The 72089-nt window shown below is 42.6% G+C and overlaps 3 protein-coding genes and 2 long non-coding RNA genes across 6 annotated transcripts in view; all 5 read right to left on the reverse strand.

The window, feature by feature from the left end:
• Positions 1 to 12251: 12251 nt before the first annotated feature.
• Positions 12252 to 15698, reverse strand: LOC121551951. The gene is made up of 4 exons (XR_005997120.1): positions 15660 to 15698; positions 13786 to 13959; positions 13272 to 13445; positions 12252 to 12828 (listed from the first exon to the last, which is right to left on the reverse strand). It is a non-coding gene; the product is annotated as an uncharacterized LOC121551951 (long non-coding RNA).
• A 1068-nt stretch (positions 15699 to 16766) lies between these two features.
• Positions 16767 to 18103, reverse strand: LOC121551898 (NACHT, LRR and PYD domains-containing protein 6-like). Its single transcript, XM_045210717.1, has 3 exons — positions 17827 to 18103; positions 17085 to 17517; positions 16767 to 16878 (listed from the first exon to the last, which is right to left on the reverse strand). The coding sequence occupies exons 1-3, from the start codon at positions 18101 to 18103 to the stop codon at positions 16767 to 16769; spliced, it is 822 nt and encodes a 273-aa protein (XP_045066652.1).
• A 31078-nt stretch (positions 18104 to 49181) lies between these two features.
• LOC121551899 lies at positions 49182 to 53691 on the reverse strand. The gene is made up of 2 exons (XM_045210691.1): positions 53607 to 53691; positions 49182 to 50000 (listed from the first exon to the last, which is right to left on the reverse strand). Exon 2 carries the CDS (start codon positions 49991 to 49993, stop codon positions 49316 to 49318), a length of 678 nt encoding a protein of 225 aa, XP_045066626.1. The 5' UTR covers positions 49994 to 50000; positions 53607 to 53691; the 3' UTR covers positions 49182 to 49315.
• A 5828-nt stretch (positions 53692 to 59519) lies between these two features.
• Positions 59520 to 62918, reverse strand: LOC121551919. 2 transcript variants are annotated; one of them, XR_006657818.1, is made up of 4 exons: positions 62895 to 62918; positions 61024 to 61194; positions 60510 to 60683; positions 59520 to 60069 (listed from the first exon to the last, which is right to left on the reverse strand). It is a non-coding gene; the product is annotated as an uncharacterized LOC121551919 (long non-coding RNA). The 2 variants fall into 2 exon arrangements; XR_005997116.2 differs by lacking the exon at positions 62895 to 62918 and having other exon boundaries at positions 61024 to 61233.
• Positions 62919 to 63994: 1076 nt separating this feature from the next.
• Positions 63995 to 72089, reverse strand: part of LOC121550207 (NACHT, LRR and PYD domains-containing protein 3-like) — a 14357-nt gene continuing 6262 nt past the window's right edge. The window contains exons 2-3 of the mRNA XM_045210718.1: positions 65009 to 65301; positions 63995 to 64704 (exon numbers count right to left, since the gene is read on the reverse strand). Of these exons, the coding sequence (XP_045066653.1) occupies positions 63995 to 64704; positions 65009 to 65285 (987 nt within the window). The 5' untranslated portion in view covers positions 65286 to 65301. The remainder of the gene's footprint in view (positions 64705 to 65008; positions 65302 to 72089) is intronic.

The raw sequence follows: 72089 nt of genomic DNA on the forward strand, positions 1-72089 counted from the left end.
ATGGTCCCACTTATCGATCGATTTTCTAACTGAACTAACCCCTCTCTCAGGGTAACGCCACCATCCTGGTCGTTGTGGACCGCTTTTCTAAAGCCTGCTGCCTCCTTCCTCTGCCCGGTCTCCCAACGGCCCTGCAAACTGCGGAAGCCCTTTTTACTCACGTCTTCTACGGGGTGCCAGAGAGGACATAGTGTCTGACCGGGGTCCCCAGTTTACGTCTAGGGTCTGGAAGGCGTTCATGGAACGTCTGGGGGTCTCGGTTCAGCCTGACCTCTGGGTTTCACCCCGAATCTAATGGGCAGTTGGAACGGGTGAATCAGGATGTGGTTAGGTTTCTGTGGTCCTACTGCCAAGACCGTCCGGGGGAGTGGTCGGTGTTCTTGCCATGGGCCGAATATGCCCAGAACTCTCTCCGCCACTCCTCCACTAACATGTCACCATTTCAATGTGTTTTAGGGTATCAGCCGGTCCTGGCACCGTGGCATCAGAGCCAGACCGAAGCTCCTGCGGTGGACGACTGGTTTTGGGTGATCGTGTCTGGCACACTAGATCTAACTTGTTTAGTAAAGACAGACTAGATCTAACTTGTTTAGTAATGACAGACTAGATCTAACTTGTTTAGTAAAGACAGACTAGATCTAACTTGTTTAGTAAAGACAGACTAGATCTAACTTGTTTAGTAAGGACAGACTAGATCTAACTTGTTTAGTAAAGACAGACTAGATCTAACTTGTTTAGTAAAGACAGACTAGATAGATCTAACTTGTTTAGTAAGGACAGACTAGATCTAACCTGTTTAGTAAGGACAGACTAGATCTAACTTGTTTAGTAAGGACAGACTAGATCTAACTTGTTTAGTAAGGACAGACTAGATCTAACTTGTTTAGTAAGGACAGACTAGATCTAACTTGTTTAGTAAGGACAGACTAGATAGATCTAACTTGTTTAGTAAGGACAGACTAGATCTAACTTGTTTAGTAAAGACAGACTAGATCTAACTTGTTTAGTAAAGACACTAGATAGATCTAACTTGTTTAGTAAGGACAGACTAGATCTAACCTGTTTAGTAAGGACAGACTAGATCTAACTTGTTTAGTAAAGACAGACTAGATCTAACTTGTTTAGTAAGGACAGACTAGATCTAACTTGTTTAGTAAGGACAGACTAGATCTAACTTGTTTAGTAAAGACAGACTAGATCTAACTTGTTTAGTAAGGACAGACTAGATCTAACTTGTTTAGTAAGGACAGACTAGATCTAACAGACAAGATGACAAAAAAGCACATCATAAAATGTGTTTACAGTACCTGGTGTCTTAAAATAAATGTAATCTCTTTTTTCTGGTGCTCGATGTCCGTCTAGATCTGTACGAGGCAGTGTGAAAGGTTGATTGGATGTGTGTGTGTGTGTGTGTGTGTGTGTGTGTGTGTGTGTGTGTGTGTGTGTGTGTGTGTGTGTGTGCATCATATACTCTGGGGGCAGGACTAGCCATGAAGATCCCAGAGTATTCAGGAAATGAAACTGAAAGTAATCCAGTCCTGTGCTGAGCTGGGCTGGGCTGTGTTCCATACTTTCTGCTTCCTCGATTCATAAAGAGCAGAACATGATCTAGGATCAGTTTTAATCCTTATAATCATAATGAATATGATTACATGGACAGGGGGACCTGATCCTAGACCAGCCAAGGGCTCCGGTGAGCTATGGTTTCTCCTCCTTGGGGGACTGCTTACATTAAAACTAGCACTGTAGAACTGACTACATTAGTGCCAGTGAACCATCTCAGGGAGTGGCCAGCAACATCCCACTGACTGGCGCAGGTCCACGGAACAGAGGTTGAGAAACACCGTACTAAATCTCTTGCGACGCTTTAATGGTAGAAAAGTTGTGCGTGAAAAAGATGTTGAGTGACTCCATCCACACTGTGTTGCCATGGACACAGAACCCTTACAACATGTCAGCTGTTCTTAACTAATAATACTGACAATCTCAGATGGGCAGTAGGCCTATGTCTGTTACATGTATTTCAAATATATTACTGCTGAGTATTTAGTAATTTGTATTACACTGGGCTGAACTAGTAACAAGATACTTTAGAGAGCTGTAATTTGTATTACACTGGGCTGAGCTACACTCCAATGGATTTAGTAGCAAGATACTTTAGAGAGCTGTAATTTGTATTTTCTAAATACAAAATACTTTTCTATAAAAAAAATTATAGAGGTTCACCATTTTGTGGCCCCCTTTCACCCTGCATTGGTATCAGAAGTCTGATGGCACTATGGTGTGATACGAGTGTCTGCTAAATGAACTAAGTGTAATTGTATATGTAAAAATTATCGCAAAGCATGCTGAGTATTATTCTAATGAGCTCTGCACCGAAATAGGGCCAATAAAAATACCCAGTGTGCTTTGCAGTTCATTTTGGTATGTTCATTTTCACACAAACATTTACATTTTAGTCATTTTAGCAGACGCTCTTATCCAGAGCGACTTACAGTTAGTGAGTGCATACATTATTATTTTTTTATTTTTCATATTGGCCCCCCGTGGGAATCGAACCCACAACCCTGGCGTTGCAAACGCCATGCTCTACCAACTGAGCTACATCCCTTCCTCTTGGAAGGAATATGTCCGAATCTAACTCACAATTAACAACTTGATACTTTATTTGATCTAATCTGAGTTCATCTAGGTCTGATCTAATCTGAGTTCATCTAGGTCTGATCTAATCTGAGTTCATCTAGATCTGATCTAATCTGAGTTCATCTAGGTCTGATCTAATCTGAGTTCATCTAGGTCTGATCTAATCTGAGTTCATCTAGGTCTGATCTAATCTGAGTTCATCTAGGTCTGATCTAATCTGAGTTCATCTAGGTCTGATCCAATCTGAGTTCATCTAGGTCTGATCTAATCTGAGTTCATCTAGGTCTGATCTAATCTGAGTTCATCTAGGTCTGATCTAATCTGAGTTCATCTAGGTCTGATCTAATCTGAGTTCATCTAGGTCTGATCTAATCTGAGTTCATCTAGGTCTGATCTAATCTGAGTTCATCTAGGTCTGATCTAATCTGAGTTCATCTAGGTCTGATCTAATCTGAGTTCATCTAGGTCTGATCTAATCTGAGTTCATCTAGGTCTGATCCAATCTGAGTTCATCTAGGTCTGATCTAATCTGAGTTCATCTAGGTCTGATCTAATCTGAGTTCATCTAGGTCTGATCTAATCTGAGTTCATCTAGGTCTGATCTAATCTGAGTTCATCTAGGTCTGATCCAATCTGAGTTCATCTAGGTCTGATCTAATCTGAGTTCATCTAGGTCTGATCTAATCTGAGTTCATCTAGGTCTGATCTAATCTGAGTTCATCTAGGTCTGATCTAATCTGAGTTCATCTAGGTCTGATCTAATCTGAGTTCATCTAGGTCTGATCTAATCTGAGTTCATCTAGGTCTGATCTAATCTGAGTTCATCTAGGTCTGATCTAATCTGAGTTCATCTAGGTCTGATCTAATCTGAGTTCATCTAGGTCTGCTCTCCAGTCTTATTGTTTATCAGATACAACAACAGTTATAATCTAACTAGCTAAGGGACGTGATTCAAAATCAATTATATATATATATATATATATATATATATATATATATATATATATATATATATAATATACACTGAGTGTACAAACCATTAGGAACACCTTCCTAATGTTGAGTTGCCCCCCCTTTTGCCCTCAGAACAGCCTCAATTCGTCTGAGCATGGACTCTACAAGGTGTTGAAAGCGTTCCACAGGGATGCTGGCCCATGTTGACTCCAATGCTTCCCACAGTAGTGTCAAGTTGGCTGGATGTCCTTTGGGTGGTGGACCATTCTTGGTGTGTGAAAACCCCAGAAGCATTGCAGTTCTTGACACACTCAAACCGGTGCGCCTGGCACCTACTACCATACCCCGTTCAAAGGCACTTCAATATTTTGTCTTGCCAATTCACCCTCTGAATGACACACATACACAATCCATGTCTCAATTGTCTCAAGGGTTAAAAATCATTCTTTAACCTGTCCCCTCCCCTTCATCTACACTGATTGAAGTGGATTTAACAAGTGACATTATAGTTTTTTACAATCACTTTGACACTAATTTCAGAACCTTGACGTCATTTTTCAAAACTCTAGACACAAAACTCAAAACGGTCATCACCTGTAACACAGGCTGTCCAATGTTCAAAACATTGCATTGTGCATTCATATCTTTAAAGAAATCTTGCACTTGCACAATCATTGGTTCAAAAAACTAATGTATTGTGAAATACCAATGAAACGTTAATTTAGATCACCCACACACAAGCAACCGATAGTTTCACTGTGTCATTGTTCGTACAATCATTAAATATTGTAGTACAAAATAGGTGATACATGTTTCATTATGGTACTACATGTAAATACATCCCTGTAAAAGTACTGCTGTAGTAGAGAGAATACTACACACACAGTGGAATCATTGAACAAAATCTGAAATATGTTGATGAAAAACGATACAGTACTGTAAACATCAAATGCAGTGTTCCTCAACTTGCTTGCTTGTACTGTAAAAAGCAAAACATAGGAGTGATTACTGTACTTCTACATTTTCATCAACTCTGTCTTGTGGATTTGGCCACAGGTTCTCATCTACATCACAATGGATGTTTTAATTAGCCAAACATCTTGGAAAAAACCTTCGACACGGCGAATCCAGGCCTGACACTGGTCTGCCGTGATGTCATTGCATGTGTCATCCATGGCCTGGAGAAAAGTGACTTGTTCATGAGGGTGCCTGTCATAAACCTTCCATCTCCATGTGGAGAAAAATTCCTCAATCGGGTTAAGGAAAGGAGAGTATGGGGGTAAATACAGGGTGGTAAATTGTGCATGGGCCTGAAACCATGCTTGCTCGGATTTCATTGGACACTCTTTGCTGTTGCTGCCGCTGTCTTGGTCCGTGGCCTTTTCCTCTACCACGTTCCCCCACACCTCTCAAACGAGGCCCACGACCACCTCTCAGAAGGGGTGCTTGTCCCCTGCCATTCCTTTGACCAACACGTCTTCCTCGTCTTCCTCGTCTTCCTCCCACCACTGCTTGACCTCTATTGTGACCTGGATCACCTGCCGGCTCCATGTTACAGTACGTATCGCTATGTTGTTGCAAGTGGATCCCAATCAATTCTTTATATACTCGTTCCATAATGTGAACTCAATCATCAGTAACGAGTTGGCAGAATTGGACAAGCAATTACAAGGGCCTGCATCCATACAGTGCAGTACTGTCAATACTGTAAATAGTCTGAAAATGTGGTACATGGGACCATAGAAACGGTGTCTGATAAAGAATGATGATGAAATATTATAATAATATAATAATAATAATATAATATGCCATTTAGCAGACGCTTTTATCCAAAGCAACTTACAGTCATGCGTGCATACATTTTTTTGTGTATGGGTGGTCCCGGGGATCGAACCCACTACCTTGGCGTTACAAGCGCCGTGCTCTACCAGCTGAGCTACAGAGGACCACATTATTACATCCATAGATAATGTAGTCTAATTGGTTCATGCTCCACGCTAATTGGTGACAATGAATCTTGTTATCTTGAAACTTTCATGATCTAAACATGGAATATTGTTTGTCTGTTTCCATACAACTATGCATTAAGAGTAATGCAAAAGTTACTTATCATTTTGAGCAGTTGTATCAATTGATAGTTGGATAATTGTAATGAAATAAATAGACACTCATCTGAAATGTAATGTGTGAATTGCCTTTTGAAATAGTAGTAGTTTGATGTTAAGTTGTGTCATGTTGAACAGGTGATTTTTGTTAAATGAACAAATGATCTTAGTTTTATGTGTATTGTATCCAAGCAATTGAAAAAAGTGTTAGAGTTTTGAAAAATGTGCATTTTGATCATTGGTTGTGAGTTTTGTGTCTAGAGTTTTGAAAAGTGACGTCAAGGTTCTGAAATTAGTGCCAAAGTGATTGTAAAAAACTGTAATAAGGGATCATAGCTTTTACCTGGATTCACCTGGTCAGTCTATATCATGGAATGAGCAGGTGTTCCTAATGCTTTGTTCACTCAGTGAACATTTATATAATTTTTTTATATTACGTTTTTCAGAATAATAAAGCATTATTATCAAAATGTATTATACTTTAATAACTTGACATAATTGGAAGCCTAACAGATTTAGGTTGAAAATATATATCAACCATTTTTCTACATTAAAACATGGTACAGTAAGAGTGACAGATTTCCCCTCTGTTTATAACATACTTTTTTGTTCACATTCATTGTTAGGTTGTAAATTATTTTATTTCCCTGAAGTTTCATGTTCCTGAATCCTTTAGGAGATTGTATTTTCAAACCAACACTTGTATCATCCAGGCTTTGTCCCAAATTACACCCTATTCCCTATGGGGCCCTGTTCAAAAGAAGTGCACTATATAGGGAATGGGGTGCCATTTGGGACTCATTTACAGTGTATTGTCTCTAGATGCTGTGCTGCCAAATTCTTGTGAGTGAAAATGTGTTCAAACCTGCTGGGCTGTTCATGTTGATGACGTTTAATGATAATCGTCAGGAGTGCTAACGTTACTAGGTTACCACAGCTATTTTAGGCCAATGATAACAACTGTCCTATTGTCACATTCCACAGCAAGAAAACCCCTAAAAGTGTTGCTCAAACAGAAAGGGGAACTAACAAAGGGTCACTGACAACAACCAAAATGAAACAGGTGGTTTTAGGAGGGGCTCTGAAAGACACTCATGGGGGTGTCCACAGGAAGATGACTAGCAACAACAACTGGGACCTAAAAGACCCACTATGAGACCCACTATGAGACCCACTATGAGACACACTATGAGACCCACTATGAGACCCACTATGAGACCCACTATGAGACCAACTATGAGACCCACTATGAGACCCACTATGAGACCCACTATGAGACCCACTATAAGACCCACTATGAGGCCCACTATGAGACCCACTATAAGACCCACTATGAGACCCACTATGAGACCCACTAAATCTGCCCAAGAGGAGGCAAACAAAAGAAAAACCCCAAACTGAAAGACAGGAAGCAAACCACAAAGTGGAGCAAAATGTAACCAGGAACTATCAGATAAAGGATTTAGTCTACAAATGAAAATAGGGAGAGACAACTAAAGATGTTAACCCTCCACATCTCTCAAGACAACTAAAGATGTTAACCCTCCACATCTCTCAAGACAACTAAAGATGTTAACCCTCCACATCTCTCAAGACAACTAAAGATGTTAACCCTCCACATCTCTCAAGACAACTAAAGACGTTAACCCTCCATATCTCTCAAACAACTAAAGATGTTAACCCTCCACATCTCTCAAGACAACTAAAGATGTTAACCCTCCACATCTCTCAAAAACAACTAAAGATGTTAACCCTCCACATCTCTCAAAACAACTAAAGATGTTAACCCTTCACACCTCTCAAGACAACTAAAGATGTTAACCCTCCATATCTCTCAAGACAACTAAAGATGTTAACCCTCCACATCTCTCAAGACAACTAAAGATGTTAACCCTCCACATCTCTCAAGACAACTAAAGATGTTAACCCTCCACATCTCTCAAACAACTAAAGATGTTAACCCTCCACATCTCTCAAAAACAACTAAAGATGTTAACCCTCCACATCTTTCAAAACAACTAAAGATGTTAACCCTCCACATCTGTTTGGAGTGTGACTGTTTGAGGTTGTGGACAGGTGTCTTTTATACTGATAACAAGTTCAAACAGGTGCCATTAATACAGGTAACGAGTGGAGTACAGAGGAGCCTCTTAACGAAGAAGTTATAGGTCTGTGAGAGCCAAAAATCTTGCATGTTTGTAGGTGACCAAATACTTATTTTCCACCATAATTTGCAAATAAATTCATTAAAAATCCTACAATGTGATTTTCTGGGAAAAAAAATCTCAATTTGTCTGTCATAGTTGACATGTACCTATGATGACAATTACAGGCCTCTCTCATCTTTTTAAGTGGGAGAACTTGCACAATTGGTGGCTGACTAAATACTTCCCCCCCCCCACTGTATTCTCTCTTTTCTATTTAACTGAAACACTAAAAAACATTATTTACAAGTATTCTCTCTTTTCTTTTTAACTGAAACACTAAAAAACATTATTTACAAGTATTCTCTCTTTTCTTTTTAACCCTCCCGTTGTCCTAGGGTCAAAATGACACGCCACTGTGTTGAACCAACTTTATTACATTTTTATATTTTTGGGATCATTTGTGAGAAGGAGGCAGTGAGACTTTAAAGAAAGTATCACTGCCTCCTTCTCACAAATGATCCAAAAAATATAAAAATGCCTTGCCTACGCGAACAGTTTTTTTAATTATATGAGAAAAAAATATTCCATTTTATTTGGAACGGCAAGCCAGACAAAATTAAACGGGCCTATTTATATAATGAATATACATTTGGAGGACAGAAATTATTAAATATTAAATCATTAGACCTATCACTAAAAGCTTCAGTCATACAAAAGTTATACTTAAATCCAAACTGGTTCTCAACCAAATTAGTAAGATTGTCTCACCCAATGTTCAAGAATGGCTTTTTTCCCTTTATTCATATTACAACCTCTCACTTTCAGTTATTTGAAAAGGAAATCATCTCCCAAATATCACTATTTCTAAAACAAGCCATAGAAAGTTGGTTGCAATTTCAATTTAATCCTCCAGAAACGACAGAACAAATAATGCAACAAATATTGTGGTTAAACTCAAATATACGAATTGATAAAAAACCTGTTTTTTTTTTGACAAAATGTTTAGAAAAGGTATGGTCTTCATAAATGAGCTCATCGGTAGGACTGGTGGAGTCATGTCGCACATGCAGCTAACAAAAACATATGGAAATGCCTGCTCTACCCAAAATTACAACCAAATAATTGCAGCATTGCCGCAAAAATGTGGAAGGGGGGAAAAGTAAGGAACTTGTCTGTCGGCCTTGCATTAAAGAACATAATTGGTTAAAGAAAACCGTGATAAATAAAAAAGTATACCAGTTTAATTTAAGGACCAAAAGATTGACAGCCGTCCCATTAGATTGCAAAGTAGTTGGGAAGATATTTTTGACGTACCGATCCCATGGCATAGTGTTTATGAACTGATACGCAAAACGACGCCGGATTCAAAACTTCAATTTCAATTATTATATAAAATTCTTGCAACCAATAGAATGTTATTTATATGGGGGATACAATCTTCCCAGCTCTGCAGATTTTGCTGCGAAGAGACAGAATCATTAGATAATTTGTTTTGGTACTGTCCATTTGTAGCTTGTTTTTGGACACAGGTCCAGGAATGGCTCAAGGATTGCAATATTTACCTGGAGCTAACCCTGCAGATAGCATTACTCGGTGATCTGAAAAGTCATAGTCAATCGATCACTAATATAATAATGCTGTTAGCAAAAATGTTTATTTTCAATTTACAATCTGTAGAAACAATGAGAATAGAAACGTTCAGAACTTTTGTAAAACATCACAGTACAGTTGAAAACTAAATGGCAAATAGAAATCCAATATGGATGGTGTTAAGAGATAGATGGGTGGTGTTGAATGGAGTTGAAGGATGGGACTAATAACAACTAATAAAAAATAATAACAAGATGTAGTGTCGAGTCAAATGTTGCTAATTATGCTGTAACAAAGGAGTCCGCTTATACTGAACTTTGATCATAAGTTTTATTCATATCACAAGATTTCAGCATAAGTTTACAGATGTCATGATCACCCGGAGAGCAGTGTCCCAAAAGAATATGTCTGCTCTAATGTTCTTTGTACAAACCCAGTACTTATAATATTCCCCAAAATATGGGTGGCTCCCTCTACTGTCCAATCCCCTGTCTACAACACACACTCCCTCTGTCTTATGGGGCGTCACCCTAAAACAACTCCCTCTGAAACTAAATAAACATCCTCTCAGGTTCCACTTGAAAACATTAGCAAAGTCATAATTCTTAATACACTACAAAGATAACTAATAATGTAAGCATACTGTGTCCATAATAAGTGTATAGGTTATAGGTTGAGAGCTTTTGTGAAAGAGCACAGTTAGAAAGATATGGCATATACAGTGAGGGAAAAAGGTATTGGATCCCCTGGTGATTTTGTACGTTTGCCCACTGACAAAGACATGATCAGTCTAAAATTGTAATGGTAGGTTTATTTGAACAATGAGAGACAGAATAACAACAAAAAAATCCAGAAAAACGCATGTCAAAAATGTTATAAATTGATTTGCATTTTAATGAGGGAAATAAGTATTTGACCCCTCTGCAAAACATGACTTAGTACTTGGTGGCAAAACCCTTGTTGGCAATCACAGAGGTCAGACGTTTCTTGTAGTTGGCCACCAGGTTTGCCCACATCTCAGGAGGGATTTTGTCCCACTCCTCTTTGCAAATCTTCTCCAAGTCATTAAGGTTTCGAGCCTGACGTTTGGCAACTCGAACCTTCAGCTCCCTCCATAGATTTTCTATGGGATTAAGGTCTGGAGACTGGCTAGGCCACTCCAGGACCTTAATGTGCTTCTTCTTGAGCAACTCCTTTGTTGCCTTGGCCGTGTGTTTTGGGTCATTGTCATGCTGGAATACTTATCCACGACCCATTTTCAATGCCCTGGTTGAGGGGAGGAGGTTCTCACCCAAGATTTGACGGTACATGGCCCCGTCAATCCTCCCTTTGATGCGGTGAAGTTGTCCTGTCCCCTTAGCAGAAAAACACCTCCAAAGAATAATGTTTCCACCTCCATGTTTGACGGTGGGGATGGTGTTCTTGGGGTCATAGGCAGAATTCCTCCTCCTCCAAACACGGCGAGTTGAGTTGATGCCAAAGAGCTCGATTTTGGTCTCATCTGACCACAACACTTTTACCCAGTTCTCCTCTGAATCATTCAGATGTTCATTGGCAAACTTCAGACGGGCCAGCATAAGTGTTTCTTGAGCAGGGGGACCTTGCGGGCGCTGCAGGATTTCAGTCCTTCACGGTGTAGTGTGTTACCAATTGTTTTCTTGGTGACTATGGTCCCAGCTGCCTTGAGATCATTGACAAGATCCTCCCGTGTAGTTCTGGGCTGATTTCTCACCGTTCTCATGATCATTGCAACTCCACGAGGTGAGATCTTGCATGGAGCCCCTGGCCGAGGGAGATTGACAGTTCTTTTGTGTTTCTTCCATTTGCAAATAATCGCACCAACTGTTGTCACCTTCTCACCAAGCTGCTTGGCGATGGTCTTGTAGCCCATTCCAGCCTTGTGTAGGTCTACAATCTTGTCCCTGACATCCTTGGAGAGCTCTTTGGTCTTGGCCATGGAGGAGAGTTTGGAATCTGATTGATTGATTGCTTCTGTGGACAGGTGTCTTTTATACAGATAACAAGCTGAGATTAGGAGCACTCCCTTTAAGAGTGTGCTCCTAATCTCAGCTCGTTACCTGTATAAAAGACACCTAGGAGCCAGAAATCTTTCTGATTGAGAGGAGGTCAAATACTTATCTCCCTCATTAAAATACAAATCAATTTATAACATTTTTGACATGCGTTTTTCTGGATTTTTGTTGTTGTTATTCTGTCTCTCACTGTTCAAATAAACCTACCATTAAAATTATAGACTGATCATTTCTTTTTCAGTGGGCAAACGTACAAAATCAGCAGGGGATCAAATACTTTTTTCCCTAACTGTAGAAGCACACCGGATGGACATCATGAAAATGATCGGAGAGGTTGAGGGTAGAGGAAGTTCAGTAGTAAAAACAAACAAAATAGAATTATTGTAGAATTTGACTGTGTCCATAAAATGTATATAGTATGTATAAACTGGAAGTAGAGGTCTAAGCATTGTTGTTCACTAGTTTACTCCAATTAGGGAAGGGGTGGCGGGGTTGGAAGATAATAAAGGGAAATTTATATTTTTAAAGGATGTGTTTGTGTATGTATGTATGTATGTATGTATGTATGTATGTATGTATGTATGTATGTATATATATATATATTTGTATATATGTATGTATATGTGTATGTATATATATATATATATATGCATATATATATATATATATATATATATGCGAGAAGAAAAAACATATGGGGGATTGGAAGTGATGCAGACAATTACATTGATGGAAGTTACAATCTATCTGCAATATTAAAGCTGATCTACCCCAAAAAAATAAAAATAAAAGAGAATACTTGCAAATAATATGTTTTTTTGTGTTTCATTTATCGTCTTTTAATCTAAATTCTAAACTTTATATGACCTTTGTATTCAAGCTTATACAGTACATTCCACTGGGCAAAAACTGGTTGAATCAACATTGTTTCCATGTCATAAAAAAAACAAATGTCTGTGATGACATTGAATCAATGTGGAAAACAGTTTGGATTTGCAAAAAGTCATCGACGTAAGGGAAGTTTGTATTTTTTCACCTAACTTTTAACCTAAATCCAATGACAGGGTGACATTTTTTGTTGAATTCAGTTTGAATTCAGGTTAGTAGCTCAACCAAATGTAAATCAAACAAGACGTTGAACTGATGTCTGTGCCCAGTGCCCAGTGGGAATAGTGTCTGATTCTACTTCCTTAAAATGGTAGCTTATATTTAATTTGACCAGTTGAGTAACTTGACAATGACTCTTAGTGAGGTTATGCTATTTCCTGTTTCATCCCTAATAACACATTTCACATTTCTTCACAGCAGTCAACATTACATTTTTTCAGCTGCCAGTACTCTCCACAGTGGTCCACACTGTAAGAGAAGCAGAACAGTGATTCAGTAAAACACACACATGCACACACTGATATCAGTTCAAATATTGTTTGTTGGATATTAAATGCAAGGGAGCAACTTTGGTTTTAGAAGTGGGGGGGGCAATTAAAAAAAAAAAATCCCAGTTGGATAAACACTCCAAAGAGCCTACCCGACCGCTCGGAGGCGTCCACATGGTCCTAAAGCACACCGTTTTGTATACCGTTTTGTATACACCGTTGCCTCATTTTGTATCACATTCCAATTATAAATCGGGGGGGGCACAAAATGCCATTTCAGAATGTGGCTGGGACATGTCCCCCCAGTCCCCAGTGAAAGTTGCGCCCCTGATTAAATGGTTAGAACTAACCCAGGAAACCTGAACCAAAATTGTCCATGTCACACATGCAATGACACAAACTCCACAAACCCTCACCACATACTTGAGTTTCTCCAATCTCTAGTGTGGATCCTCCAGTCCAACAGAGAGCTGCTTCGCTCCGGACTCTCCTGGGATATTGTAGCTCAGGTCCAGCTCTCTCGGGTTGGAGGGGTTTGACCTCAGAGCTGAGGCCAGAGAAGCACAGCCTTTCTTTGTGACCAGACAGCGTGACAACCTGCAGAGTAAATCACATATTTACACCCTCTAGTGGTGAAAAGGGAAATGGCAGGTGACGTTTGCATGTAAAAAATTACCTGATAACAATAATATTACAATCACATAATTCTATAACTAAAAACATTTGACTTCAATAAGTAAAGCATCTTGAAAATAAAAATAAACGATATCAAAAGATTGTGTATTTCTTCCTCTTCCAAACATTAATTTGCAGTTAGGTAACTATGACATTTAAATTCAGCTGAGACCAAACTCATTAGTCTGATATTGTCCTCTATAAATACCTGTAGAACACATAATGAACTATCCCCTTTAGTGAACTAATACAGACTACTGACCTCAGTGTCTGCAGTTTGCAGTGTGGATTCTCCAGTCCAGCACAGAGCAGCTCCACTCCTGAATCCTGCAGGTTGTTGTCACTCAGGTCCAGCTCTCTTAGGTTTGAGGAGGTTGAGTTGAAAGCTGAGGCCAAGGCTTCACAGCATTTCACCGTGAGGTTACACCCATTAAGCCTTTGAAAAGTAAAACACAATGAACATGAATTTAGACAACTGTGTGTACTGTGTACATGTACAGAACATTTGAGAATCAACAATGAATATGTAATATGCTCATGTGGATTCTAACTGATGATATATACAGTACCAGTCAAAAGTTTGGACACACCTACTCATTCAAGGGTTTTTCTTTATTTTTACTATTTAATAGAATAATAGTGAAGACATCAAAACTATGAAATAACACATACGGAATCATGTAGTAACCAAAAAAGTGTTAAACAAATCGAAATATATTTTATATTTGAGATTCTTCAAAGTAGCCACCCTTTGCCTTGATGACAGCTATGCACGCTCTTGGCATTCTCTCAACCAGCTTCATGAGGTAGTCACTTGGAATGCATTTCAATTAACAGGTGTGCCTTCTTAAAAGTTAATTTGTGGGATTTATTTCCTTCTTAATGCGTTTGAGCCAATCAGGTGTGTTGTGACAAAGTAGGGGTGGTATACAGAAGATAGACGTATTTGGTAAAAGACCAAGTCCATATTATGGCAAGAACAGCTCAAATAAGCAAAGAGAAACGACAGTTCATTACTACTTTAAGACATGAAGGTCAGTCAATAAGGAACATTTCAAGAACTTTCAACGTTTCTTCAAGTGCAGTCGCAAAAACCATTAAGCGCAATGATGAAACTGGATCTAATGAAGACCCAGAGTTATCTCTGCTGCAGAGGATAAGTGCATTAGAGTTACCAGCCTCAGAAATTGCAACCCAAATAAATGCTTCACAGAGTTCAAGTAACGGACACATCTCAACATCAACTGTTCAGAGGAGACTGCGTGAATAAGGCCTTCATGGTCGAAATGCTGTAAAGAAACCACTACTAAGGGACACCAATAATAAGAAGAGACTTGCTTGGGCCAAGAAACACGAGCAATGGACATTAGACTGGTGGAAATCTGTCCTTTGGTCTGATGAGTCCAAATTTTTGATTTTTGGTTCCAACCACCATGTCTTTGTAAGACGCAGAGTAGGTGAACGGATTATCTCTGCATGTGTAGTTCCCACGGTGAAGCATGGAGGAGGAGGTGTGATGGTGCTTTGCTGGTGACACTGTCAGTGATTTATTTAGAATTCAAGGCACACTTAATCAGCATGGCTACCACAGCATTCTGCAGCGATACGCCATCACATCTGGTTTGGGCTTAGTGGGACTATCATTTGTTTTTCAACAGGACAATGACCCAACACACCTCCAGGCTGTGTAAAGGCTATTTGACCAAGAAGGAGAGTGATGGAGTGCTGCATCAGATGACCTGGCCTCCACAATCACCCGACCTCAACCCAATTAAGATGGATTGGGATGAGTCGGACCGCAGAGTGAAGGAAAAGCAGCCAACAAGTGCTCAGCATATGTGGGAACTCCTTCGAGACTGTTGGAAAAGCATTCCAAGTGAAGCTGGTTGAGAGAATGCCAAGAGTGGGCAAAGCAAAAACATTTAGATGAAAACATCTGAAATATATTTTCATTTGTTTAACACTTTTTTGGTTACTACATGATTCCATATGTGTTATTTCATAGTTTTGATGTCTTCATTATTATTCTACAATGTAAAAAATAGTAAAAATAAAGAAAAACCCTTGAATGAGTAGGTGTGTCCAAACTTTTGACTGGTACTGTATATATATATATTTTTTTAAACATGTATTTACAGAGCAGTTGTGGAGGCTTTGACCACTGGCAGCAGCCTCAGAAGACCTTCCTCTGATCTGGAGTATTTCTTCAGGTCAAACACATCCAGCTCCTCTTCTGAAGTCATCAACACAAAGACCAGAGCTGACCACTGTGCAGGTGACAGTTTGGTTTTGGACAGATTTCCTGAATGCAGGTATCTTTGGATCTCCTCCACTAGAGAATGGTCATTCAGTTCATTCAGGCAGTGGAACAGATTGATGCACCTCTCTGGAGAGGGATTCTCCCTGATCTTCTTCTTGATGTACTTGACTGTTTCCTCATGGCACAGTGAGCTGCTTCTGGTGCTTCTTGTCTTTGTCAGTAGACCTTGTAAGTGCTTCTGATTGGACTCCAGTGAGAGGCCCAGAAGGAAACGGAGGAACAGGTCCAGGTGTCCATTCTTGCTCTGTAAGGCTTTATCCACTGCATTCTGGTGGAAGGTGACAGCAGGGTTCAACGTGAACTTCATTTTAATATTTCTGATGAAGAATTGGTCTTTGGTCATTGGGTTTTCATTGCTGTTGTTGAAGGAGAGGAAAACGTATAACGCAGCCAGAAACTCCTGAACGCTCAGATGCACGAAGCAGTACACCTTGTTCTGGTACGGCCCATAGTCCTCCCCAAAGATCTGTGTGCACAGTCCTGAGTTCACTGAAGATTCAATGACATCAATACCACACTTTTTCAGGTCTGCCTCATCGAAATTGAGTTCGCCATTTTCTAGATGGTTAAAAGCAAGTTTCCCCAGTGCCATGAAGCTCTCTTTATACAAGTGTGGATCTCGCTCACCTTTCTTGTGATATTTCTCATTCTTCTGTTTGATCTGAAATACCAGAAACCCAATAAATAATTGAGTCAGAGTCTTGGGCATCTCCTCATTCTTATCTGTACTCAACACATGCTCCAGAACTGAAGCTAAGATCCAACAGAAGACTGGTATGTAACACATGATGTGGAGGCTCCTTGATGTCTTTATGTGTGAGATGATTCTGCTGGCCAGGTCCTCATCACTGAATCTCTTCCTGAAGTACTCCTCCTTCTGTGGCTCATTGAACCCTCGTACCTCTGTCACCTGGTCAACACACTCAGGAGGGATGTGGTTGGTTGCTGCAGGTCTGGAGGTTATCCAGAGGAGAGCAGGTGGAAGCAGATTCCCATTGATGAGGTTTGTCAGCAGCACGTCCACGGAGGTTGGCTCTGTGACATCACACCAGCTCTGACAGTTGTCGTAGTCGAGTGTCAGTCGGCACTCATCCAGACCATCAAGGACAAACAAAACTTTGTACTCGCTCTCATTGTAGTTTCTTGGTTTTTGCAATTTTGTTAAAATGTGATTCAAAAAGTCCCTCTCAATCACTCTAGACTCTCTGACACATTCATGTAGAAGTTCCACTAAACTGTACTTTTTCCCCCTCAGAAAATTCAGCTCCCGAAAAGGGAGTGAAATTATGAATTGGATATCCTGATTGGCTTTCCCTTCAGCCCAATCCAGAATGAACTTCTGCACAGCAACTGTTTTTCCAATGCCAGCGACTCCCTTTGTCAGCACAGTTCTGATAGGTTTGTCTTTTCCAGATGATTGTTTGAAGATGTCATTGCAGATGATTTTAGCCTCTGGTCTTGCTGGATTCTTGGATGTCATCTCAATCTGTCTCACCTCATGTTCATTATTGACCCCTCCACTTCCTCCCTCTGTGATGTAGAGCTCTGTGTAGATCTCATTGAGAAGTTGCTTATCGCCCTGCTTTGCCACCCCGTTGAATACATGCTGAAACTTCTCTTTTAGTTTCAGTTTGAGTTCTTGTTGGTACTTCTCAACAACTTCATCCGAAGGACCTGACAATGGTTATAGAATAGTTAGCAAGTAGGCAAGCATATGCTGTTCTCTAGATGCTCAACAATACACAATAAACAAATGTATTTTTAGTTTCTTTTACATTATATCTGGTTATTGGAAAAATCTAAGCACATGAAATTAATGCACATTTAAAAGAAAAGGGGTAGTTTTACAGGGTTAGCCAATAACAAACTGTATATAACTTATTTTAGAATGCATATAGAATTTCTTATTTCAACAATACAGTATAATATATATTTATTTGCTCAAAACCTTAGAGACACAAGCACCTATGAATTCTGAGTTACCTGTTGGACAGTCTCTTTTTAGCTTCTCAGCGAGATCGTTACGGCTCATCCTCTTCAGGACCTCCAGTGTGATCATCACAGCCCCATTTTCCCTGTATTTCTGCACCATCTGATCCACTGTGTCCTGTCTTTCAGATTTCTCCAGCTGGCACTTTGGAATGTGAAGGAAGCCATCCAGCAGTTTATCTATAGTTAGATGCCACTTAAACTTATTCAGCTCCTCAGAGCCAAGATCCTCCAGAATGGCCAGGAGCCGCTCTTTAATAGATGGGGTCATTGTAGGTCCGTGGAAACTGTTAAACAACAGAGCATGTAGCATCATAATCTACACCCCCAGACCAAGGCCCCAACATCTGCACTATTGTGAGAAACAAATGTACTATTATTATTTGCTATGACTTACATTACTACTATTTTCCACTTAATATTTAGTAAAACATTTAGATATACCCCAGTAGAAAACAGGACAAACCATTTAAAACTCTGATGTCCTCTGGTGGCATTTACACATATTGTAAACTACCATTAGATACATTTTGATTTCAAACCCATACTTAGTCCTGTTAAAAAAGGTAAGAACCGTGGGATTCTGGTACAACAACGTGACTATGACAGAGCAACAGCCGGTAAAGAAAAGCTATTAAAAAAATACGAGTTTACTGTATTTTTGGATTTGGTTCCCAAATTGTCCCCATGTTGGGGAATAAGATGTTTGAAAGTCTAGGTTTGAAATAAAATACGTGTTACCAATTACCATTCCAAAAGGATATAAAAAATATATAAATAAATAATTGTCATATCTTTTATCTAATGGTGGTGCTCTAAACATGCATAAAAGCCTTTTTAACCCCTGTAGGTCTAAGCCTTTAGATCGCAATATCTACTAAGCTAACATATGGATTTGTATTAAGATGGTCATAAAATTGATCATTTAGCAATTTGATTTTGAATTTTAGGATCCCTGTGGGTACATTTTTTAAAATAAAACAATTATTTGATGAAACATTGAATTTGGCCTTTACTGCTATAGCCCATAGAAGCGCATTGAATAACACATTCATAAATGGCAAAACAGACAGTCAAAAAATAAATCATAAGTGTCTGTCCGGAAGATGGCGGCCGTTTTATGGACTCTTAACCAACCGTGCTATTTTGTGTGTTTTTTCGCATTGTTTGTAACTTATTTTGTACATAATGTTGCTGCTACCGTCTCTTATGACCGAAAAGAGCTTCTGGACATCAGAACAGCGATTACTCACCTTGAACTGGACAAATAATTTTTCTTTAATGAGTCGGACGAGAGGGATTTGCTCCAGACACCCGACAGGGCCCTCATCCCCGTCATTCACAGTAGAAAGAAAAGGAGATATTGCGGAAGGAGATCGGGGTGCCTGGTAAGGAGCCGGCGACGAGTGGCTAATCTGCCTTTGCCATCAATACTATTGTCCAATTTACAATCACCTGATAATAAAGTGGACGAATTACAGGCACGAATATCCTACCAACGGTAGGATATTCGAGTTGTGGCTGAACGACGACATGGATAACATACAGCTGGCGGGTTATACACTGTATCGGCAGGATAGAACAGCAGCCTCTGGTAAGACAAGGGTTGGCGGTCTATGCAAAGGAAATCTCAAGGTTTTGCTCGCCTGAGGAAGAGTATCTCATGATAAGCTGTAGACCACACTATCTACCAAGAGAGTTTTCATCCATTGTCTTCGTAGCTGTCTATATACCACCACAAACCGATGCTGGCACTAAGACCGCACTCAATTAACTGTATACGGCCATAAGCAAACAGGAAAACGCTCATCAAGAGGCGGCACTCCTAGTGGCCGGGGACTTTAATACAGGGAAACTTAAATCAGTATAACCTCATTTCTACCAGCATGTTAAATGTGCAACCAGAGGGAAAAAAACTCCAGACCACCTTTACTCCACACACAGAGACCCGTACAAATCTCTCCCTCGCCCTCCATTTGGCAAATCTGACCATAATTCTATCCTCCTGATTCCTGCTTACAAGCAAAAACGAAAGCAGGAAGCACCAATGACTCGTCAATAAAAAAGTGGTTAGATGAAGCAGATGCTAAGCTACAGGACTGTTTTGCTAGCACAGACTGGAATATGTTCCGGGATTCTTCAGATGGCATTGAGGAGTTTACCACATCAGTCACTGGGTTCATCAATAAGTGCATCGATGACGTTGTCCCCACAGTGACTGTACGTACATACCCCAACCAGAAGCCATGGATTACAGGCAACATCCACACTGAGCTAAAGGGTAGAGCCTCCGCTTTCAAGGAGCGGGACTCTAACCCGGAAGCTTATAAGAAATCCCGCTATGGCCTCCGACGAACCATCAAACAGGCGAAGCGTCAATACAGGACTACGATCGAATCGTACTACACCGGCTCCGATGCTCGTCGGCTGTGGCAGGGCTTGCGAACTATTACAGACTACAAAGGGAAGCACAGCCGCGAGCTTCGAAGCAAGTAACACTGAAACATTACATTTATATTTAAGTCATTTAGCAGACGCTCTTATCCAGAGCGACTTACAAATTGGTGCATTCAACTTAGGATAGCCAGAGGGACAACCACATCTCGATCACATGCATGAGAGCATCAGCTGTTCCGGACGACTGTGTAATCACGCTCTCCGTAGCCGATGTGAGTAAGACCTTTAAACAGGTCAACATTCACAAGACCGCAGGGCCAGACGGATTACCAGGACGTGTCTTCACTGACATTTTCAACCTCTCCCTGTCTGAGTCTGTAATACCAACATGTTTCAAGCAGACCACCATAGTCCCAATGCCCAAGAACACTAAGGTAACCTGCCTAAATGACTATCGACCCGTAGCACTCACGTCTGTAGCCATGAAGTGCTTTGAAAGGCTGGTCAAGGCTCTCATAATCACCATTATCCCAGAAACCCTAGACCCACTCCAATTTGCATACCGCCCAAACAGATCCACAGATGATGCAATCGCTATTGCACTCCACACTGCCCTTTCCCACCTGGACAAGAGGAACACCTATGTGAGAATGCTATTCATTGACTACAGCTCATTGTTCAACACAGGGGATGTAGCTCAGTTGGTAGAGCATGGCGTTTGCAACGCCAGGGTTGTGGGTTCGATAAAATAATGTATGCGCTAACTGTAAGTCGCTCTGGATAAGAGCGTCTGCTAAATGACTAAAATGTAAAAAATAGTGTTCCTCATCACTAAGCTAAGGACCCTGGGACTAAACACCTCCCTCTGCAAATGGATCCTGGACTTCCTGACGGGCCGCCCCCAGGTGGTAAGGGTAGGTAACAACACATCAGCAAAGCTGATCCTCAACACGGGTTCCCTCAGGGGTGCGTGCTCAGTCCCCTCCTGTACTCCCTGTTCACCCATGACTGCATGGCCAGGCATGACTCCAACACCATCATTAAGTTTGCCGATGACACAACAGTGGTAGGCCTGATCACCGACAACGACGAGACAGCCTTTAGGGAGGAGGTCAGAGACCTGGCATGTGGTGCCAGGACAACAACCTCTCCCTCAACATGATCAAGACAAAGGAGATGATTGTGGACTACAGGAAAAAGAAGAGGACCGAGCACGCCCCCATTCTCATCGACTGTAGTGGAGCAGGTTGAGAGCTTCAAGTTCCTTGGTATCCACATCACCAACAAACTAACATGGTCCAAGCACACCAAGACAGTCGTGATGAGGGCACGACAAAACCTATTCCCTCTAAGGAGACTGAAAAGATTTGGCATGGGTCCTCAGATCCTCAAAAGGTTCTACAGCTGCACCATCGAGAGCATCCTGACTGGTTGCTTCACTGCCTGGTATGACAACTGCTCGGCCTCCGACCGCAAGGCACTACAGAGGGTAGTGCGTAAGGCCCAGTACATCAATGGGGCCAAGCTTCCTGCCATCCAGGACCTCTATACCAGGCGGTGTCAGAGGAAGGCCCTAGTCATAGACTGTTCTCTCTGCTACCACATGTCAAGAGGTACCGGAGCACCAAGTCTAGGTCCAAGAGGCTTCTAAACAGCTTCTACCCCCAAGCCATAAGACTCCTGAACATCTAATCAAATCGCTACCCAGACTATTTGCATTGCCCCCCCCTCTTTTACACTGCTGCTACTCTCTGTTTATTATCTATGCATAGTCACTTCAATAACTCTACCTACATGTACATATTACCTCAATTACCTTGACTAACCGGTGCCCCCGCATATTGACTCGGTACCGGTACCCCCTGTATATAGCCTCGCTATTGTTATTTTTACTGCTGCTCTTTAATGAATTGTTACTTTTATTTCGTATTATTTTATATTGTATTTTTTTGTGATTTTTTGGGGGTATTCTTTCTAAAAACTGCATTGTTGGTTAAGGGCTTGTAAATAAGCATTTCAATGTAAGGTCTACACCTGTTGTATTCGGCGCATGTGATCAATAAAATTTGATTCGATTTGATTTTTATATCTAGGAGACATAGTCTAAGAAAACTCAGGGGGAAAAAAAGATTTCGATTTTGGTCACGTTATTTTTGGCACATTTGACCCCCTATGCACGTTTTGCAATTTTTACATTCTGAGGCTTGCAGATGTCATAGAGCCAAACAACTGTCATGTTCATGAGAGTCTCCCCTTTCGATATTGGTGACATTCGTTTGTAGCTCACACGGTTCGGGTTTTACTCTCTCATGTGTAGAAAAAATATCAGTTACACAAGCCCCATGTTCTAGAATAGGCGCAAAACTTCAGATCGGCGGAAAGAGGGGATTGAGCTGAAGCCACCACACATACCGGTAAATCTCTAGTATAAACACACGGGGAGCTATTCAATATTCAAAATGACAGTGCAGGGCTTTCACAAACAACTGGGAACTCTGAAATCTCCCACTTCCGACTTCAGTGCTTTCGCGACAACTGGGAAGTCAAAGAAAACGAGCTCTGACTGGGATAAAATCATTTTGAATGGTCATCCAACTCGGAATTCCAAGTCTGGAACTCTGGCCTCTTTCAAGAGGTCCGACCTGAAGATCACTGATGTCATGATTTGACCTCGTTTTTTTCCAAGTCCCCAGTTGTCTTGACAGCACCATGTGCAACGTGCCATGGGTCTGCCATGCCTTCATTTATCGTTTTACAGGAACGATATGCAGTACATATGAGGAGAAAGCTGAAGTCGTAACCCTTTCACTGATGTAATCCGATCTCATGTCTGATTCCCAGTTCATCCACTAGATCACGGTAGAAGATCAAATGACGTGACTTGGCCAATTGAAACCAGATGCGTCTAGTTTGATCTGGTTTGGGTAGTACCTCACTGTCCGAAAATGACTGAACGGATTTTCAAGCCTGACATCTTAAAATGACCCTAGCAATGGTTCTTTAAATAACTTTAATTATGTTTCTCGAAATCTTTACACATTAATACAAAATTAAATGTCTTGAGTCAATAAGTATTCAACCCCTTTGTTATGGCAAGCCTAAATAAGTTCAGGAGTAAAAATGTGCTTAACAAGTCACATAAGTTGCATGGACTCACTCTGTGTGCAATAATTGTGTTTACCATGATTTTTAAATGACTACCTCATCTCTGTACCCCACACATACAATTATCTATAAGATCCCTCAGTTGAGCAGTGAATTTCGAACACAGATTCAACCACGTAGACTAGGGAGTTTTTCCAATGCCTCGCAAAGAAGGGCACCTATTGGTAAACAAACGATACGTGACGTCCAAGGCAGCACAACACAACATACCTTAACACGGAACAAGATCCCACAACCCACTAGTGCCAATAGGCTGCCAAAGTATGGTCCCCAATCAGAGACAACGAGCTACAGCTGCCTCTGATTGGAACCACCCCGGCCAACATAGATCTACACATTCTAGATCTAAACATAGAAAACACAACATAGAACATACCACACAGAAAATACACACCCTGACTCAACAAATACGAGTCCCCAGAGTCAGGGCGTGACAAAAATATTTGTTTCTGGAATTTGTCTTTCAGCATCAGTAGAACACACCTGACTGTCCTCCACCAGTCATACAAGGAGAATGGTCCTGTGCCTCCCATCAGAAAGAGAGCCGGCCCAAGCAAGAACAGGTTACACCTGAAGCACGAGGACTTGCAGCGAGTTGTGAACTTCATCAACAACTACGCAGAGGATAATGCAATAGTATTACCAGGACGCCACCCAGGACACAAACCCTTTGGTGGAAAGCTGCTGCCATCTCATGTGACATAAGCAGCGGTGTGGCGTCTCTACAAGGAATCGATGACAACACTTGGTATGTAAAGCATAAACAACACGTCTTTTGATTATTTTAATTTACCTCCAACATGATTGGCACTACTTTTATTGATCTCACATTATTTGTGTATTTTCCAGAGGTACGTGTAGTCGGGCTGTCTTCCATCGGGAATCTGTGGAGAAAATTGCTGCCCCACATCTCAAGCACTAAGCCCAGGACAGACCTGTGCTGGCAGTGCCATAGGAATAACTATTAGGTCTTCAGATCTGCCAGTCTGCCAGAAGATGTTAAATCAGCCAAGCTGAAGAAGCAAGAGAAGCATCTCCTGCTTGTTCAGAGTGAACGGTCTGTCTACCAGAAGATGGTTGCTGACTGCAAGACCACCTGTCAAGACCTGCAGTTGTCTCTGGAGGGCCCTACTGAACCAGCAAGCAAAGACATCAGGATGCATTACTGCTTTGATTTAGCTCAACAAGTAAGGAACATTTCCTCCTTCATACTGATTAAGGACATATATACACTACTGTCACATCTCCTCCTTCACATTGCCTCTTCATATCCTCAGTACTCGTCACAACTACCAGTCAAAAGTTACTCATTCCAGGGTTTTTCTTTATTTTTAGTGTTTTCTACATTGTAGAATAATAGTGAAGACGTCAAAACTATGAAATAACACATATGGAATCATGTAGTAACCAAAAAAGTGTTAAACAAATCAAAATATATTTCAGATGTTTTCATCTAAATGTTTTATTTGAGATTCTTCAAAGTAGCCATGCCTTGATGACAACTTTGCACACTCTTGGCGTTCTCTCAACCAGCTTCATGAGGTAGTCACCTGGAATGCATTTCAATTAACAGGTGTGCCATGTTAAAAGTTAATTTGTGGAATTTCTTTCCTTCTTAATGCGTTTGAGCCAATCAGTTGTGCTGTGACAAGGTAGGGGTGGTATACAGAATATAGCCCTATTTGGTAAAATACCAAGTCCATATTATGGCAAGAACAGCTCAAATATGCAAAGAGAAACGACATTCCATCATTACTTTAAGACATGAAGGTCAGTCAATCCGGAAAATGTCAAGAACTTTGAACGTTTCTTCAAGTGCAGTCGCAAAAACCATCAAGCGCTATGATGAAACTGGCTCTCATGAGGACCGCCACAGGAAAGGAAGACCCAGATTTACCTCTGCAGCAGAGGATAAGTTCATTAGAGTTAACTGCACCTCAGATTGCAGCCCAAATAAATTCTTCACAGAGTTCAAGTAACAGACACATCTCAACATCAACTGTTCAGAGGAGACTGCGTGAATCAGGCCTTCATGGTCGAATTGCTGCAAAGAAACCTCTACTAAAGGACACCAATAATAAGAAGAGACCTGCTTGGGCCAAGAAACACAAGCAATGGATATTAGAACGGTGGAAATTTGAGTCCAAATTTGAGATTTCTGGTTCCAACTGCCATGTCTTTGCGAGACGCGGGTGTATTTTACGGTGTATTTCCCACCGTAAAGCATGGAGGAGGTGTTATGGTGTGGGGGTGCTTTGCTGGTGACACTGTCTGTGATTTATTTAGAATTCAAGGCACACTTAACCAGCATGGCTACCACAGCATTATGAAGCAATACGCCATCCCATCTGGTTTGGGATTTAGTGGGACTATGATTTGTTTTTCAACAGGACAATGACCCAACACACCTCCAGGCTGTGTAAGGGCTATTTGACCAAGAAGGAGAGTGATGGAGTGCTGCATCAGATGACCTGGCCTCCACAATACCCCGACCTCAACCCAATTGAGATGGTTTGGGATGAGTCGAATGGCAGAGTGAAGGAAAAGCGGCCAACAAGTGCTCAGCATATGTGGGAACTCCTTCAAGACTGTTGGAAAAGCATTCCAGGTGAAGCTGGTTGAGAGAATGCCAAGAGTGTGCAAAGCTGTCATCAAGGCAAAGGGTGGCTATTTGAAGAATCTCCAATATAAAATATATTTAGATTTGTTTAACATTTTTTTGATTACTACATGATTCCATATGTGTTATTTCATAGTCTTCACTATTATTCTACAATTTAGTTTGAAAATAAAGAAAAAACCATTGAATGAGTAGGTGTGTCCAAACTTTTGACTGGTACAGTAGATTCCCTTGTTCATGCGTGGTTTGGATGGACCAGTTCATCACCGGGGGCGAGTTCCCAGTCATCAGCACTATCTGCAGTGCCTCTATTCACATCACTGTCTCCTAACACACACGTCAGACGTTGCTGCTACTATTTATTTGTTTATCCTGCTGCTCAGCCACTTTACCCCTGATTGTATGCATGTAACTATCTCATCTGTCAACAGTATCACTGATATTGTTATTGATAATGTTCTTGTACATACTGTATATTATTTATTAATATATTATTATTATTTATTACTGTATATTATTTCTCTACTGGCATTGACACTATCTATTTTTGATATTGCTACTATGCATGTAACCATTTGGCTGTACCGTTTGCACCTTCTGTAGGGACCCATCCACTTAGCGAGATGTGGCTGGGGGTTATAGCATTTCTTTAACATGACCCCATCAATTTAGACAGTCTGGGTAAGCGTCATCTAATATTTATAAAATATGTTTTAATCTGGACACTTTCTGTTTACATGGAATTGTTCCTTATTGTAGGCTACTACTTTTACCACTTTTAGTCTTCATCTTTACTACACTACTCACTCTGTTTAGCACATGACCTCACATGTGAATCCTTAAAGAGATGGGTGGGGCTAAAGCTTAAGAGGGTGGGAACGATGATGAATGGGTGTAGACAAAGAAGAGCGTAGGTGTACCAGAACATTCCAGGGCCATTTTTACATTTACATTTTACTCATTTAGCAGACGCTCTTATCCAGAGCGACTTACAGTTAGTGAGTGCATACATTTTTCATACTGTCCCCCCCGTGGGAAACGAACCCACAGCCCTGGCGTTGCAAGCGCCATGCTCTACCAACTGAGCTACAGGGAAAATATAATTTTTTCTCAGAAGTGGGCCTACAGGTTTATCAACTTTCAAAGCAGAATTACTTTCCCATTGTTCCTTAAATGCAGTGTATGATGTCCCATTTTCTAGCTCTGTGTCTCTGCTTTTATCCAATGGAAGAAAAAGAAAAAACAATTTCAAATGTTGCTACATAAGACTGAATCAAGGCGGTCGGTCTCATTTTAGAGTAAGGCCTCTAACGTAACAAAATGTGGAAAAAGTCAAGGGGTCTGAATACTTTCCGAATGCACTGTATTTCTCAATGGAGGAGTCTATAGATGTAGTAAAGAGATCAACATAATTTGACTAAAACTATGAAAACGCCACACTCACCCGGTTGGGAAAGATTCAGAATATAGTGATTGCCGGCCATCAAAATCAACCTACATCTAGGCTTTGTATTGCACACTGTGACATTATATATATTTTTTTATCATAGTATATGTATGGATGTCAACCCCAATATTCATCATCACCAATCAACTGCATTACACTTAAAAATGGCTTTAACTACCACCACCGATTTCTATACCAGCTTACAGTATGAGCATTTAGCAGAATTTTTTTCTCATCTTGAAAAAGGTAAACTTCTAAATGTTACGCAGCGAAAACAGCCAAATATATCCAAATCGGATTTTAGTTAACACTGTGGACCTGTTAGAACACGTAAATCATGACGTATTTAACTGTTAGATCAGATTTTTCAAAAGATTTTTCAAATGTTAAAATACACATACACTACCTGTTTATAACTGGTGCAATTGGTATTCCATCGGTCTGATAGGCCTGTTCATTGGGCTAGTCACAAAGCAACACTTTGGTTGTCGGGATAAAGCTCTGTTTCAATGTATCCAAAAGTATCCATTAGCTACTGACTGTTCCAACTTTACAACAGTGGAAGTTCACTTGTTATGTGGGAAAGACACAGACATAGGGCGATAACCGCTCTAACCTGTTTTAACACTGTTGGGTTCTATTTTCTAAATAATTGGATTGATGGGATGACTAACTTAGAAAGAATGCATTCTTGACTGGGCTAATGTAGGTTGTGACACCTGGCAAGCTGTGATTGATGTGAAGAGCTGTTTTAGGGGGTAAAGGGAGATAGGGATTTGTGTCTCCAGATGCTGGAATATACTGGTTCTTTGTGATCTGTGAACCTTCCTTGGACGTAGGAATGGTGTCTAAGGGAGCTGGCTCTTCTCACTATGACAGGTTGTTATGATATGGACATATGCCTGGTAACAGAGATGCATCAACGGATTGACTGAGTAAGTCTAAACCACGCTCAAGTCTCTACTCTAATTGGCCAGCAGAGAAGTGGGAAATTCTCTCTGTCAGAGTATTTGAGCAACAATCTGGAACAATGGATTAGTTCTCTGGGGTGCCCTGCGAGGTATCTCAGAGAGCCCGTATATACGAAACATCATATTTACCATTGAAGGTTTTTTGCATTAATTAAAATAACTAGTATATCTTAGAAGTCGTGTTGACCTCTTTTGTTCCTAATACCAGATTTGAATTGACGCGACTTTGACAATTGGTGACCCCGACGTGATCTGGTAGAAGGGACTTCGCTGGGTAAATGTCCGGCCCATTGGTCATCTCTTTCATTGGACAAAAAGTCAGTACAAACTTAAAGGTAAGCAGATACCTATTGTTAAATAACTAAAGATCTGCAAATTGGCTTTATTAAAATTAATTTTGTGAAACACCTGTCTGATGTAAGTGAACTAAATTATGAAACTATTATGAGTAGATAAGCACAATATTGTGACATGCAAACCTGTGATGAATGTGATGTTAAAACCTTGGTACCGTAGAGTATTGTTTCACCGGCACGTACCAGAAGCCTAGGTACGGATAGGATCGGGAAATAGTACTGAAGTCTCCAGGCTAGGATCACCAGGGGTGAGAACTGGAGACACAGGGAATTATTGGCTAAGGGCGTTGGCTACTGACACATATCCATCGAGATATGGCTAGGATCAGAGGAGCGCCAACATTTTAGTTGAGTATTGTTTTACCGACACATATCCAGAGAGATATGGCTAGGTTCGGAGAAAATACTGAAGTCCCCAGGCTAGGATCACCAGGGGTGAGAACTGGAGATACAGGGAATTATTGGCTAAGGGCGTTGGCTACTGACACATATCCATCGAGATATGGCTAGGATCAGAGGAGCGCCAACATTTTAGTTGAGTATTGTTTTACCGACACATATCCAGAGAGATATGGCTAGGTTCGGAGAAAATACTGAAGTCCCCAGGCTAGGATCACCAGGGGTGAGAACTGGAGATACAGGGAATTATTGGCTAAGGGCGTTGGCTACTGACACATATCCATCGAGATATGGCTAGGAGCAGAGGAGCGCCTAAATTTTAGTTGAGTATTGTTTTACCGACACATATCCAGAGAGATATGGCTAGGTTCGGAGAAAATACTGAAGTCCCCAGGCTAGGATCACCAGGGGTGAGAACTGTGGACACAGGGAATTATTGGCTAAGGGCGTTGGCTACTGACACATATCCATCGAGATATGGCTAGGATCAGAGGAGCGCCAAAATTTTAATTGAGTATTGTTCCTTTGACACATATTCAGAGAGATATGGCTAGGATCAAGGAAGATACTGAAGTCTCTGGACCACAAATGGTGGAACTGTGAGATACAGGGATTAATTGATCAAAGTGTAACGTTGTGGCACATATCCACTGAGATATGGCTAGGATCATAATGGCCACTTAAATTTTAGATAGTGTTACGCTACTGACACGTATCAGAAGGCTAGATACGGTTAGAGTCAGGGGTACACTGGGTGTTGTTGTATGCATGAGTGCGCGAATGATCACAGACGAAATAAAATAGTGAATAGGGGTTATTAAAAATAATAAACCTGTATATTAAGACGTCTGTGGCTGTCCAAACTGTATAATTTGGGGATAACTGTTGGGTTTGTGGTTGCTTAAACCATATAACCCGTTAAAAACAATTGGGAACATAAAACTAAAGTGATGAATTGTGTGACTGAACTGAAACGGTTGAGCTGATATGTTTGAACTGTGCCGTTTGGTGTTAGAAATAGCATAATTCTGGTTATAGGTGCTTGGGTTGAGGCTTTTTTGTTGATTATTTGATGTAATGTTTGACGTTTGACCCTGCAAAATACTGGTTAAACAATTAGACCAAAATAATTTGGTTTATCGTTGAGATATAGATATGCACCGACTTTGACTAATTAGGCGGGAATTATTTGATTTAAATAAATAGACTAAAGTTCTTTGAATAACGGCAGAATATTGGAAACGCGCTAAAACGAGAAACAGCTCCTCACAAAGTCTGTTCCCCCTGGACAAGAAAAAGGTAGAGTTGCGAGGGGAGGGGCTGGAGAGAGCGAAAGTGTGGCGTTTGGAGCCAGAAAAGACTGGGAGATGGCTGGGAACGCATGTGGGTATCTGACGAGAGAATGTTCTAAACTTGCTCACCCGAGCGTCATGGGTGAGAAAGTAGAGAATGTTTACATTTTTGGTAATTTGGCAGACGCTCTTGTCTAGAGCGATTTATTGGAGCAATTGGGGTTGAGTGCCTTGCTCGAGGGCACATCGGCAGATTTTTCGCCTGGTCGGCTCGGGGATTGGAACCGGCGACCTCTCGGTTGTTGGCGCGGCGCTATTGGTCACTAAACTGCCTGCCGCCCAATATGAGTTTAAGATTGTGGCGTTGTTGGATAATGTGATTGGAATAAACTGACCATAAGTAATGTTGTTTTAGACGTAATGTATAATATAGTACAAAGCAGATGGAGGGTTCAATTGAACTAATTATAATGGTATAGCTATCGTAGTACAGTGAGGGAACTTCATTTTGTGTCAGAGGGTAAAATGAGAAATCAGTAATATGCTATTGGTGGAGATCTATTTATCATTTCAAGGCATGGAGTAACAATCTGCATTTATGAGTGTAAATTCCACTGCTGATGTGTTGATCGAATGGGTACGATGGAGTAGTTGGTTTGGTAATGTTGAATGGACTATTTGTAGTGTGTTTTGGGGTTAAATAGAAAAAACTCACTTATTCAATAGGGAATGGGTGGAGAGAGAGAGTTTTTACGTGTATTAAAAGTTGCATAAGATAGGTCTATGAAAATATGTTACAGGTATGAATGACATTATTACCTAAGAAGGAAGATTGTAGGGACATTTCCGCGCCTCCCCCATAATGCAGGAAGGAGCAGGAGAGGGGGAGGAGATGTAAGAGACAGGACATAGTTCAGATGGTAGGAATGTCATTAAGCGTATGCTGATAAACGATAGCAAGTATTTGTTTTATTAATTAGGGCCTAATCAGAGAGAACAGTTAAAGAAATTGAATAGCGAACTGAAATGGGTTTAGCGGGAAAACACAAAATAGTTGGACAATTTTAGTACGATAATTTATTTTGGTTAGGATGCAACTATGCATTGGCTGTTGTGCTGGGGAAATAGCGCCAGCCTGTGGTGGGTCCTGGATTGGTAAAACAGGGGGGACAGGAACAATAGAAGGGGAGACAGATTTTCCTAGGGGGTTGAACAAATAATTGATAATGGATCATTTGAGATGAGATCACATGTAGCAGAGTTAGGGTAATCAATTAAATAATAATTGTATACTCGAGGAATTTTGAGTGGTTTTATGGATTAGTTATGAGCAATTAGATTGATACAAACAATTATTGATGGGTTAAGACTGGGGATATATCTATCATGTTTTGTGTGTACTACCATCTTTAGATTATAACCAGGAGAAAGAGATTAGCTCATCTCAGTTAGGCAGTATTTAGGTCAAAAGAGGGAGCTGCCAAATTAAATTGAGCCTAACTATCTCTGATTGTTATTTTTCAATTGGGTTTTTCAAATAAATAAAAAAACACACTCAGCATGATGTTTATAAAGGGTTGTTATGTTGAATTTAGGGGATTTTCAACAGATCATGGGTGGTGTTTACTATGCTGTAGGATGGAACGGTTTGTTGGGGGATATTTGAACCTAAATTAATGGAATAAACTGCAGTAATCAGAGGAATGGTTTATCACTAGGTAAATGGATAAAACAGTGGAAAAATATTACTGACTGGCAGAATACACCAAATGGGGATCAGTATGGCCACTCCACTGGGAGATATAGAAGAACGTTGAATTGGAGAGCAAAAACCCAGCCCAGGGTCCACCTGGAGATAAGTTTTAACGGATGACAGGAAGAGATTTTCTTAACTCAGGAACAGGAGGCTGAGTTAGCAGCAATTCCGTTCAAATTATGGTCACAAGGACAATAGATGTAGGACTAATTAAGGGGGTAGCTCCAGTACAAGTGATTCCTCGATCCGATAATAGACCATACCAAAAGCAATATACTATGAAACCAGAAGCAATAAAAGGGATAACACCTACATTTGAGCATTTACTTAAGGGAGGGGTGATAATTCCTGGAGATGAGGCACAATGCAACTCTCCAGTATTTCCTGTTAAAAAGGCGGCACCTAGCGCCGACTGGAGGATGGTCATGGACTTACAGTTAGTTTAATAGAAATATAATTCCCAGAGTTCCATGTGTACCAGATCCACATACATTGCTGAACCAATTGAAACCAGAGAACTCCTATTTTACAGTGATAGATTTAGCTAATGCTTTCTTTAGTATCCCAGTTCATCCGGATAGTCAGGGGTGGTTTGGCTTTACTTTTCAGGGAAGGAAATGGACTTACGCTAGGAGGCCTCAAGGCTACTCAGAAAGTCTTACAATCTTTGTCCAGGCTATAACTAAGAATTTGGGAAAGTTTGAACCTAGGGAAGGAAGCCAAATGTTAGTTTATGTAGATGATATTATATTGGCTAATCCCACTCAGGAGGGATGTAAGAGGGATACAATCCAATTGTTAACCTTCCTGGCAGAACAGGGACACAAAGTGAGCAAAAAGAAACTTCAACTTTGGCAGAGCGAGGTCATTTACCTAGGACACACTATAACACAGGAGGGGCAAATGTTAAACTCATCCAGGAAAACTGCTATACTTGAAGCGCCAGAACCGTTAAAACAAAAAACAAATGATGAGCTTTTTGGTAATGATAAACTGCTGTAAAGCTTGGGTACTCCATTATGTACTGCATACGGGTAAATTGAGTGATCTTATCTATGGGAAGGCAATGGCAGCCCATGGTAAAGTAATTTGGAACTCTAAGGAGGCATACATACATCAGGGATGTTATCCAAATGGTAGAGAGTAACGAGGGATATGACATTGGTCGTGATTTAAAGATGATGAGGTTTTTTGGTGGGCTATTAGACATAACTGGGTTAATCATGAACATAGAGATTTTTATTCTTTGTTGCTAGACAGAAGACTTAGGTGACCTAAGAATAGACTTGTCATGTCCAACAATCAGTCTTCAGGTCAAGCCCGGGAGAGCCTGGGTAGAACAGAGTTTGAACTAAACATGAGTGTTTTTACAAGATAAGAGATTGAAGATTGGATTACTAATTGATTCTGAACTGGATGAAAGTTGAATTTAGCTGCCATAAAAGACAAAGGAAGTGGGAGGAGCAATAAAAAGCAAAATACAATCTCAAAAATGAAAGGCATGGCAATTGGATGATAAATTACCTAAGGGATGGTTTAGAAAGGTGGTAATATTGACACATGGGCAAATCATGTGTCAAAAAGGGGGAGTGATAGGATTAAATAATAATGATAGTATTGTGAAAGTAGGGAATTACCAGAAATGGCAGTGCGACCCATAGAAGGGTAGGTACTGTCTGAAAGTCTGAAGTACGCAAAAACAGGTTTATCCTCCATGCAAGCCACCTGGGAATGTGGTGAAAGAGTCTTCTAGTAACTTGAACTATCTGTATCCCCCGATAACAAAGTCATTCCGACCTAGGTTGCCTACGTTTGAAGTCTCAGGGGATTCTAATTGTTTTTCTAGGACTAGTAAGATAGGATACAGAGTAGGGCATCTTAGCTCCTGCTCCTACACAGAGAATATCACAACTAAAAGAGACCATGACTAATCTCTCCTCTTTGTTGCAGCCAGAGGATTTTAGGAACCAAAACCAGGCCCGTGCTGACATCTGATGGTTGTGTGGTGATAACTGATTGTGAATTCACCTACATACGCAAACAATCAAACGTGTCAGAGACTGGTGAGTTGTCACGTAGAAAGTAGGACCTCCTCCCGGGATCCTTTGATGAAAGGATCCTGTGATGGGATAGGAGTAACTCGAGGGGTTCCAGAAAAATTCAAAGCTAGGAATCAGATCGCAGCTGAGTTTGAATCAAGTATTTTTGGTGGTCAACAATTAATAAAAACGTAGATTGGATCAATTATATTTACTATAACCAGCAAAGATTTATAAACCACACTCGTGATGCAATAAAGGGATTAGCTGAGCAGACAGCGGCAACTAGCTTAATGACATGGCAGAATAGAATAGCTTTAGATATGCTTTTGGCTGAGCGGGGCGGAGTTTATGTTCTGTTTGGATCTATGTGCTGTATTTTCATCCTCAAACAATATAGCACCGGACGGGTCCGTGACAAAAGAGCTTCAGGGGAGTAACTACGCTGGTGAATGAACTGGCTGAGAACTCTGGTATTGATAGCTCCATAAACGGTTGGTTTGATAACATATTTGGTAAATGGAAAACTATTGTTGTAACTATTCTGGGTGAAGTTATAGCTTCTATGGGTATACTTGTTCTTTGTGGATGTTGTCTTATTTCCTGTGTCTGAGGTTTGGTGAGAAAGGAGATGGAGAAGGTGATTTCCCAACAGATGGTGAGATACGGCCCAATCCTGGACTCCAACCTAAGGAATTGAGGATATGACCTACCAGGCTTGGTGGAGTGACACTAGAGGGTGTCTAAAGGGGGCCAAAATTTACTTCTCTGTTTGTGTTTTATGTTTTAATAGTCTTATGTTTTGTGTTCTATTAATCCTGTGTTTTATGCTTTATTAATCAAGTTAACCATGTGAATGTTTGTCTTTCCTTATGTGATGGTTTGAAGTTCTTTGATGACTGGTAACAATTTGCAAGTTGGGTGTAGATGGACTGAGGGTTTTAATTTTTTTGTAACATTATGGCCTATTAATAAAAGTGTGATTATTTTTGTTTGTATTGTATTTTAATGAGTGACACCCTAGAGGGTGTCAAAAGAGGGATTGTTGGGCTCTATTTTCTAAATAATTGGATTGATGGGATGACTAACTTAGAAAGAATGCATTCTTGACTGGGCTAATGTAGGTTGTGACACCTGGCAAGCTGTGATTGATGTGAAGAGCTGTTTTAGGGGGTAAAGGGAGATAGGGATTTGTGTCTCCAGATGCTGGAATATACTGGTTCTTTGTGATCTGTGAACCTTCCTTGGACGTGGGAATGGTGTCTAAGGGAGCTGGCTCTTCTCACTATGACAGGTTGTTATGATATGGACATATGCCTGGTAACAGAGATGCATCAACGGATTGACTGAGTAAGTCTAAACCACGCTCAAGTCTCTACTCTAATTGGCCAGCAGAGAAGTGGGAAATTCTCTCTGTCAGAGTATTTGAGCAACAATCTGGAACAATGGATTAGTTCTCTGGGGTGCCCTGCGAGGTATCTCAGAGAGCCCGTATATACGAAACATCATATTTACCATTGAAGGTTTTTTGCATTAATTAAAATAACTAGTATATCTTAGAAGTCGTGTTGACCTCTTTTGTTCCTAATACCAGATTTGAATTGACGCGACTTTGACAACACAGATTCTCATTTAGGTGTTTTGCGTTGCACATGTTTACCTGAGCTACAACACTTCCTGAACTAATAGAAACTGGGAAGGGAAAAAACAACGTTGGAGCAAAAATACCTCAACTGATGTGCAGTACACCCCCTGGACAGGACACCAGGTGGTCCTCTGTAGCTCAGCTGGTAGAGCACGGCGCTTGTAATGCCAAGGTAGTGGGTTCGATCCCCGGGACCACCCATACAAAAAAAAAAAAAATTTAATGTATGCACGCATAACTGCAAGTCGCTTTGGATAAAAGCGTCTGCTAAATGGCATATTATTATTATTACCAGTCTATCTCCTGTTTCTGTAGTGTACAGTACACCCCCTGGACAGGACACTAGTCTATCTCCTGTTTCTGTAGTGAGACAGCTTGATGTACAGGACACCCCCTGGACAGGACACTAGTCTATCTCCTGTTTCTGTAGAGAGACAGCTTGATGTACAGTACACCCCCTGGACAGGAATCTAGTCGATCTCCTGTTTCTGTAGTGAGACAGCTTGATGTACAGTACACCCCCTGGACAGGACATTAGTCTACCTCCTGTTTCTGTAGAGAGACAGCTTGATGTACAGTACACCCCCTGGACAGGACACTAGTCTATCTCCTGTTTCTGTAGTGAGACAGCTTGATGTACAGTACACCCCCTGGACAGGACACTAGTCTATCTCCTGTTTCTGTAGTGAGACAGCTTGATGTACAGGACACCCCCTGGACAGGACACCAGTCTATCTCCTGTTTCTGTAGTGAGCCAGCTTGATGTACAGTACACCCCCTGGACAGGACACTAGTCTATCTCCTGTTTCTGTAGTGAGACAGCTTGATGTACAGTACACCCCCTGGACAGGACACTAGTCTATCTCCTGTTTCTGTAGTGAGACAGCTTGATGTACAGTACACCCCCTGGACAGGACACTAGACTATCGCAGGGCCTGTGAACAAAACAGAAGGTAACAGTACCTTCATTGAAGAAACAAGGACAGTGATATAAGCCAAGTATATTCATCCAGTAGGATAACCTAATGGGACTGTACCAAATGGCACCCTATTCCCTATATAGTGCTCTATGTACCAAATGGCACCCTATTCCCTATATAGTGCTCTATTTACCAAATGGCACCCTATTCCCTATATAGTGCTCTATGTACCAAATGGCACCCTATTCCCTATATAGTCCTCTATGTACCAAATGGCACCCTATTCCCTATATAGTGCTCTATATAGTGTGAGGCAGCTTGATGAACAAGTGCTAATTTTAACCAATTCAAAAATGTATATTGGGGCCTCCCGAGTGGCGCAGCGGTCTAAGGTACTGCATCGGAGTGCTGGAGGCGTCACTACAGACCCGGGTTCAATCCCGGCCTGTATCACAACCGGCCGTGATCGGGATTCCCATAGGGTGGCCCAGCGTCGTCTGGGTTAGGGGAGGGTTTGGCTGGGGAGGGCTTTACTTGGCTCTTCGCGCTCTAGCGACCCCTTGTGGCGGGCCGGGTGCATGCAGGCTGACCTCATCGTCAGGTGAACGGTGTTTCCTCAGACACATTGGTGCGGCTGGTTTCCGGGTTAAGCAGGCGGGTGTTAAGAAGCGCGGTTTGGCGGGTCATGACTCGCATGACTTGACCTTTGCCTCCCGAGCGTGTTGCAGCGATGAGTCAAGATCGAAATTGGGGAGAAAAAAAGGGGATACATTAAAAATATATATATTGTGACGTCACGAGAGGCTACACAGCTTTCAGCGGGATTGCTCAAGTAGTGCAAGGAGACAAGGTTCAAACAAAACAAGGAATTTATTATAGGTCTTGGGAAATTAACGAAAATATAACAAAATTCTGTTCTCTTGTGGCTCTTTAAGGGTTAACAGTTCAGGGATGTCTCTTCCACATCCAAAATCATAATTCTCACTCGCTCAGATAACTTTTCCCCAGCCTTACTGTAGTCCACGTTGCAGCTAGTGGCCAACCCAGCAAAAAGTCCTTCCAAATGTCTCTCACGTATTTCCACAGGTGCATATATCCAAAGGTGAGTATTTCCCAAAGGTAAGTATCTCCAAATCCTTATATTCCTCATGGAAGTGGACGTGCAGCACTCTTGTCCTCCAGAGAGCCCAGGTTGGAGACTGTGTCTCTTCCCTTCCCCAAACCTTCAGCTCATCAGCTCCTCATTTGTTTCAGCTGCGTGGGAAGATTGGCCATAGAGGGGTGGAGTTCCCGACCATACCAGCAGATGGAGCCATAGCTGTCTGGGTTTGCAGCCACCTCAGGGGGATGTAACGTCCCTCCAGGACACAGCCTCTCGTGACATCACACATCCCCCCTCCTCGGGACCGACGTCCTCGTCGGGTAAAGGCAGCGAAGAAGGCATCACGCCGGGAGAGGGCGTCCGCATTGCCGTGGTGCTTGCCAGACTGCTCTCTCTTCAACTCCTCCAACTCTAGGACCAGGGACTCAGCCTCCTGTTGTCTCTCCTTGAGTTTCTTACTGAACGCATCAGCCTTGGTTTTAGCAGAGTTTAGCTTCTGTTGAGCAGCTTTCAGTTCCTTCTCTCTCTCTGCCTCCGCATTCTTCATCTTGTTCTCCAACACCTTGTACTTCTCCTCTGCCTTCTTCTGGACCTCCTTACTACTGCGCAGGGTCTCCTCACACTCCTCGATGGTCCTGCGCAGCCTCTCCAGCTCCTCCTGTTGCTTAGGGAAGGAGCTCTGTTGGAGTTTAGCCTGGAGGATATCTAACTCTTCTGTCTTCATGTCTAACTGTTGCTTTAACAAACGATACCTCTCAGCGGTCCCCTTCAGACCAGACAGTTCTTTGTCCAGATTCTGTAGCTCCGTCTCTGTGTCGGTCTGGGCACCTGCCATCCCTATCAGAGCCCGGGCGGGAGTGAGTAATTCGGAGGATTGCACCGGAGCCTTCCCAGGATGAGTCTTGCCTCTCCGTTTCCGAGGTACTCGGGTTATCCTCTCCTGAGACTCTCTCCAGAGTGGGTAAAAGGCTGGGCAGTCTCGTCCAATTAGGACAGGGACGGGGAGGGAATCAACCACCCCCGCCGTCGTGTGTATGGTTCCCTGTGTGCTGGTCATTGTAAGTTCAGTAATGGGGTATTCTCTGGTGTCCCCATGGACACAGGAAACTGGGAGGACTTTCCCCGGGGGTCAGACACGTTGGGCCCACCAAATCCTTACGCACCAGGGTGGCCCGGCTACCAGAATCCAGTAAGGCCTCCACATCATGGTGATTCACAGTTACCGGGCAGGTGGGGGGGTCGATCTGGGCCGCCATCTACGACTCCCAAGAGCGAGGCAAACGGTGTGTGGGTGCTGAGCTGGAGGACTCCGCAGTGGGCATAGGTTCATCGGCTGGTTTCCCACACTGCCAGGAGATATGTCCCATCTCCCCACACCGGTAACACTGTCGAGTTTCCCCCTCCTGGTGTACTCTTCTTGGACCCGCCTGGTTTCTGGCTCCCCCTGGAGCCGGGATAAGTCCTGACGTGGCTGGGTTCGAGACCTTGGGGTCCTTTGGACGGGTTCTTCCCATTTGTGGTGGGGCCGCACTCCTGGGGTCTTTTCGGGAAGCATTCAGCATCTCCGCTGTGGCCTGGTACTTTTCCACAGCTTCCACGGTCAGATCAGCCGTGGTCAAGGCCTGTTGACTGATGAACCGTTTTGCCTCATAAGGCAGGGCGCGTGAGGTAACGATCCACCACAACGGCCTCCACCACCGCCGCTGCTGTATTCCTCTGCGGATCCAGCCATTTCCTTGCGATTCGGACAAGTTCATGCATCTGCGCCCGAGGAGGTTGGTCTGGTTGGAAGGTCCAGCTGTGAAAGCGCTGGGCCATACCAAACTTTGTGAGTCCATATCTGCTGAGGATCTCAGACTTCAGGGCATCATAGTCAGTAACCTGGTCAGGGCCCAGGTCCCGGACAGCATTCAGCGATTCCCCCGGTTAGAAAGGGGGCTAACAGACCAACCCACTGTTGCTTGGGCCAGGCTTCCCTAGTGGCCGTGGCCTCAAATGCATGCAGGTATGCCTCAATGTCATCGGTAGCTCCCATCTTAGATATAAAGTCACTTGCCTTTATTGGGCGGGTATTTTGGACCACCCTCTGTCTCTGCAACTGCAATTCCTCTGCCTTCAGAAGGTTGGCTTTCTTTTGCTCCTCCAAGAGAGCCACGTTTGCTTGCATCTGGGCTTGCTGGCCAGCAACAAGGGCTTTCAATATGTCCTCCATTTCAGTCGGCGGGGAGCCTACGGCCAACTTGGAAAACTGGGTGATCAAACCTTCGGTATCCTCCTCTGACATGCACTATTAACGCTTGAGCGTGCCCGTATTCTCCACCATCTGTGACGTCACGAGAGGCTACACAGCTTTCAGCGGGATTGCTCAAGTAGTGCAAGGAGACAAGGTTCAAACAAAACAAGGAATTTATTGTAGGTCTTGGGAAATTAACGAAAATATAACAAAATTCTGTTCTCTTGTGGCTCTTTAAGGGTTAACAGTTCAGGGATGTCTCTTCCACATCCAAAATCATAATTCTCACTCGCTCAGATAACTTTTCCCCAGCCTTACTGTAGTCCACGTTGCAGCTAGTGGCCAACCCAGCAAAAAGTCCTTCCAAATGTCTCTCACGTATTTCCACAGGTGCATATATCCAAAGGTGAGTATTTCCCAAAGGTAAGTATCTCCAAATCCTTATATTCCTCATGGAAGTGGACGTGCAGCACTCTTGTCCTCCAGAGAGCCCAGGTTGGAGACTGTGTCTCTTCCCTTCCCCAAACCTTCAGCTCATCAGCTCCTCATTTGTTTCAGCTGCGTGGGAAGATTGGCCATAGAGGGGTGGAGTTCCCGACCATACCAGCAGATGGAGCCATAGCTGTCTGGGTTTGCAGCCACCTCAGGGGGATGTAACGTCCCTCCAGGACACAGCCTCTCGTGACATCACAATATATATTAAATTGGTTTGCATGTCAGATCCACTTATGGTAGTGTGGACTGTGAGAGGGAGGGATAACACAAGGCACTCTCTGCCTCTAGAGGATTTACATAACGACTGACACCTAGGTAGTTGGAGCGTTACAAGGGCAGGGGGTGCAGGGTTTAGTTCCATACCATCACTAACACCCCTAGTTCAACCAGCCTACCAATCATCAAGACCCTGATTTGGTGGTTATTAAAAAATGTTATAAAACCATTATATTGCTTGCTTCATATGTGGCACCCCTAAAGGTTCTATATAGAACCCCAAATTAACATTTTGGGGTTTCTTTCAAGAAAAATGTTTATTGGGGTTCTAAATAGAACATTTAGGGGTGCTATATAAGCAAGTGATAGAACCCTGTGGTCCCGTGTAGCTCAGTTGGTAGAGCATGGCGCTTGCAACGCCAGGGTTGTGGGTTCAATTCCCACGGGGGGCCAGTATGAAAAAAATATGTATGCACTCACTAACTGTAAGTCGCTCTGGATAAGAGCTTCTGATAAATGACTAAAATGTAAAACCCCTTTTTGGTTCTATATACAGTGGGGGAAAAAAGTATTTAGTCAGCCACCAATTGTGCAAGTTCTCCCACTTAAAAAGATGAGAGAGGCCTGTAATTTTCATCATAGGTACACGTCAACTATGACAGACAAAATGAGAAAATAAAATCCAGAAAATCACATTGTAGGATTTTTAATGAATTTATTTGCAAATTATGGTGGAAAATAAGTATTTGGTCAATAACAAAAGTTTCTCAATACTTTGTTATATACCCTTTGTTGGCAATGACACAGGTCAAACGTTTTCTGTAAGTCTTCACAAGGTTTTCACACACTGTTGCTGGTATTTTGGCCCATTCCTCCATGCAGATCTCCTCTAGAGCAGTGATGTTTTGGGGCTGTCGCTGGGCAACACGGACTTTAATGGGGTTGAGATCTGGAGACTGGCTAGACCACTCCAGGACCTTGAAATGTTTCTTATGAAGCCACTCCTTCGTTGCCCGGGCGGTGTGTTTGGGATCATTGTCATGCTGAAAGACCCAGCCACGTTTCATCTTCAATGCCCTTGCTGATGGAAGGAGGTTTTCACTCAAAATCTCACGATACATGGCCCCATTCATTCTTTCCTTTACACGGATCAGTCGTCCTGGTCCTTTTGCAGAAAAACAGCCCCAAAGCATGATGTTTCCACCCCCATGCTTCACAGTAGGTATGGTGTTCTTTGGATGCAACTCAGCATTCTTTGTCCTCCAAACACGACGAGTTGAGTTTTTACCAAAAAGTTATATTTTGGTTTCATCGGACTATATGACATTCTCCCAATCCTCTTCTTGATCATCCAAATGCACTCTAGCAAACTTCAGACGGGCCTGGACATGTACTGGCTTAAGCAGGGGGACACGTCTGGCACTGCAGGATTTGAGTCCCTGGCGGCGTAGTGTGTTACTGATGGTAGGCTTTGTTACTTTGGTCCCAGCTCTATGCAGGTCATTCACTAGGTCCCCCTGTGTGGTTCTGGGATTTTTGCTCACCGTTTTTGTGATCATTTTGACCCCACGGGGTGAGATCTTGCGTGGAGCCCCAGATCGAGGGAGATTATCAGTGGTCTTGTATGTCTTCCATTTCCTAATAATTGCTCCCACAGTTGATTTCTTCAAACCAAGCTGCTTACCTATTGCAGATTCAGTCTTCCCAGCCTGGTGCAGGTCTACAATTTTGTTTCTGGTGTCCTTTGACAGCTCTTTGGTCTTGGCCATAGTGGAGTTTGGAGTGTGACTGTTTGAGGTTGTGGACAGGTGTCTTTTATACTGATAACAAGTTCAAACAGGTGCCATTAATACAGGTAACGAGTGGAGGACAGAGGAGCCTCTTAAAGAAGAAGTTACAGGTCTGTGAGAGCCAGAAATCTTGCTTGTTTGTAGGTGACCAAATACTTATTTTCCACCATCATTTGCAAAAAAAATCATTAAAAATCCTACAATGTGATTTTCTGGAAATTTTTTCTCAATTTGTCTGTCATAGTTGACGTGTACCTATGATGAAAATTACAGGCCTCTCTCATCTTTTTAAGTGGGAGAACTTGCACAATTGGTGGCTGACTGAATACTTTTTTTCCCCACTGTAGATTTTGATATTTCTTAGAGTCTATGTTAGTGCTGTGCTGGAACAAAATCCTGCCCTGCACAGACTCTACTAGGATTTTTCTAGAGCCATGGATTGTTAGGGAGGATGTAGACATTGAAATGATGCAAAAAAACTACATATTTATTTACCTTCATAAATGTATACAGAAAAATTTGCTTTAATTGTTGCTTATTTAATTCAATACTCCATTATAAAACCACTTTAACATGCTTAGTTATAGCTCTCTCTCACTCCATCTTGCTCTCTCTCTCTCACACTCTCTCTTCCTCCCTCTTTCTCTACAGTCAGGTGAGTTTAAAATATATATATTTTGTAATATATCTCCCTATAAATGCCTAATCTCACATACAGAATTGAGATTGAATCCCCAGAATGTCAGCGCAGAGGGCTAAACTGTTTATACAGTTACAAATGATACCAAAGAGTTCCAGGGGTAGAATAAGAATGCAGGGGTAGGGTGGGATGGGGTAGGGTAGGGTGGGATGGGGTATGGTAGGGTGGGATGGGGTAGGGTAGGGTGGGGTAGGGTGGGATGGGGTATGGTAGGGTGGGATGGGGTAGGGTAGGGTGGGGTAGGGTGGGATGGGGGTATGGTAGGGTGGGATGGGGTAGGGTAGGGTGGGATGGGGTAGGGTAGGGTAGGGTAGGGTAGGGTGGGATGGGATGGGGTAGGGTAGGGTAGGGTGGGATGGGGTAGGGTAGGGTGGGATGGGGTAGGGTAGGGTAGGGTTGGATAGGGTGGGGTAGGATAGGGTGGGGTAGGGTAGGATGGGTTAGGGTGGGGGTTGGGTAGGATTGGATAGGGTAGGGTAGAAAAGGGTAGGGTAGGGTGGGGTGGGATAGGGTGGGGTAGGATGGGGTAGGGTAGGATAGGGTGGGGTGGGGTAGGATAGTGTGGGATAGGGTAGGGTAGGGTAGGATGGGGTAGGATAGGATGGGATGGGATGGGGTAGGGTGGGGTAGGGTAGGATAGGATAGGATGGGGTAGGGTGGGGTAGGGTAGGATGGGGTAGGATAGGATGGGATGGGGTTGGGTAGGGGTGGGTAGGGTAGGATGGGGTAGGATAGGATGGGATGGGGTAGGGTGGGAGGTTTAGTCATTTAAGAGGCAGGAGCTTTCTTTTTGACCACTCTCCTCCTAGCTGGCACTGGGTTGGAGGCGGGGTTTGGGTTGGAGGCGGGGTTTGGGTTGGAAGCGGGGGTCAAGGTGCCACCATTGGCCCGCTCAGTCTTGACCTCGTCGATGAAGGTTTCTATGTCGACAAATTTCTCTGTGAGGTCACCAAGGTGAGCCTTGAGAGCGTTGAACTCCTTGTAAAGGTCATCCAGAGCCTCAGATAGGGGCTGAATCCTGAGGGAGGGAGGGAGGGAGGGAGGGAGGGAGGGAGAGAGGGAGAGAGGGAGAGATGGAATAGGTTAGGTCAGAGAGAGGAGAGGAGAGAGGAGAGGAGAGGGAATAAGTTAGGTCAGAGAGAGGAGGAGAGGAGAGGAGAGGAGGTTAGGTCATAGAGAGGAGAGGAGAGGAGAGGAGAGAGGAGAGGGAATAAGTTAGGTCAGAGAGAGTAGAGGGAATAAGTTAGGTCAGAATGAGGGGGAGAGGAGAGGAGAGGAGAGGAGAGGAGAGGAGAGGAGAGGAGAGGAGAGGAGAGGAGAGGAGAGGAGAGGAGAGGAGAGGAGAGGAGAGGAGAGGAGAGGAGAGGAGAGGAGAGGAGAGGAGAGGAATAAAAGGATGGAGAGAGGAAGAGAACATAATATAAAGTGAGCAGTGGTAGTTATATTTCCCTGTTGCCAGAGAGATGACTCACTTCCAAACCAGAGAGAGGAAACTTTCCGTTGCTCTGTGCTGTGTGGAACATTAACCATCTCCCAAATGGAACCCTATTCCCTATGTAGTGCACTACTTTAGACCAGGGGCCATAGGGAGGAGGGGCCCGTAGGGCTCTGTTTAAAAGTAGTGCACTATATAGAGAATATGGTGCCATTTGGGTTGGGACTAACTGCCTTTTTAACCTCTTTCCCTGTCTAACCATAATGAGACGTTCTATTTTAGCAAATCAAATTGCAGTATTCGAGTGTTGTTTTGACAATGTCTGACTCAGTTTCAGCTATTCTCCAGCACAATACAGACAAGTTTTTATTTTGCCGTCTGCTAAATGAAATCAAAAGGAGATCACTTTTTAGTTGTGAATTAATTAATTTCATCCACAACTAAAACAAAGGTTAACCACATTGTTTATCTTTCTCTCTCACACCCACACACTCTCTCTTTCTCAAAAACATTCTCTCTCCTCTCTCTCCCCCTTCCTGTCCATCCATCCCATCCCCGTCCTCCTCTCTCCTCTCTCTCCCCCTTCCTGTCCATCCACCCCATCCCCGTCCTCCTCTCTCCTCTCTCTCCCCCTTCCTGTCCATCCACCCCATCCCCCTCCTCCTCTCTCCCCTCCCCCCCCTCTACCTGGCGTAGTCGGGCAGTAGTGACTGGTGGTCGTCCTTGAGCAGTGTCTTCATCTGAGTGAGGATGTCAAACCTCCAGTTGTCCAGAACCTGAGTGAGGTTGGACACCCCACGCATGTTTACCTTCTCCGCTAGAAACCACGGACGGACAGACAGACAGACGGACAGACATAGAGATGGACAGACGGACAGACAGACAGACAGACAGACAGACAGACAGACAGACAGACAGACAGACAGACAGACAGACAGATGGACACGCAGACAGACATACAGACAGGCAGACAGACAGATGGACAGGCAGACGGACAGACAGACTGACGGTTAATTTACAAAATAGTGTTTCTGTCTCTCGCAGCCTGTTTCTACGTCTCTCGCATTGTGATTCCACAAAAGTGAATTGATTTCACAAACAATTTTGTCATTTACACACACCAGTAAAAACAGAGCTTGTGTTCCTAATGTAACCCTATTTCACTATGTAATGGAATAGTGTTCCATTTAGTGTTCCATTTAGGTGTCAGGGTCAGTGTCAGGGTCAGTGTCAGGGTCAGTGTCAGTATCAGGGTCAGGGTCAGGGTCAGTGTCAGGGTCAGTATCAGGGTCAAGGGTCACATCCACCTATTGTTGTTCTCTGTGTTCTTTATCTTCTTGACATGGTTAAACAACTCCAGCATTGATTGGTCACTTTTTTTTCTAAATCGGCACACAGAAACTAGAGGCCATGAGTAACTGGGTCAAAAATAATGGCACAGATTTTCCTGTAGGGGGTGCTGTTATAACAGACACTAGAAGCCATGAGTAACTGGGTCAAAAATAATGGCACCGATTGGCTTATGGTGGCACTGTTATAACAGAAACTAGAGGCCATGAGTAACTGGGTCAAAAAGAATGGCACCGATTGGCCTGCAGGGGGTGCTGTTATAACAGACACTAGAAGCCATGAGTAACTGGGTGAAAAATAATGGCACCGATTGGCTTATGGTGGCACTGTTATAACAGAAACTAGAGGCCATGAGTAACTGGGTCAAAAAGAATGCCACTGATTGGCCTGTAGGTGACGCTGTTATAAGCAGTCTCACTTAAACCCTCTTATCTGTTGCCCTGTTTGACCTAGAGACTTGAAACTTTGTATGTAGGTGTCTTTCCTCATGCTGAACAAATCTGCCTCAATGACCTGTTTTACGTGTCCATTTAAATCCTTCGTAAATCCATTCCACAATAGCCCATCAACTTGAAACTTTTTAGGGTCGTCAATTCCATTACCATGATGAACCATATTAAGTTTGGTATTGATATCTTAAAAAGTAAAATTTTTAACTGTAATTGTAATTATCATGGACTAAAAGTCAGATTTACTCCAAATGTAGTCTTTGGACTCATTACAATAGTCCCTAAAGAGTTTGAGAAAATAAAGTTGATGCATTAAAAGATTGCCACACTATACCAGTAGATGCATATTAGCACATACGCTAATATGCTAAAATATGCCAAAAATAATTCAAATGACACCAAATTTGGAATGCAGGCCCATGGTACATGTCTTAACCTAGTTTGAGAGAAGCTCAGATGGATGAGTTATTGACAAATCAACAATCTGATGTTATGTGTCCATTTAAACAACTGTAAATCCACTCCACAGAGGCCTATCAACTTGAAACTTGTCATCACTATCATGGACGTCCCTAAGATGAACCACACTGAATTTGGTATTGATATCTCTAAAAACAAGGAAACTATTAACAACTCATTATTTGTATATGTAACGCTAATGCTCAAAATCGTCTGCAATCATCTTCCCCTCATGAACCATAAATCAGATTGACTCCAGATTTGGTATACAGTAAGGGAAAAAAGTATTTGATCCCCTGCTGATTTTGTACGTTTGCCCACTGACAAAGACATGATCAGTCTATAATTTTAATGGTATGTTTATTTAAACAGTGAGAGACAGAATAACAACAACAAAATCCAGAAAAACGCATGTCGAAAATGTTATAAATTGATTTGCATTTTAAAGAGGGAAATAAGTATTTGACACCTCTGCAAAACATGACTTAGTACTTGGTGGCAAAACCCTTGTTGGCAATCACAGAGGTCAGACATTTCTTGTAGTTGGCCACCAGGTTTGCACACATCTCAGGAGGGATTTTGTTCCACTCCTCTTTGCAGAACTTCTCCAAGTCATTAAGATTTCGAGGCTGACGTTTGGCAACTCGAACCTTCAGCTCCCTCCACATATTTGGCGAGGCCACTCCAGGACCTTAATGTGCTCCTTCTTGAGCCACTCCTTTGTTGCCTTGGCTGTGTGTTTTGGGTCATTGTCATGCTGGAATACCCATCCACGACCCATTTTCAATGCCCTGGCTGAGGGAAGGAGGTTCCCACCCAAGATTTGACGGTACATTACCCCGTCCATCGTCCCTTTGATGCGGTGAAGTTGTCCTGTTCCCTTAGCAGAAAAACACCCCCAAAGAATAATGTTTCCACCTCCATGTTTGACGGTGGGGATGGTGTTCTTGGGGTCATAGGTAGCATTACTCCTGCTCCAAACACGGTGAGTTGAGTTGATGCTAAAGAGCTCGATTTTGGTCTCATCTGACCACAACACTTTCACCCAGTTCTCCTCTGAATCATTCAGATGTTCATTGGCAAACTTCAGACGGCCATGTATATGTGCTTTTTTGAGCAGGGGGACCTTGCGGGCGCTGCAGGATTTCAGTCCTTCACGGCGTAATGTGTTACCAATTGTTTTCTTGGTGACTATAGTCCCAGCTGCCTTGAGATCATTGACAAGATCCTCCCGTGTAGTTCTGGTCTGATTCCTCACCGTTCTCATGATCATTGCAACTCCACGATGTGAGATCTTGCATGGAGCCCCAGGCCGAGGGAGATTGACAGTTCTTTTGTGATTCTTCCATTTGCGAATAATCGCACCAACTGTTGTCACCTTCTCACCTTCTCCCTTTAAGAGTGTGCTCCTAATCTCAGCTCATTACCTGTATAAAAGACACCTGGGAGCCAGAAATCTTTCTGATTGAGAGGGGGTCAAATACTTATTTCCCTCATTAAAATGCTAATCAATTTATAACATTTTTTACATGCGTTTTTCTGGATTTTTTTGTTGTTATTCTGTCTCTCACTGTTCAAATAAACCTACCATTAAAATTATAGACTGATCATTTCTTTGTCAGTGGGCAAATGTACAAAATCAGCAGGGGATCAAATACTTTTTTCCCTCACTGTATAGACTCAATGAATTAGCCTCTAAGGAATTTGAGAATGATTACTTGCTGCATTCAATGTTGGCCACACTACACCAATAGATGAAATGCCCTTACATTGATGACTTGCATATCCAATCAGCTTTCCACTTTGATTTAATGTCCTCACATTTATTTTTTGGGTTGAAGTGAAGTGGAAATTACGTTGATTCAATCAGGGATGGGCAAAAATACAATGACAAAATACCATAAAGATCAATGTTTCAATATAAACTACAAAATAGTGTTCTTAATAAAAAAACATGTATTTTGTATTTTAAAATACAGAAATACATTTGCAAGTAGCCAGCCCCAACAGCAACAACATTCTCAGTAACGGTTACAGAAACGTTTTACTTGCTATGACTGATACAGTCTGTTGTTGTTTATCTACCTTAGTTGAATGCACTGACTCTAAGTCACTCTGGATAAGAGTGTCTGCTAAATGACCTAAATGTATTAGTGAAAATGAACATACCAAAATGAACTGCAAAGGGCAAACTACTAAAAAGTGCACCCCTTAGGGTCCCCAGGACCAGGATTAAAGAACACTGATCTACAGTATGGTACAGTAGCTTTCCCAGAAGCCTGGTTCAGCTCTGGGCAGAGCTCTGGATCCAGCTTCCATATTGATCCTGGACTCCCTGGGGGTGGGGCTTGGGGCAGGGCTTGAGGCGGGGCTTGTGAATGGGATTTGGGCGTGGGTGGAATAGCCCGCCTGTTCCAGGAAGTCCTCCAATGACATGTCCGCGGATGAATGGCTGCAGATGATCATGAGCAACCCCCTGCTGAGGCGATAGGTGTTGACCGGGTCGAAGCTCCTCAGGTCCTCGTGCTGGGTCACATAGACCTTATCCACTGTCCTGTCTGGACGCATGCTGATGATGAGGCGGTCCATATTGCTGTTATCTATGTGAACGTTGTAGTCCTTCCTGACATAATTAGGCATGGAATAAGATGCTGTGAGGTGGAGGTTGCCCACCTCATAGAATGGGTAGCCATCATCAGGAAGCAGCTTCTTGCAGACGTTGTTGTCACACTCCAGTCTGTTATAGAAGTGACGGAAACCAAAGCCTCCCTTGTTGGGGTTGTAATTTGCAACCATCTGGTTGTCATTGTCGAAGAAGATGTAATCATTGGCGAACCAGAAAAGGAGCTTGAGTCCATGCCTGGGCGAGGGACAACCAAACCTAGAAGCTCTAAGCTCCGCCATATTGTTCAATGTTCGAACCATGGTACCCCTGGGGGAGGGAGAGAGAGAGAGAGAGAGAGAGAGAGAGAGAGAGAGAGAGAGAGAGAGAGAGAGAGAGAGAGAGAGAGAGAGAGAGAGAGAGAGAGAGAGAGAGAGAGAGATAAGGAGAGAAGGAGAGAGAGAGAGAGAAGGAGAGATAGGGAGAGAGAGGGAGAGAGAGAGAGAGAGAGAGAGAGAGAGAGAGAGAGAGATAGGGAGAGATAGGGAGAGAGAGAGAGAGAGAGGGAAGGAGAGGAAAACAGAAAGCATTAAATAATAGAGTTCATGTTGATACAGTTAAGTTATCTTCCATATATTAGCCTCTGCTAAGAGGTCTGAACCTTTATGGTACAGGAGTGCACTACTATGTCTGTTCCCTAAATCACTACACTGGCAATAGTGTTACAGGCTTTGGATTTTCCATTTATATTTCGAGATAAGACGGTAGCACGTTAGCATGTGGGGAGCACAGATTGGTGAAACTTAAGGGAAATAAAATAATTTACTACATAATAATGAATGTGAGGTATAAAAAGTTACAAAAAAGTATGTTATAAACAGAGGGAAAATCTGTCACTCTTACTGTACAATGTTTTAATGTAGAAAAAGGGTTGATATATATTTTCAGCCACAATCTGTCAGGCTTCCAGTAATGTCAACTTATTAAAGTATAATACATTTTGATAATAATGCTTTATTATTCTGAAAAACGTATATATACATTTTCACAGAGTGAACAAAGCATTAGGAATACCTGCTCTTTCCATGACATAGACTGACCAGGTGAATCCAGGTAAAAGCTATGATCCCTTATTGATGTCACTTGTTAAATCCACTTCAATCAGTGTAGATGAAGGGGAGGGGACAGGTTAAAGAAGGATTTTTAACCCTTGAGACAATTGAGACATGGATTGTGTATGTGTGCCATTCAGAGGGTGAATGGGCAAGACAAAATATTGAAGTGCCTTTGAACGGGGTATGGTAGTAGGTGCCAGGCGCACCGGTTTGAGTGTGTCAAGAACTGCTATGCTTCTGGGTTTTTCACACACCAAGAATGGTCTACCACCCAAAGGACATCCAGCCAACTTGACAACTGTGGGAAGCATTGGAGTCAACATGGGCCAGCATCCCTGTGGAACGCTTTCGACACCTTGTAGAGTCCATGCCCGACGAATTGAGGCTGTTCTGAGGGCAAAAGGAGGTGCAACTCAACATTAGGAAGGTGTTCCTAATGGTTTGTACACTCAGTGTATATATTATATATATATATATAATTGATTTTGAATCACGTCCCTTAGCTAGTTAGATTATAACTGTTGTTGTATCTGATAAACAATAAGACTGGAGAGCAGACCTAGATGAACTCAGATTAGATCAGACCTAGATGAACTCAGATTAGATCAGACCTAGATGAACTCAGATTAGAGCAGACCTAGATGAACTCAGATTAGATCAGACCTAGATGAACTCAGATTAGATCAGACCTAGATGAACTCAGATTAGATCAGACCTAGATGAACTCAGATTAGATCAGACCTAGATGAACTCAGATTAGATCAGACCTAGATGAACTCAGATTAGATCAGACCTAGATGAACTCAGATTAGATCAGACCTAGATGAACTCAGATTAGATCAGACCTAGATGAACTCAGATTAGATCAGACCTAGATGAACTCAGATTAGATCAGACCTAGATGAACTCAGATTAGATCAGACCTAGATGAACTCAGATTAGATCAGACCTAGATGAACTCAGATTAGATCAGACCTAGATGAACTCAGATTAGATCAGACCTAGATGAACTCAGATTAGATCAGACCTAGATGAACTCAGATTAGATCAGACCTAGATGAACTCAGATTAGATCAGACCTAGATGAACTCAGATTAGATCAGACCTAGATGAACTCAGATTAGATCAGACCTAGATGAACTCAGATTAGATCAGACCTAGATGAACTCAGATTAGATCAGACCTAGATGAACTCAGATTAGATCAGACCTAGATGAACTCAGATTAGATCAGACCTAGATGAACTCAGATTAGATCAGACCTAGATGAACTCAGATTAGATCAGACCTAGATGAACTCAGATTAGATCAGACCTAGATGAACTCAGATTAGATCAGACCTAGATGAACTCAGATTAGATCAGACCTAGATGAACTCAGATTAGATCAGACCTAGATGAACTCAGATTAGATCAGACCCAGATGAACTCAGATTAGATCAGACCTAGATGAACTCAGATTAGATCAGACCTAGATGAACTCAGATTAGATCAGACCTAGATGAACTCAGATTAGATCAGACCTAGATGAACTCAGATTAGATCAGACCTAGATGAACTCAGATTAGATCAGACCTAGATGAACTCAGATTAGATCAGACCTAGATGAACTCAGATTAGATCAGACCTAGATGAACTCAGATTAGAGCAGACCTAGATGAACTCAGATTAGATCAGACCTAGATGAACTCAGATTAGATCAGACCTAGATGAACTCAGATTAGATCAGACCTAGATGAACTCAGATTAGATCAGACCTAGATGAACTCAGATTAGATCAGACCTAGATGAACTCAGATTAGAGCAGACCTAGATGAACTCAGATTAGATCAGACCTAGATGAACTCAGATTAGATCAGACCTAGATGAACTCAGATTAGATCAGACCTAGATGAACTCAGATTAGATCAGACCTAGATGAACTCAGATTAGATCAGACCTAGATGAACTCAGATTAGATCAGACCCAGATGAACTCAGATTAGATCAGATCTAGATGAACTCAGATTAGATCTAGATGAACTCAGATTAGATCAGACCTAGATGAACTCAGATTAGATCAGATCTAGATGAACTCAGATTAGATCAGACCCAGATGAACTCAGATTAGATCAGACCTAGATGAACTCAGATTAGATCAGACCTAGATGAACTCAGATTAGATCAGACCTAGATGAACTCAGATTAGATCAGATCTAGATGAACTCAGATTAGATCAGACCTAGATGAACTCAGATTAGATCAGATCTAGATGAACTCAGATTAGATCAGATCTAGATGAACTCAGATTAGATCAGATCTAGATGAACTCAGATTAGATCAGATCTAGATGAACTCAGATTAGATCAGACCTAGATGAACTCAGATTAGATCAGACCTAGATGAACTCAGATTAGAGCAGACCTAGATGAACTCAGATTAGATCAGACCTAGATGAACTCAGATTAGATCAGATCTAGATGAACTCAAATTATATCAGACCTAGATGAACTCAAATTAGAGCAGAACTAGATGAACTCAAATTAAAGCAGACCTAGATGAACTCAGATTAGATCAAATAAAGTATCAAGTTGTTAATTGTGAGTTAGATTCGGACATATTCCTTCCAAGAGAGTCAGACCTCAAAAATATACATCACAGACTAGATCTAACTTGTTTAGTAAGGACAGACGAGATCTAACTTGTTTAGTAAGAACAGACTAGATCTAACTTGTTTAGTAAGGACAGACTAGATCTAACTTGTTTAGTAAGGACAGACGAGATCTAACTTGTTTAGTAAAGACAGACAAGATCACAAAAAAGCACATCATTAAAAAAACTGTACCTGGTGTCTTAAAACAAATGTATTTTTTTCTGGTGCTCGATGTCCGTCTAGATCTGTACGAGGCCGTGTGAAAGGTTGATTGGATGTGTGTGTGTGTGTGTGTGTCATCATTTACTCTGGGGGCAGGACTAACCATGAAGATCCCAGAGTATTCAGGAAATGAAACTGAAAGTAAGCCAGTCCTGGGCAGAGCTGGGCTGGGCTGTGTTTCTGCCTCCTCGATTCATAAAGCGAGTTGGAGTCATGATCTAGGATCAGTTTTAATCCTTATAATCATAATGAATATGATTAAATGGACAGGGGGACCTGATCCTAGACCAGCCAAGGGCTCCGGTGAGCTATGGTTTCTCCTCCTTGGGGGACTGCTTACATTAAAACTAGCACTGTAGAACTGACTACATTAGTGCCAGTGAACCATCTCAGGGAGTGGCCAGCAACATCCCACTGACTGGCGCAGGTCCACGGAACAGAGGTTGAGAAACACCGTACTAAATCTCTTGCAACGCTTTAATGGTAGAAACGTTGTGTGTGAAAAAGATGTTGAGTGACTCCATCCACACTGTGTTGCCATGGACACAGAACCCTTAAAACATGTCAGCTGTTCTTAACTAATAATACTGACAATCACATGTAACAGAAATAGGCAGTAGGCCTATTTCTGTTACATGTATTAGAAGTATGTATTTCAATTACTGCTGAGTATTTAGTAATTTGTATTACACTGGGCTGAACTACACTCCAATGTATTTAGTAAAAATATACTTTAGAGAGCTGTAATTTGTATTACACTGGGCTGAACTACATTCCAATGTATTTAGTAACAAGATACTTTAGAGAGCTGTAATTTGTATTACACTGGGCTGAACTACATTCCAATGTATTTAGGAACAAGATACTTTAGAGAGCTGTAATTTGTATTATACTGGGCTGAACTACACTCCAATGTATTTATTGCAGTTCATTTTGGTATGTTCATTTTCACACATTTACATTTTGGTCATTTAGCAGACACTCTTATCCAGAGTGACTTCCAGTCAGTGCATTCAACTAAGGTAGATAAACAACAACAGACTGTATCAGTCATAGCAAGTAAAACGTTTCTGTAACCGTTACTGAGAATGTTGTTGCTGTTGGGGCCGGCTACTTGCAAATGTATTTCTGTATTTTAAGATTTGTTAATTGAATAATACATCTAATTGACAGATGTTGTGGAAAATTCATCCTTATACTTATTAAAAAACCAAAGTACTTTCAGAGTTTTTGTAGAATCAAGATAGACTTTATTACACAAGCAACAGAGCCGAGGTGGTCTGCAGAGCATCTCATTTTCCACCTCTCAGCTCACAGTTTATATAGTCATTTTACATACATTTTAGCTTAATTCCTCCCTCTTTGGTTCCTCCACCACTGTCTCCAGTTTTTCACCTCTTGACCGCTCCGCCCACTTCTTTATTTGATTACAGTGCCGATATCTGACTTCTCTCCCCTCTATATTCAGTGTCTGGAAACAATAATGGTGGGACCAAGCCCTGTCATGCAAAAATAACAGCCCTGTCACGTAAAAATAACAGTGCCCTTTCCTGGCTCCGTTCTGACCCCCTAATTAATTCCCAAACCTATCAATCGATACTTAACATGGCTTAAAACATGGCAGGTCCATAATCAATTTCTCAATCATATTCAAGCTCCCCCCTCTGTCCCATTCAATCCCAATGCCAGTCATGCTGTGATTAACCATGTTTAGTTTGAACTCTGTTCAACCCTGGCTCCGTTCCAGGAATATGCCTAAGGATAGAGGCAATGGGCAACAGTCTGGTTTCAGTCACTGATAAGGTAGGACAGCCGTGGATTAGGGAGGAGCGAGGAATTTGACCCGAAGACAGGTCAGATAACAAGAGAACAAACAGCTCTATTTCACACACACGTAACCCAGTGAGAGGAACCAATTAAGTTCTTGCCTAGCAACAGAGATGTACCCATGTTTAACCCTGGCTCTGTGTTTCATGTTGTGATTAACTATGTTTATCTTATAGTCTACTGAGTGTGAAGAGATGTAACTATAGTCTACTGAAAAATCATCATCAGACTGCACTGGATGGAATTAAATAATTAAATATTGATGAAATATTGAGTATATTGAATATGTACTGTACTGACACAATAAAAAGCAGTTAAAAAGAAAAGAAAAGAGAGAATACTTGTAAATAATGTGTTTTAGTGTTTCAGTTAAAAAGAAAAGAGAGAATACTTGTAAATAATGTTTTTTAGTGTTTCAGTTAAAAAGAAAAGAGAGAATACTTGTAAATAATGTTTTTTAGTGTTTCAGTTAAAAAGAAAAGAGAGAATACTTGTAAATAATGTTTTTTAGTGTTTCAGTTAAATAGAAAAGAGAGAATACAGTGGGGGGAAAAAGTATTTAGTCAGCCACCAATTGTGCAAGTTCTCCCACTTAAAAAGATGAGAGAGGCCTGTAATTTTCATCATAGGTACACGTCAACTATGACAGACAAAAAAATCCAGAAAATCACATTGTAGGATTTTTTATGAATTTATTTGCAAATTATGGTGGAAAATAAGTATTTGGTCACCTACAAACAAGCAAGATTTCTGGCTCTCACAGACGTGTAACTTCTTCTTTAAGATGAAAATTACAGGCCTCTCTCATCTTTTTAAGTGGGAGAACTTGCACAATTGGTGGCTGACTAAATACTTTTTTCCCCCACTGTATGTATGTATGTATGTATGTATGTATGTATATATATATATATATTTGTATATATGTATGTATATGTGTATGTATATATATATATATATATATATATATATATATATATATGCGAGAAGAAAAAACATATGGGGGATTGGAAGTGATGCAGACAATTACATTGATGGAAGTTACAATCGATCTGCAATATTAAAGCTGATCTACCCAAAAAAAAAAAAAATAAAGAGAATACTTGCAAATAATATGTTTTTTTGTGTTTCATTTATCGTCTTTTAATCTAAATTCTAAACTTTATATGACCTTTGTATTCAAGCTTATACAGTACATTCCACTGGGCAAAAACTGGTTGAATCAACATTGTTTCCATGTCATAAAAAAAACAAATGTCTGTGATGACATTGAATCAATGTGGAAAACAGTTTGGATTTGTCACGACCGTCTTCAAAGGGAGTAGACCAAAGCGCAGCGTTTGAAGTGAACATGACTTTATTTATAAAGTGCACCACGAAAAACAATAAACAACGACGAAACGTGAAGTCCAACAGTACAAAGACTGAACACGGAACAAAAACCCACAAACACAAGGTGAAAACACACAGTTTAAATATGGCTCCCAATCAGAGATAACGAGCCGACAGCTGACACTCGTTACCTCCGATTGGGAGTCATATGACTAATCAAGACCAAACACCCAAACATAGAACTGAACAACTAGAAAACCCAACCTAGAAATACACCCAAATGAAAATGAACAACCCTGGCTCAATAATCAAAGTCCATGGAGCCAGAGTGTCACAGTACCCCCCCCTAAAGGTGCGAACTCCGGGCGCACCAGCATACAGTCTAGGGGAGGGTCTGGGTGGGCGTCTGTCCATGGTGGCGGCTCTGGCACTGGTCGTGGTCCCCACCCCACCATAGTCACTACCCGCTTACGTAGCCTCCTCCAAATGACCACCCTCCCATTTAACCCCACTGGATTAAGGGGCAGCACCGGACTAAGAGGCAGCACCGGACTAAGGGGCAGAACCGGACTAAGGGGCAGCACCGGACTAAGGGGCAGCACCGGACTAAGGGGCAGCACCGGACTAAGGGCCAGCACCAGGATAAGGGGCAGCACCAGGATAAGGGGCAGCACCGGACTAAGGGGCAGCACCGGGATAAGGGGCAGCACCGGGATAAGGGGCAGCACCGGGCTAAGGGGCAGCACCGGACTAAGGGGCAGCACCGGGCTAAGGGACAGTACCTGACTAAGGGGCAGCACCGGACTGAGGGGCAGCTCCGGACTGAATGGCGGATCCTGGCTGGCTGGCTCTGGCGGATCCTGGCTGGCTGGCGGATCCGGGCTGGACGGCTCTGGCGGATCCTGGCTGGACGGCTCTGGCGGATCCTGGCTGGACGGCTCTGGCAGATCCTGGCTGGACGGCTCTGGCAGATCCTGGCTGGACGGCTCTGGCGGATCCTGGCTGGACGGCAAATGGCTGGCTGACGGATCTGGCTGCTCATGGCTGGCTGACGGATCTGGCTGCTCATGGCTGGCTGACGGATCTGGCTGCTCATGGCTGGCTGACGGATCTGGCTGCTCATGGCTGGCTGACGGACCTGGCTGCTCATGGCTGGCTGACGGATCTGGCTGCTCATGGCTGGCTGACGGATCTGGCTGCTCATGGCTGGCTGACGGATCTGGCTGCTCATGGCTGGCTGACGGATCTGGCTGCTCATGGCTGGCTGACGGATCTGGCTGCTCATGGCTGGCGGAAGGCTCTGGCTGATCCTGTCTGGCGGACGGCTCTGGCTGCTCCTGTCTGGCGGAAGGCTCTGGCTGCTCCTGTCTGGTGAAAGGCTCTAGCGGCTCCTGTCTGGCGGAAGGCTCTAGCGGCTCCGGTCTGGCGGACGGCTCTGAAGGCTCATGGCAGACGGGCGGCTTTGCAGGCTCAGTACAGACGGGCGGCTTATGCAACGCTTGGCAGACGGGCAGTTCAGGCACCATAGGGCAGACGGGCAGTTCAAGCGCCGTTGGGCAGACGGGCAGTTCAGGCGCCGTTGGGCAGACGGGCAGTTCAGGCGCCGTTGGGCAGACGGCAGACTCTGGCCGGCTGAGACGCACTGTAGGCCTGATGCGTGGTGCCGGAACTGGAGGTACCGGGCTGAGGACACACATCTCAGGGCTAGTGCGGGAAGCAGCAACAGGCCGGGCTGGGCTGGCGACGCACCCCGTAGGCTTCGTGCGTGGAGCAGGAACAGGCCGGGCTGGACTGGTGACGCACCCCGTAGGATTCGTGCGTGGAGCAGGAACAGGCCGGGCTGGGCTGGTGACGCACATCGTGGACCTGGTGCGTGGAGTAGGAACAGGCCGGTCCGTACCGGGAACACACACCACTGGCCTTAACTGGGGATCAGGAACGGGCCGGACCGGACTGGTAACACACCTCAGTCTCTCACGCCGTGCCACAACAACTTCCCTCCCTCTACTCGCCAATGGCTCCCGTAATCCGATAGCCTTCTCTCCACATCTCCCTGTGGCAGCCTCCTGCTGCCCAGGCGCCCAAGCCATGTGCCCCCCCCCAAATTTTTTTGGGGGTTGCCTCTCGTCCTTCCGACGATGGCCCTGCTGATGCCGTTGCTCCTCTCCTGCCAGGTTCTCCCCCTTCATCGCCCTCCGGTACCGGACGGCCTCCTCCTGCGTAATATGTCCCCAGCCGAGGAGGACATCCACCAGCGTTCTCTCCTTACCCGGCGCTTCCTCCCCAAGAAATTCTTGGGTAGTACTCTCGGGCTTCCAGCCTTGCCTCCGTGCTGCCTCCTCATACTCGCCGCCTCTCGGCTTTAGCTGCCTCCAGCTCTTCACGAGGACGGCGATATTCTCCCGGTTGTGCCCAAGGCCCCTTACCATCCAGAATCTCCTCCCATGTCCATGAATCCTTTATGGGTGGATATAAATCCTGTGTAGGTGGATCCTGTTGCCGCTTGACACGCTGCTTGGTCCTTTTATGGTGGGTTTTTCTGTCACGACCGTCTTCAAAGGGAGTAGACCAAAGCGCAGCGTTTGAAGTGAACATGACTTTATTTATAAAGTGCACCACGAAAAACAATAAACAACGACGAAACGTGAAGTCCAACAGTACAAAGACTGAACACGGAACAAAAACCCACAAACACAAGGTGAAAACACACAGTTTAAATATGGCTCCCAATCAGAGATAACGAGCCGACAGCTGACACTCGTTACCTCCGATTGGGAGTCATATGACTAATCAAGACCAAACACCCAAACATAGAACTGAACAACTAGAAAACCCAACCTAGAAATACACCCAAATGAAAATGAACAACCCTGGCTCAATAATCAAAGTCCATGGAGCCAGAGTGTCACAGGATTTGCAAAAAGTCATCGACATAAGGGAAGTTTGTATTTTTTCACCTAACTTTGAACCTAAATCCAATGACAGGGTGACATTTTTTGTTGAATTCAGTTTGAAATCAGGTTAGTAGCTCAACCAAATATAAATCAAACAAGACGTTGAACTGATGTCTGTGCCCAGTGCCCAGTGGGAATAGTGTCTGATTCTACTTCCTTAAAATGGTAGCTTATATTTAATTTGACCAGTTGAGTAACTTGACAAAGACTCTTAGTGAGGTTAAGCTATTTCCTGTTTCATCACTAATAACACATTTCACATTTCTTCACAGCAGTCAACATTACATTTTTTCAGCTGCCAGTACTCTCCACAGTGGTCCACACTGTAAGAGAAGCAGAACAGTGATTCAGTAAAACACACACATACACACACTGATATCAGTTCAAATATTGTTTGTTGGATATTAAATGCAAGGGAGCAACTTTGGTTTTAGAAGTGGGGGGCAAAAAAATTTGTTTTGCTCCCAGTTGGATAAACACTCCAAAGAGCCTACCCGACCACTCGGAGGCGTCCACAAGGTCCTAAAGCACACCGTTTTGTATACCGTTTTGTATACACCGTTGCCTCATTTTGTATCACATTCCAATTATAAATCGGGGGGCACAAAATGCCATTTCAGAATGTGGCTGGGACATGTCCCCCCAGTCCCCAGTGAAAGTTGCGCCCCTGATTAAATGGTTAGAACTAACCCAGGAAACCTGAACCAAAATTGTCCATGTCACACATGCATTGACACAAACTCCACAAACCCTCACCACATACTTGAGTTTCTCCAATCTCTAGTGTGGATCCTCCAGTCCAACAGAGAGCTGCTTCGCTCCGGACTCTCCTGGGATATTGTAGCTCAGGTCCAGCTCTCTCAGGTAGGAGGGGTTTGACCTCAGAGCTGAGGCCAGAGAAGCACAGCCTTTCTTTGTGACCAGACAGCGTGACAACCTGCAGAGTAAATCACATATTTACACCCTCTAGTGGTGAAAAGGGAAATGGCAGGTGACGTTTGCATGTAAAAAATGACCTGATAACAATAATATTACAATCACATAATTCTATAACTAAAAACATTTGACTTCAATAAGTAAAGCATCTTGAAAATAAAAATAAACGATATCAAAAGATTGTGTATTTCTTCCTCTTCCAAACATTAATTTGCAGTTAGGTAACTATGACATTTAAATTCAGCTGAGACCAAACTCATTAGTCTGATATTGTCCTCTATAAATACTTGTAGATCACATAATGAACTATCCCCTTTAGTGAACTAATACAGACTACTGACCTCAGTGTCTGCAGTTTGCAGTGTGGATTCTCCAGTACAGCACAGAGCAGCTCCACTCCTGAATCCTGCAGGTTGTTGTCACTTAAGTCCAGCTCTCTTAGGTTTGAGGTTGAGTTGAAAGCTGAGGCCAAGGCTTCACAGCATTTCACAGTGAGGTTACACCCATTAAGCCTTTGAAAAGTAAAACACAATGAACATGAATTTAGACAACTGTGTGTACTATGTACATGTACAGAACATTTGAGAATCAACAATGAATATGTAATATGCTCATGTGGATTCTAACTGATGATATATACAGTACCAGTCAAAAGTTTGGACACACCTACTCATTCAAGGGTTTTTTCTTTATTTTTACTATTTAATAGAATAATAGTGAAGACATCAAAACTATGAAATAACACATACGGAATCATGTAGTAACCAAAAAAGTGTTAAACAAATCGAAATATATTTTATATTTGAGATTCTTCAAAGTAGCCACCCTTTGCCTTGATGACAGCTATGCACGCTCTTGGCATTCTCTCAACCAGCTTCATGAGGTAGTCACTTGGAATGCATTTCAATTAACAGGTGTGCCTTCTTAAAAGTTAATTTGTGGGATTTATTTCCTTCTTAATGCGTTTGAGCCAATCAGGTGTGTTGTGACAAAGTAGGGGTGGTATACAGAAGATAGACGTATTTGGTAAAAGACCAAGTCCATATTATGGCAAGAACAGCTCAAATAAGCAAAGAGAAACGACAGTTCATTACTACTTTAAGACATGAAGGTCAGTCAATACGGAACATTTCAAGAACTTTCAACGTTTCTTCAAGTGCAGTCGCAAAAACCATCAAGCGCAATGATGAAACTGGATCTAATGAAGACCCAGAGTTTTCTCTGCTGCAGAGGAAAGTTCATTGGAGTTACCAGCCTCAGAAATTGCAACCCAAATAAATGCTTCACAGAGTTCAAGTAACGGACACATCTCAACATCAACTGTTCAGAGGAGACTGCGTGAATAAGGCCTTCATGGTCGAAATGCTGTAAAGAAACCACTACTAAGGGACACCAATAATAAGAAGAGACTTGCTTGGGCCAAGAAACACGAGCAATGGACATTAGACTGGTGGAAATCTGTCCTTTGGTCTGATGAGTCCAAATTTTGGATTTTTGGTTCCAACCACCATGTCTTTGTAAGACGCAGAGTAGGTGAACGGATTATCTCTGCATGTGTAGTTTCCACGGTGAAGCATGGAGGAGGAGGTGTGATGGTGCTTTGCTGGTGACACTGTCAGTGATTTATTTAGAATTCAAGGCACACTTAATCAGCATGGCTACCACAGCATTCTGCAGCGATTCGCCATCACATCTGGTTTGCGCTTAGTGGGACTATCATTTGTTTTTCAACAGGACAATGACCCAACACACCTCCAGGCTGTGTAAGGGCTATTTGACCAAGAAGGAGAGTGATGGAGTGCTGCATCAGATGACCTGGCCTCCACAATCACCCGACCTCAACCCAATTAAGATGGATTGGGATGAGTCGGACCGCAGAGTGAAGGAAAAGCAGCCAACAAGTGCTCAGCATATGTGGGAACTCCTTCGAGACTGTTGGAAAAGCATTCCAAGTGAAGCTGGTTGAGAGAATGCCAAGAGTGGGCAAAGCAAAAACATTTAGATGAAAACATCTGAAATATATTTTCATTTGTTTAACACTTTTTGGTTACTACATGATTCCATATGTGTTATTTCATAGTTTTGATGTCTTCATTATTATTCTACAATGTAAAAAATAGTAAAAATAAAGAAAAACCCTTGAATGAGTAGGTGTGTCCAAACTTTTGACTGGTACTGTATATATATATATATTTTTAAAACATGTATTTACAGAGCAGTTGTGGAGGCTTTGACCACTGGCAGCAGCCTCAGAAGACCTTCCTCTGATCTGGAGTATTTCTTCAGGTCAAACACATCCAGCTCCTCTTCTGAAGTCAGCAACACAAAGACCAGAGCTGACCACTGTGCAGGTGACAGTTTGGTTTTGGACAGATTTCCTGAATGCAGGTATCTTTGGATCTCCTCCACTAGAGAATGGTCATTCAGTTCATTCAGGCAGTGGAACAGATTGATGCACCTCTCTGGAGAGGGAGTGTTCCTGATCTTCTTCTTGATGTACTTGATTGTTTCCTCATGGCACAGTGAGCTGCTTCTGGTGCTTCTTGTCTTTGTCAGTAGACCTTGTAAGTGCTTCTGATTGGACTCCAGTGAGAGGCCCAGAAGGAAACGGAGGAACAGGTCCAGGTGTCCATTCTCACTCTGTAAGGCTTTATCCACTGCATTCTGGTGGAAGGTGACAGCAGGGTTCAACGTGAACTTCATTTTAATATTTCTGATGAAGAATTGGTCTTTGGTCATTGGGTTTTCATTGCTGTTGTTGAAGGAGAGGAAAACGTATAACGCAGCCAGAAACTCCTGAACGCTCAGATGCACGAAGCAGTACACCTTGTCCTGGAACGGCCCATAGTCCTCCCTAAAGATCTGTGTGCACAGTCCTGAGTTCACTGAAGCTTCAATGACATCAATACCACACTTTTTCAGGTCTGCCTCATAGAAAATGAGGTTGCCATTTTCTAGCTGGTTAAAAGCAAGTTTCCCCAGTGCCATGAAGCTCTCTTTATACAAGTGTGGATCTCGCTCACCTTTCTTGTGATATTTCTCATTATTCTGTTTGATCTGAAATACCAGTAACCCAATAAATAATTGAGTCAGAGTCTTGGGCATCTCCTCATTCTTATCTGTACTCAACACATGCTCCAGAACTGAAGCTAAGATCCAACAGAAGACTGGTATGTGACACATGATGTGGAGGCTCCTTGATGTCTTTATGTGTGAGATGATTCTGTTGGCCAGGTCCTCATCCCTGTATCTGTTCCTGAAGTACTCCTCCTTCTGTGGCTCATTGAACCCTCGTACCTCTGTCCCTGGTCACTAGCTCTGGAGGTTATCAGCTAGATTCCCATTGATGAGGTTTGTCAGCAGCACGTCCACGGAGGTTGGCTCTGTGACATCACACCAGCTCTGACAGTTGTCGTAGTCGAGTGTCAGTCGGCACTCATCCAGACCATCAAGGACAAACAAAACTTTGTACTCGCTCTCATTGTAGTTTCTTGGTTTTTGCAATTTTGTTAAAATGTGATTCAAAAAGTCCCTCTCAATCACTCTAGTCTCTCTGACACATTTATGTAGAAGTTCCACTAAACTGTACTTTTTCCCCCTCAGCAAATTCAGCTCCCGAAAAGGGAGTGAAATTATGAATTGGATATCCTGATTGGCTTTCCCTTCAGCCCAATCCAGAATGAACTTCTGCACAGCAACTGTTTTTCCAATGCCAGCGACTCCCTTTGTCAGCACAGTTCTGATAGGTTTGTCTTTTCCAGATGATTGTTTTAAGATGTCATTGCAGATGATTTTAGCCTCTGGTCTTGCTGGATTCTTGGATGTCATCTCAATCTGTCTCACCTCATGTTCATTATTGACCCCTCCACTTCCTCCCTCTGTGATGTAGAGCTCTGTGTAGATCTCATTGAGAAGTTGCTTATCGCCCTGCTTTGCCACCCCGTTGAATACATGCTGAAACTTCTCTTTTAGTTTCAGTTTGAGTTCTTGTTGGTACTTCTCAACAACTTCATCCGAAGGACCTGACAATGGTTATAGAATAGTTAGCAAGTAGGCAAGCATATGCTGTTCTCTAGATGCTCAACAATACACAATAAACAAATATATTTTTAGTTTCTTTTACATTATATCTGGTTATTGGAAAAATCTAAGCACATGAAATTAATGCAAAAAGAAAAGGGGTAGTTTTACAGGGTTAGCCAATAACAAACTGTATATAACTTATTTTAGAATGCATATAGAATTTCTTATTTCAACAATACAGTATAATATATATTTATTTGCTCAAAACCTTAGAGACACAAGCACCTATGAATTCTGAGTTACCTGTTGGACAGTCTCTTTTTAGCTTCTCAGCGAGATCGTTACGGCTCATCCTCTTCAGGACCTCCAGTGTGATCATCACAGCCCCATTTTCCCTGTATTTCTGCACCATCTGATCCACTGTGTCCTGTCTGTCAGATTTCTCCAGCTGGCACTTTGGAATGTGAAGGAAGCCATCCAGCAGGTTATCTATAGTTAGATGCCACTTAAACTTATTCAGCTCCTCAGAGCCAAGATCCTCCAGAATGGCCAGGAGCCGCTCTTTAATAGATGGGGTCATTGTAGGTCCGTGGAGACTGTTAAACAACAGAGCATGTAGCATCATAATCTATACCCCCAGACCAAGGGCTAACATCTGCACTATTGTGAGAAACAAATGTACTATTATTATTTGCTATGACTTACATTACTACTATTTTCCACTTAATATTTAGTAAAACATTTAGATATACCCCAGTAGACAACAGGACAAACCATTTAAAACTCTGATGTCCTCTGGTGGCATTTACACATATTGTAAACTACCATTAGATACATTTTGATTTCAAACACATACTTAGACCTGTTAAAAAAGGTAAGAACCGTGGGATTCTGGTACAACAACGTGACCATGACAGAGCAACAGCCGGTAAAGAAAAGCTATTAAAAAAAATACGAGTTTACTGTATTTTTGGATTTGGTTCCCAAATTGTCCCCATGTTGGGGAATAAGAGGTTTGAAAGTCTAGGTTTGAAATAAAATACGTGTTACCAATTACCATTCCAAAAGGATATAAAAAATATATAAATAAATAATTGTCATATCTTTTATCTAATGGTGGTGCTCTAAACATGTGTAAAAGCCTTTTTAACCCCTGTAGGTCTGAGCCTTTAGATCGCAATATCTACTAAGCTAACATATGGATTTGTATTAAGATGGTCATAAAATTGATCATTTAGCCATTTGATTTTGAATTTTAGGATCCCTGTAGGTACATTTTTTAAAATAAAACAATTATTTGATGAAACATTGAATTTGGCCTTTACTGCTATAGCCCATAGAAGCGCATTGAATAACACATTCATAAATGGCAAAACAGACAGTCAAAAAATAAATCATAAGTGTCTGTCCGGAAGATGGCGGCCGTTTTATGGACTCTTAACCAACCGTGCTATTTTGTGTGTTTTTTCGCATTGTTTGTAACTTATTTTGTACATAATGTTGCTGCTACCGTCTCTTATGACCGAAAAGAGCTTCTGGACATCAGAACAGCGATTACTCACCTTGAACTGGACAAATAATTTTTATTTAATGAGTCGGACGAGAGGGATTTGCTCCAGACACCCGACAGGGCCCTCATCCCCGTCATTCGCAGTAGAAAGAAAAGGAGATATTGCAGAAGGAGATCGGGGTTCCTGGTAAGGAGCCGGTGACGAGTGGCTAATCTGCTTTTGCCATCAATACTATTGTCCAATTTACAATCACTTGATAATAAAGTGGACGAATTACAGGCACGAATATCCTACCAACGGGACATTAAAAACTGTAATATCTTATGTTTCACCGAGTTGTGGCTGAACGACGACATGGATAACATACAGCTGGCGGGTTATACACTGTATCGGCAGGATAGAACAGCAGCCTCTGGTAAGACAAGGGGTGGCGGTCTATGCAAAGGAAATCTCAAGGTTTTGCTCGCCTGAGGAAGAGTATCTCATGATAAGCTGTAGACCACACTATCTACCAAGAGAGTTTTCATCCATTGTCTTCGTAGCTGTCTATTTACCACCACAAACCGATGCTGGCACTAAGACCGCACTCAATTAACTGTATACGGCCATAAGCAAACAGGAAAACGCTCATCAAGAGGCGGCACTCCTGGTGGCCGGGGACTTTAATACAGGGAAACTTAAATCAGTATAACCTCATTTCTACTAGCATGTTAAATGTGCAACCAGAGGGAAAAAAAACTCCAGACCACCTTTGCTCCACACACAGAGACCCATACAAATCTCTCCCTCGCCCTCCATTTGGCAAATCTGACCATAATTCTATCCTCCTGATTCCTGCTTACAAGCAAAAACGAAAGCAGGAAGCACCAATGACTCGTCAATAGAAAAGTGGTTAGATGAAGCAGATGCTAAGCTACAGGACTGTTTTGCTAGCACAGACTGGAATATGTTCCGGGATTCTTCAGATGGCATTGAGGAGTTTACCACATCAGTCACTGGGTTCATCAATAAGTGCATCGATGACGTTGTCCCCACAGTGACTGTACGTACATACCCCAACCAGAAGCCATGGATTACAGGCAACATCCACACTGAGCTAAAGGGTAGAGCCTCCGCTTTCAAGGAGCGGGACTCTAACCCGGAAGCTTATAAGAAATCCCGCTATGGCCTCCGACGAACCATCAAACAGGCGAAGCGTCAATACAGGACTACGATTGAATCGTACTACACCGGCTCCGATGCTCGTCGGCTGTGGCAGGGCTTGCGAACTATTACAGACTACAAAGGGAAGCACAGCCGTGAGCGTCGAAGCAAGTAACACTGAAACATTACATTTACATTTAAGTCATTTAGCAGACGCTCTTATCCAGAGCGACTTACAAATTGGTGCATTCAACTTAGGATAGCCAGTGGGACAACCACATCTCGATCACATGCATGAGAGCATCAGCTGTTCCGGACGACTGTGTAATCACGCTCTCCGTAGCCGATGTGAGTAAGACCTTTAAACAGGTCAACATTCACAAGACCGCAGGGCCAGACGGATTACCAGGACGTGTCTTCACTGATATTTTCAACCTCTCCCTGTTTGAGTCTGTAATACCAACATGTTTCAAGCAGACCACCATAGTCCCTATGCCGAAGAACACTAAGGTAACCTGCATAAATGACTATCGACCCGTAGCACTCACGTCTGTAGCCATGAAGTGCTTTGAAAGGCTGGTCATGGCTCTCATAAACGCCATTATCCCAGAAACCCTAGACCCACTCCAATTTGCATACCGCCCAAACAGATCCACAGATGATGCAATCTCTATTGCACTCCACACTGCCCTTTCACACCTGGACAAAAGGAACACCTATGTGAGAATGCTATTCATTGACTACAGCTCATTGTTCAACACAGGGGATGTAGCTCAGTTGGTAGAGCATGGCGTTTGCAACGCCAGGGTTGTGGGTTCGATAAAATAATGTATGCGCTAACTGTAAGTCGCTCTGGATAAGAGCGTCTGCTAAATGACTAAAATGTAAAAAATAGTGTTCCTCATCACTAAGCTAAGGACCCTGGGACTAAACACCTCCCTCTGCAAATGGATCCTGGACTTCCTGACGGGCCGCCCCCAGGTGGTAAGGGTAGGTAACAACACATCAGCAAAGCTGATCCTCAACACGGGTTCCCTCAGGGGTGCGTGCTCAGTCCCCTCCTGTACTCCCTGTTCACCCTTGACTGCATGGCCAGGCACGACTCCAACACCATCATTAAGTTTGCCGATGACACAACAGTGGTAGGCCTGATCACCGACAACGACGAGACAGCATTTAGGGAGGAGGTCAGAGACCTGGCATGTGGTGCCAGGACAACAACCTCTCCCTCAACATGATCAAGACAAAGGAGATGATTGTGGACTACAGGAAAAAGAAGAGGACCGAGCACGCCCCCATTCTCATCGACGGGCTGTAGTGGAGCAGGTTGAGAGCTTCAAGTTCCTTGGTGTCCACATCACCAACGAACTATCATGGTCCAAGCACACCAAGACAGTCGTGAAGAGGGCACGACAAAGCCTATTCCCCCTCAGGAGACTAAAAAGATTTGGCATGGGTCCTCAGATCCTCAAAAGGTTCTACAGCTGCACCATCGAGAGCATCCTGACTGGTTGCTTCACTGCCTGGTATGACAACTGCTTGGCCTCCGACTGCAAGGCACTACAGAGGGTAGTGCGTAAGGCCCAGTACATCAATGGGGCCAAGCTTCCTGCCATCCAGGACCTCTATACCAGGCGGTGTCAGAGGAAGGCCCTAGTCATAGACTGTTCTCTCTGCTACCACATGTCAAGAGGTACCGGAGCACCAAGTCTAGGTCCAAGAGGCTTCTAAACAGCTTCTACCCCCAAGCCATAAGACTCCTGAACATCTAATCAAATGACTACCCAGACTATTTGCATTGCCCCTCTTTTACGCTGCTGCTTCTCTCTGTTTATTATCTATGCATAGTCACTTCAATAACTCTACCTACATGTACATATTACCCCAATTACCTCGACTAACCGGTGCCCCCGCATATTGACTCGGTACCGGTACCCCCTGTATATAGCCTCACTATTGTTATTTTTACTGCTGCTCTTTAATTAAATGTTACTTTTATTTCGTATTATTTTATATTGTATTTTTTGTGATTTTTTTGGGGTATTCTTTATAAAAACTGCATTGTTGGTTAAGGGCTTGTAAATAAGCATTTCACTGTAAGGTCTACACCTGTTGTATTCGATTAGATTTTTATATCTAAGAGACATAGTCTAAGAAAACTCAGGGGGGGGGGGGGAAATGTCGACCCATGTTTGGTCACGTTATTTTTGGCACATTTGACCCCCTATGCACGTTTTGCAATTTTTACAGCCTGAGGCTTGTAGATGTCATAGAGCCAAACAACTGTCATGTTCATGAGAGTCTCCCCTTTCGATATTGGTGACATTCGTTTGTAGCTCACACAGTTCGGGTTTTACTCTCTCATGTGTAGAAAAAATATCAGTTACACAAGCCCCATGTTCTAGAATAGGCGCAAAACTTCACATCGGCGGAAAGAGGGGATTGAGCTGAAGCCACCACACATACCGGTAAATCTCTAGTATAAACACACGGGGAGCTATTCAATATTCAAAATGACAGTGCAGGGCTTTCAAAAACAACTGGGAACTCTGAAATCTCCCACTTCCGACTTCAGTGCTTTCGCGACAACTGGGAAGTCAAAGAAAATGAGCTCTGACTGGGATAAAATCATTTTGAATGGTCATCCAACTCGGAATTCCAAGTCTGGAACTCTGGCCTCTTTCAAGAGGTCCGACCTGAAGATCACTGATGTCATGATTTGACCTCGTTTTTTTCCAAGTCCCCAGTTGTCTTGAAAGCACCATGTGCAACGTGCCATGGGTCTGCCATGCCTTCATTTATCGTTTTACAGGAACGATATGCAGTACATATGAGGAGAAAGCTGAAGTCGTAACCCTTTCACTGATGTAATCCGATCTCATGTCTGATTCCCAGTTCATCCACTAGATCACGGTAGAAGATCAAATGACGTGACTTGGCCAATTGAAACCAGATGCGTCTAGTTTGATCTGGTTTGGGTAGTACCTCACTGTCCGAAAACGACTGAACGGATTTTCAAGCCTGACATCTTAAAATGACCCTAGCAATGGTTCTTTAAATAACTTTAATGATGTTTCTCGAAATCTTTACACATTAATACAAAATTAAATGTATTGAGTCAATAAGTATTCAACCCCTTTGTTATGGCAAGCCTAAATAAGTTCAGGAGTAAAAATGTGCTTAACAAGTCACATAAGTTGCATGGACTCACTCTGTGTGCAATAATTGTGTTTACCATGATTTTTAAATGACTACCTCGTCTCTGTACCCCACACATACAATTATCTATAAGATCCCTCAGTTGAGCAGTGAATTTCAAACACAGATCCAACCACGTAGACCAGGGAGGTTTTCCAATGCCTCGCAAAGAAGGGCACCTATTGGTAAACAAACTATACGTGCCGTCCAAGGCAGCACAACACAACATACCTTAACACGGAACAAGATCCCACAACCCACTAGTGCCAATAGGCTGCCAAAGTATGGTCCCCAATCAGAGACAACGAGCTACAGCTGCCTCTGATTGGGAACCACCCAGGCCAACATAGATCTACACGATCTAGATCTAAACATAGAAAATCAACATAGCAAAACACAACACAGAAAATACACACCCTGACTCAACAAATACGAGTCCCCAGAGTCAGGGCGTGACAAAAATATTTGTTTACTGGAATTTGTCTTTCAGCATCAGTAGAACACACCCGACTGTCCTCCACCAGTCATACAAGGAGAATGGTCCTGTGCCTCCCATCAGAAAGAGAGCCGGCCCAAGCAAGAACAGGTTACACCTGAAGCACGAGGACTTGCAGAGAGTTGTGAACTTCATCAACAACTACGCAGAGGATAATGCAATAGTATTACCAGGACGCCACCCAGGACACAAACACTTTGGTGGAAAGCTGCTGCCATCTCATGTGACATAAGCAGCGGTGTGGCGTCTCTACAAGGAATCGATGACAACACTTGGTATGTAAAGCATAAACAGCACGTCTTTTGATTATTTTAATTTACCTCCAACATGATTGGCACTACTTTTATTGATCTCACATTATTTGTGTATTTTCCAGAGGTACGTGTAGTCGGGCTGTCTTCCATCGGGAATCTGTGGAGAAAATTGCTGCCCCACATCTCAAGCACTAAGCCCAGGACAGACCTGTGCTGGCAGTGCCATAGGAATAACTATTAGGTCTTCAGATCTGCCAATCTGCCAGAAGATGTTAAATCAGCCAAGCTGAAGAAGCAAGAGAAGCATCTCCTGCTTGTTCAGAGTGAACGGTCTGTCTACCAGAAGATGGTTGCTGACTGCAAGACCACCTGTCAAGACCTGCAGTTGTCTCTGGAGGGCCCTACTGAACCAGCAAGCAAAGACATCAGGATGCATTACTGCTTTGATTTAGCTCAACAAGTAAGCAACATTTCCTCCTTTATACTGATTAAGGACATATATACACTACTGTCACATCTCCTCCTCTACATTGCCTCTTCATATCCTCAGTACTCGTCACAACTACTAGTCAAAAGTTACTCATTCAAGGGTTTTTCTTAATTTTTTACTATTTTCTACATTGTAGAATAATAGTGAAGACATCAAAAATATGAAATAACACATATGGAATCATGTAGTAACCAAAAAAGTGTTAAACAAATCAAAATATATTTTATATTTGAGATTCTTCAAAGTAGCCATGCCTTGATGACAACTTTGCACACTCTTGGCGTTCTCTCAA

Source organism: Coregonus clupeaformis, chromosome 35 (genome assembly GCF_020615455.1).
Source record: "Coregonus clupeaformis isolate EN_2021a chromosome 35, ASM2061545v1, whole genome shotgun sequence".
Lineage (NCBI taxonomy): Eukaryota > Metazoa > Chordata > Actinopteri > Salmoniformes > Salmonidae > Coregonus > Coregonus clupeaformis.

What these genes read in the sequence shown, in the direction of transcription:
- LOC121551899 (XM_045210691.1), bottom strand. Translation starts at nt 49,993, where the DNA reads ATGGTTCGAACATTGAACAATATGGCGGAGCTTAGAGCTTCTAGGTTT.
- LOC121551898 (XM_045210717.1), bottom strand. Translation starts at nt 18,103, where the DNA reads ATGACCCCATCTATTAAAGAGCGGCTCCTGGCCATTCTGGAGGATCTT. An exon ending in AAAAAGAGACTGTCCAACAG is followed by an intron (nt 17,518 to 17,826) that starts GTAACTCAGAAT and finishes AACCATTGTCAG; the next exon opens with GTCCTTCGGATGAAGTTGTT. An exon ending in AATTTTCTGAGGGGGAAAAA is followed by an intron (nt 16,879 to 17,084) that starts GTACAGTTTAGT and finishes GTGATGTCACAG; the next exon opens with AGCCAACCTCCGTGGACGTG.